This window comes from Dysidea avara, chromosome 2, assembly GCF_963678975.1.
Source record: "Dysidea avara chromosome 2, odDysAvar1.4, whole genome shotgun sequence".
Taxonomy (NCBI): domain Eukaryota; kingdom Metazoa; phylum Porifera; class Demospongiae; order Dictyoceratida; family Dysideidae; genus Dysidea; species Dysidea avara.
The window spans coordinates 37,376,646-37,443,248 of record NC_089273.1 but is presented as its reverse complement, the minus strand read 5'-3'; the positions used below and the strand labels follow the sequence as shown (position 1 = coordinate 37,443,248).

Sequence of the window (66,603 nt, the reverse complement as noted above, 5' to 3'; positions counted from 1 at the left end):
ATGCAATTGCAAGCTTCTTGCAAGAAAACCAACATTATTTATATTGTGTTCATAGAGTATTAATTGCCATCATCAGCCACTCATCAAATTTTGAGGTTAATGATGTCCATGAAACTACTGTGTTCTCTGCTAGATCTGATTATCTCAAGTCATGCGAGCAACGCCATGTTGCAAGTGTCCTTCAACAATTTGATTCTTTTCATCAACGATCTATTCAACATGCTCATGATAACACTATGTTAGTTTGGCTTTCTGTTGTACCTGTTGAGCAGAATCATTTTGGCTTAACTGCTCAAGAATTTTGTGATGCCTTAGCAGTGAGATACCGAAAACCTCTGTTGGGCCTTCCCTCCAGTTATGATGGTTGTGGTTCTCCTTCAACTTAGGACCACCTCCTTACTTGTAAAAAGGGCGGCTTAATTGATAAGTGCCACGATGAGGTTCGTGACTGTATTGGAGATTTATCTTCAGAGGTTATTAAGGAACATATTGTAAAGGAATTTTAGGAATCTACAAGTGATGAAAGTCAGAGTGCCCTTGTTGCTGATCTTGGTGTATGTGGCAAAGTCAGCCCGAGTCATTGTTTGACATATTATTATGTGTTATTGACACTGACGCTCGTTCTTATTTGTCTCATTCCCCACAATCCGTACTGGTGTCTGCAGAAAATAGGAAGTATTCTTTGGCTTGTGGTGATCATAGGGTAAGCTTTACTCCACTTTGTTTTTCTGGGATGGTCTCTGTGGCCCAGAGACAAGAAGTCATCTGAAACACCTGGCTTATTGCCTTTCTTTAAAGTGGGAGCAATCTTCAGCACTAGTTATGGGGTGGATCTGGCTTTTGCCATCTTACATGCCAGTGGAATGTGCATCCATGGATCTCGTACCAAGTGGAGGTCCATTGGACTATAGATGGTGTTGCCATCACTTTGAATTAATTAATAGATGTGTTTGTATTTTAGTATTAATTACCTAATTTGCAATCCTAATTCTGGTCAGTTTCCATTCTATGACAACTGCATTGTCTTCTTATCACAAACATGGTTAGCTACTGTAAGTATACATGTACATCGTGTCCTCTTAAATAATGGATTATTTGTGGATGCATGATGATAATGCATCTTACATACAGGTTTGCTTGTAATATGGTTAACGACCCTACCCTCTTCCCTATAGCTACTTGAGTAGTGGAAAGCCAATGACTTTGTAGCATTAGCTATAAAGTCAAAAGGAAAGGAAAGGTTAGTGGAAAGCTTATGTGGAGAACCAATGACTTTTTAGCATTAGCTATAAGACAGTGAATTGTGTACTGCTGTGTTGTCAGAAATTGAAATGTGCCTCACTGTACACACTAATTATATAAACCACAATATTGTAGCCTTTCTTGGGAGAACACAATTCCACTGTAGATCTAAATCTCCTAATGTTGAAGATGGCCATGGTGCCCAGCTTTAGAGAGCTTTGGGGGTCAAGATAAGATTGATCTAAAACTGGTTGAATTAATAAGCCTTTGGTCACTCCTTATACCTCCTCAAGTTGGTTCGGTTGCAATTGGACACCTCAAATTGGGTAGGTCACATGAGTAAGTGCCTAACAAAACTGTAGGGGAGGGGGTGTGCTACTCCACTTCATGAACAATCGCATGACATCTTGCATCATGATCGTGAACGTCCTAATTATGCACTACCGACTCAGAGGTGTTAATCCTGAGGATCTCATATACGCACAAGAACCAATGTTTATGTCCTGACTTCTGGAGGAAAAGTATTAGTTAAAATAAATTATCGTGATATCATGCATGAGCTGGTCCTCTTTCAGGTATACAGTAGCTAGTAGCTATAGACTCCTGCTCTAGATCAAGTGGCTACATGGCCATTATACTCACTCCCATCATATCTCTGCATGAATAGGCACCAGCCTATTATGCTTTTAATTTCACCTATTATGCTATGCTGCAGTGCTCAAAAATGTAACCCATTATGCTCAAAATTATGCGCTTCAACCTCCATGTTTAACTAATAATTTTATGCTTTTATGCAGTATATGGATGACCTGAAAGCAATTGTTTAAAATTAACCATAATTTATTTGGCAGATAAATGGCTCTAAGTCAAATGTTTATGTACCTGACTGCTTTGCTAGAATTGCTCATTAGGCTACATCCATAATATACTCACCTTTTTAGTATGTAGGAAAGTAGTGGTATGGCTACACAAGAGTTTACAGATAGAATAGTTATGTTGATCTATTCCATGATGTGAATTTTTGGTTCATTTTTCACTGGTAACAGTTTACTGTATGGCAAAATCTACCCATTATGCTAGCATTATGCTTGATGCTTCAAAGCACCTATTATGCTAAAAATTATGCTAGCATAATAGGCCGGTGCCTATGAAGCAGTGTATCTACTCTCAACAGGTGTCATGCTGTTTGTGTCATGATGGGTAGGACTGCGACTACCCCAGCCTCAGCTAAACTAGTATGTACGCATTGGATGCATTGTATGATCTTGAAATTTGGCTCATTTGTAGTAGCTACTGCTTGACCTGCTAAAAATATTTCAAAATCTTTTTGTTCAAATGTCTGTTTACAACCAATCAAAATTTTCACCATACATTTCCTATGTGGAGACCATAAAAGTCTGGTATTCATTACAGTCCTTTCCCTAACTTATATAATATATACTAGTTGAGCTATATGTATGTTCAGTGTTGGGAAAGTTACTTTGTAAAAGTAACTCTTTACATAATACTTGCAACTGAACTATTTAGTTACAATTACATATTACCCATAAAATAAAGCAACTATAATAATACTGCATATTATATTACTGTGTGTCCACAGCCTTAAGCTGTCACGTGTGAAACTACCACCTTATCACGTGACATGATTGCGTTGTTGGACAATGTGCAAATCTTGGTTATAAGTAAGAAGCTGGTGAGTAAGCTTCATTCAGTAGGCCTCGTTACTTTGTTGTGCTAGACGTTACTTAGAGGATAACTAACAAAATTCGTAAGTTCGTTACGAGCGTATTTCGTTATATTACTTTGTTACTTATAGCTATCAGTTACTACGCGTTACATTACGTAACGCGTTACCGGCTCCCAACACTGTGTATGTTGATTTTTCTAGCTTTGCTGTTATATACCACCAATCGACTAAATGAAATGTTAAGAAAAAATCCACTTTTAGTTTGGAGCTGTTTTTCAGGATTCAGCTCAACTTGTCGTGCTTTAGCTAACAAGCGCTTTATCTAAAACTGACTCAGTCCTCCCAGTTCAGCAGATTTACGGGCTCCCATTCATTGAGTTCTCAGCTGAATGTTACTGGCTTGATTCTTGATCAGCTAGCTTACTGTATGCAATATGTACCATAGAAATAAGTGTTTACGATGTGAGTTCCTTGTGATGCAAAGGTTAGTTGTTGTGTTTATCGCGCGGGGATCGGGTAAAGGCGCGAGTTCGATTCCCGGCTGAGACCCGATTTTTTTTCACCCTGCTTTTACCAACATTAGGGTTTAAATAGCTCTTAAATTTGCTTGGTTTCTGAGCGTGTAACTAGTGTCAAGTGTCGAGGTAAGCTGGCTGTGAAAACAGTCAGTGTGGTGCTGGCAAGGGTTCAAACCCAGGGCTAGGAACGGCCAGTCTCCTCCCTGAACTCCTCAAAAAGTACACAAGACAATGAACTAGTGAAGTTTCGTTATAATTCCTCTCATTATTGAAGGTCTTTGAAGCAGCTATGGAGAGTGACTCCTGCACGCTCTTTTTAGCTTTTTCACACTGGTGAGTATGAGTTTTTAGAACCAACAGAACGGATGAGCTGGTCTTGTTCTTGCTAAGCTTTTCTTGCTAAGCTGTTCTTGCTAAGCTACCACAATGTAAACTATTGTTTATTTTAGACTGTGACTAAATTGATTGCCCAGTGAAGCTGCAGAAGCTATTTTATTATTTATGTGATTATTATGATAGGCCATTTAGGCCACACCAAGTCAAACCTTAGTTTCTGGTCACCCGCCCGCATGGTAATCCTGGAACCCTAGTTTATGAGGACTATTATTAATATTACAGGTGCTTAAGTGCATGTGACCCAGCAAGACACTTATTTTTTACTGCAAAAATCGAGATACTCTAATAGAGCAGTCAGGGATTCCAATAGAGCAGTCACACTACTCTTAACTCTAATATTAGGTATATATGCCACACTAATAAAATGTTTCTAACTATAGCTAGTTTTGTCCTTGATTATATAGCTGTTCAGATTATAACTGTTACTAATGCTTCTGTAACCAAATAATTTCAGTAGCATTAACTACTAGTCCATGCAGATGGGCCATAGCTTTAACGTTATAATTCAAATGTAGTCCTCTAATGATTAGTCTAGTAACTTCAAATTCCTTATCACTGAACACTGCAGGGGTATGGAAAGCCGGCAACATTCGGTGAGCTTAAACTTAAACTTTTCCATAACTAAAATTAGATTGGCAAGTAGAAACACTTATATAGTTTAAACATTCCCAGATGATCACTAAAAAACACTAGTCTGGAGCACTCAATGACTCAAAACTTTGACAGTTACTTTTCTCAAGGTTACTGAATAGAAGGCTGGAAACACATAGCTAGTGGGCTAAGACTTCACATTTGAATGAAGAATTTCTGATGTGAAAATAGAAGTTAAATTTCATTTTGGATCATGATCATTTGAACAACTTAGCTATAAGTCATAGTAATATTTTCCTGACATAGCTAATGAGACATTTATTTCACTTGGAAAGCATAAGTAGCTACATGAGCAAAACATTTCCTATAGTATATTCTAAATAAATAAATAAATATACTTAAATGCTATACATCAGTGTATAGCTAGCCATGATCCATCAACAACTTTCCTAGTGCATTTTTTGCCGAAGCACAACTACTTATGTTGTTGGTTAAGTTTGACTAAAAACAAAATCAACATGAATTTGCTAAATTGAATAATACCATACAGTATATTGTCACAGTAGAGTCTATAGTCCTGAAGTCCTGATCATCCGCCCGCCCGCATCCATTTGTAGGCTTGGGAGTGACCAGAAACTAAGGTATGACTTGGAGTGGCCTTATCGTATACATAACTGTTTAATTTATCATGCATGCAATGGCAATAAAATCTTTAGCCATTTTTAATCATCTAACCTGCAGCATGCAGCATGCAGGATGTTTTGTTCTGTTTTCACAAGCACAGACAAAGTTCCACAGTTTGAACATGGTAGAATAAAATTCAGGCCGTTCATGTGTCAACTACACTGTAGCCTGGTGTTGAAAGGAAGTTATGCATCAAAAATAATGTTGTCTCAAAAATTATGTCTAGCTACCATTGTTTCCGTTTGTGGCTGAAGCAAAGAATTAACCACTATATTGTTGACCCATGGCCAAACATGATGTAAACTATAGTGCTTGTAAGCATTCCGCAAAGTGCACTCAGGTTTTTTGCTGATTGACAGTGCAGCAATCATTATAATTATGCACATAATATGGTGTATCTATAGCTGCACAAAAATGTCACAATGGTTTCTGGTATATCTAGTACCTCCTCGAGGAGTGCACATGAGAATTACAGTGTCCAGCTGCAGGCTTCCATGGCCACCTACTGTTTTGTGGTGACTTATTTGTACAGTGTTAGACCTTCTACCTCTTAATATGCTCTCTCCAACCCTTGATGAACCATAAGGCAACATGCATATGTAGTCTTGCAGGTTTTAGTTCATGAACGTACAACTCAAACAGCAATGTTTTATAATACTGACTTTATGCTGACCTTTCTGGTTTTTCCTGTTCCTCTTCTGTAATTAGTTAATCTACTAACAGTAATGAATCTTTGGTTGTAAGAGCTTTCATAAAATTAAACTGGCATGAGCTTCCAAAAATGTAAATCAAGTTTTTTTGATTATAACTTCATGATCAGATGTACAGCACATCATTATTATGCTAATTCTGTTTTTTGTACATGATTACTCTCATGTCTTCATATATATGCACAGGCTACCATGGCAACAATCACAGTTATGTTGCCATTTGTATATTAATTTTATGGTTTAGCTTGTCAATGTGAAATTCAAGGTTGGTGGGCGGTCTCCTGCCGAGATCAATTGCTGACCACGACTTAATACACACTAACTGAAGTGTATTTGTGATGTTAATAGTGGTAAATGACATAATTAGATCACCAAGAAGCTTTACGAAATGCAAAATTAAGAGTGTGGGCATGTCTTGTGGTCAAACTGCAACCCTTGATTTTCAAAAACTCCACTTCATAATCGTATACTTGTTGGCTGTCTCAAAACATGTAACTGAAATAATATTATTACTTGTGCATTTGAAAGATAAAAAGTTGAGAATCATTTTGTAAATTTAAATTACTGAATTTCACAGATTTTTAATTTGGAATTACTGAGAAAATTGATATAAATTTTGTTTTGACAGATGAAACTTACATGGGTACCTTATTTCAAAATTTGAAGTGTCATAAAGAAAAATCTTTAAACTAGCTATAGCTAGCTATAGATTGTCATGAGAAAACACTATCAGTGATGCTGGTCAAAAAACCAATGTCCCTAGCAATCATTCATATTATAATAATAAGTACTGAAGGTTATGTCAACCCATCAATGAGGTTTCGATAGTCACGAAATGATAGTCAGTAGGTCAAGTCAACCAGTCAGTGAGGGCTCGATAGTCACAGGATGATAGTCACTAGATTAGGTCAACTAGTCATTGAGGGTTAAATAGTCATGTGATGATAGTCAGTAGGCCACGTCTACCAGTCAATGAGGGTGCAATGGCCATATGATCATATAGTTAGTAGGTCAAGTCATACTGTCAATGAGGGTTTAATAGTCATGTCATAATAGTCACTAGGTGATGTCAACCAGTCAATTATGGGTTCAATTATAGAGTACGTCTAGTCAACCAATCAATGAGGGCTCAATAGCCATGTGATGATAGTCAGTAGGTCAAGTCATATTGTCAATGAGGGTTCAATAGTCATGCCATGCATAGTCAGTAGGTCAAGTCATATAGTCAATGAGGGTTTAATAGTCATGTCATAATAGTCACTAGGTGATGTCAAACAGTCAATTATGGGTTCAATTATAGAGTAAGTCTAGTCAACCAATCAATGAGGGCTCAATAGCCATGTGATGATAGTCAGTAGGTCAAGTCATATTGTCAATGAGGGTTCAATAGTCATGTCATGCATAGTCAGTAGGTCAAGCCACAGTCAATGTGGGTGTTTGTGAAAAATGGCTTGTCCTGTGCTGTGTGTCGAAGAAAACACTGCTTGAACTGCAGGCCATTCATATTGCCATCTCCTGCTAATATAAAAGTTTTATAATTCTAGCGCTTCCCCCTCCAATTAAATTGATCATGTCAAGAGTACATTGTTTTGCATTATGAACTCTTGATCACGTGCACTGTTATCAGAACTGTCACAGTTAATGTCTAATTAGTAACCACATCAAACAGGCCAGACAATAATTATGCAGATCATGACCTCATTATGGCATCTATGTCAAGTAGGCCCCTAACATATGTATGTACAGTACTACTAGGGGTGGGCATATTTTAAAAAACTGTATCACTAAAGTAATGTACCACGTACTGTATGGTTTTCAAAAAGTATTATAGCACAACTTCTTAGCAACACTGGAGCAAAGAGCCTACCATGGGAGGTACCTCTTTCTAAATTGAAGGGCCAGACACCACCTGAGAATCGTGTTCAAGATTCTGAATCTTACTTAAGCACTGAGCTGGCTTCCAAGCTAATTGGAATACTGGCAAGGCTTGCGTAAACATTCACACAGCGCACAAGTAACTAAATTTATTACAGCACCGCACATGAGATAATATACAGCATAATTTACAAGAAATAATATGGACTTGTAGAACATCTGTTGAGATCCCAGATTCCGTTCTTGCCCAAAGTCCAGATACCATTGTGGGATTCAAAGTGACTTGTGTTGTATCTCAGTCCCTGGTATTAGGTGAAGGTCCAGGTGCCTACACCTCCACCCGTGGAACACGGTACATCCTCATATGGGTTACTATAGTCCTGCCCCAGGAGGGTTTGTCTGCACTGATCACATAGCACCTCAATAGTGTACAGCTTATGTCTCAGTGTTGGTTCGCTGGGTAGGCGTGATCATGCTAATACAGTAGCCAACGAGTTTGCTCTGTCTTGTGCACATATTTTAGTCAAATATTTGTATGTTATTTTGATACTTCTTTTTATCAGTGCTATTGACTCTGCATGTGCTATATGCATGATGTCTGTATATGGTGATCATTTTTTATGTTAAATTTTCATAGCAACCCCTGAAGTATTTATTGTCTACTGTAAAGAAGATGGTGATAATGTATTGGTTTTGTCAGATTTTTTCCGTAGAAACGGCTAACACCTCCAATTTGTTTTTCCTACTTGAAGTGAAAGCACTGTATGGTCTACAATGAGGCTGTTTTGTACAGATTTAACACAATATTTATAATAATATTCTGTGGTATGACATTGATCAATATCGCCCACCCCTACATACTATTTATTAGACAACATAATAAACCAGCAGCTAAGCTTCACTGAATGAATAATTATTGTGAAGATGTGGTCAGAAATACAAATGAAATGTAAAATTAACTTTAAACGTAAACCTATATATAAAAGTTATTCTCCTGTAATTCTTGCTGGTTGCAGCAATGTAGAATCCAGGAAGACAGTCTTTCCCACTAAAAACATCACATGTATTATTCTGGATGCAGGGGAAGCATATGTACTTACATTAGTAATCAAGAGTAAGAGGCACGTGTAGCGTCATCCCATCCAACACCTTACGATAATTCCATCCTGAGGGATCACATAAACAATGAAAATATCTACCGTAGGAGCTATGTAATACTATTGCACGTACCTTCAGATTTCAGGTGCCCTAACAGACTCCTGCAGTGGCTGGACAAGTTCATGTTGTGCTGGTTCTAAAAAAATAAAATATCATAAAACATCTTTGGAAGGGTTTGGGTAGCCATGCAGCAGTGTTAGGAGTACCGCTTTACATAAGTGACGTGTTACGTAATGATATAAGCAAGTACACGAAAAATGAGGAGTTTTCAACAAGAGTAGGGACCATAACTCATCAATAAAAAAAGTACTGAAACAAGTTTGAGTAGTCTATGATATTAGATCACAGTAAAACAATAAGAAGTGTTATATCCCTACTGTGCTCGATACCATTATGGAAATGCACAGTAGGGGTATAACACTTCCTATTCTTTTACTGTGATTTAATATCATGGACTACTCCAACTTGTTTCTGTGCTTTTTAACCAGGCGTGTGCCCACTTTGGCCGGCTGTGGGCATGCGCCTGGTTACTGAAATTGTTTTCCAAAAAGTGTGTGTGTACGTATGTATGTTTGTATAATTTGTTTGTCTTTCCGCACCCACATGAGCAAAACTTTGTTGGTTAAAAACAGCTTTTATGTTATAAATAAAGGTTATTATAGAGCCTCTATTAAACTTCTGGGCAGGTAAGCTTTGGTTAATACTGCTGAAATACGAGTGAGACAAGTTTATAAGGACGAGGTGAAGACCTGTCCCAATGGACTCTATAGACATCAAACAGCCAAAAAACATCACAGATGACCACCTAGGATATCGGATAAAATGAATTCCTTTGAGTTGATAAGGGGGCGTGCCAGTACATATGTGAACAAAAATGAAGAGCAGCCTTGAGGCTTTGCCTGGAGAATTTGCGCAAGAAAATTTTATAGACGAACTATAAAACAGTTAAGAAGATACTCCTGTACATTATTAGTGGGTTAAAGTGTTTCGTTTCAGGTACACCTCCTTAGCAATGTAATTACAGAATTACAAAATATTTAATCTATTACAAAAAATACAAATTCTACAATTCAGTTATGCACACTGAAAGACCCATTAGTATACTGCTAATTAATTCCAGTTAGGTTTGTTTGCTGCACGGCAACTGGTTTTTAGAAGTATCAACTTGTTTTAAATGATGTGCTATGGTCCCTACTCTAGTTGAAAAATTCCTTTTTTTTCGTGTACTTGTTTGTTAACTTTTTTTGGTAAATAATTTTATTATAATTGGTGAACATAGAGAAAATCTAGTAATATAACTTGAGTTACTTTGCTTAAAAAGACATGTTACATAAGTAATGAAGTTACAATAACGAGTCTAATATATTACATAATACAAGTAACAAAGTTGCTAATGTTGTTGCTAACCGCTGAGTAACGCCTAGCCACAACGAAGTAATGAAGCCTACTAAATGAAGCTTATTCACCAGCTTCTTACTTATAACCAACATTACATAACACTACCATGTCACATGATAAGGTGGTAGCTGCACACACGACAGCTTAAGGTCGTGGATGCAAAATAATGTAATATGTAATACTAGACTATGGTATGCATAGTATGCTTTGATGTTTGGTCACTAATGAGGTATTTAAACTGCAATAGATACTTGGGGTAGGCATCTAAACTTTGATACCTGTGACAAAAAAAAATTCGTCATGTTTGTCATGTGTTTTGCTGGATTTTAGTCTCAGAAATCATCATTATACTATCAAGAAAGCATTGTTGGATAATACAGATGATGGTATACATCTAGGAAGCTTACCAGTGAGATATTTTAACACTAATTTGATCAGGAAGCTACCAATGTTGGTAGTGACCGGAGCCACACGAACTATGGGTCTAATTCGGTTATTGCCCAACTCCACAGTCTCTTTGCTATTATTAGAGACCCTCAGAATGGCACATAATCACCCTCAGGTGTCTGAAATAGTAAAGGTACTTTGATTTGTGCAATAATCTACACAGATCACAGTTACTTTATTTTACGAGTAATATGTAACTGTAACTAGTTACTTTTACTAAGTAACTTGCTCAACACTGTCTGCAGACATTTTTGTGCTTGAAAGCTCAACGGGGGAGGGGGGGGGGGGGTGGAGAGGAGACCATGATGTCACAACGTGTAAAGTTTTGTGTAATTTAGTTGAATTCCAAATTTACAGTAATTGAATTACAATGATTTTTGCATGATGAAAAACTTTATCATTGTAGACGCCAAACTTGATTGCATTTTCTACTGGTGATTAAGAATAGCGAAATAACACAGGTGTCTGAAATTACTATCAGAAATTATTGTAAATAAAGCACTATTGCAAAATCCACTGCAGTATCACTGGGGCTCAACAATTTCTACACCAGTGCAGAGCCAAATATAACAATCGGGCACTGAACATTTATGGCCCAAATAGTCTGCATGTCTGACCATAACACAGTTTGTTCAGACATAATGTCCTAGCTATCAAAAGAAAAGGATGGAGCCTAAGGAATACAGTTTATTTGTTTGGTTTATGGCTTGTACTGCTAATCATAACTACCACTTGGTTGCTAGGATACACTACATTCTAACAGTGCGTTTACAATTGTCTCATGTCGCGCACTGGCTCGGTTTGGCATGACTCGTCTCGGTTTTCACTACAGTATAAACGCCCATCGAACTGAGCCAAGCCAAACCAGCCCGCATAAAACTGGTGTGCCAGCACGACTTGGTTTGGTTCGGTTTTCTATATTCAATGTGTCCACTAGATATTATATCAAAATAAAGCTTAAATAGATAAAAGAAACACTATATCAAACGGAACAATTCAACACTTCATAGCAGGAAGAGCACATGATTACGGCAAAAGTTCATAACATATATTATATATATATATATATATTTAGGAAAGTATCCAACGCCTATATTACCCCTTCAAAACACACTGCACAATAATTGTGCAACATTGTGTAACATATCTGGAATATTTTAGTACAATTTCAGTAAACTCCAACACATGGCTTCAACATGAAAGACTTGTTGATAGGCATTGATATACCAAAGCAAAGACCTGCAAGCACTTCAAGGCCCTTATAGCTCGGGAAGCAAGTTAACACCTTTGGTGATGATGACTATTGCTTAACATTATTATGCAGTGCGTTTTGAAGGGGCAATACAGCGTTGGATACTCTCCTAAATATATATATATATATATATATATATATATATATTATGTACTCCTGCTTACCGGTATCGACCACATTATTATAAGGATATTAATGGCTTGTATAAGCCAACAACCATCACTAGAGCACAATCGTGCAATTCACCACTGCCTTTCTTCTCAACCACCCAATAAAAGAGCCCTACTTTACGCATCTTCCAGGCCAGCACGCTTTATTATTGTGTGTCTAAACATGTGCCAATAAACGGGATGTTGCAGTTTCATAAACCAGGTTCCAAAACTGCGCGAAGTGTAAATGCAGTATTACAACCCAATGGGAGTGGCCATGAACGCACTAGGCCTCCTCCCATTCAATTAGCAACAGTAGTTAGCTCACAACAATAACAACCACCAAAGCTGTGTACAGTTGTTAATAGCATTGATTCAACTAAAGTGGAAACTGTTAATCAGGAGACTTGCATAATCAGGACACTTGGCAATGGTCCTTTAGCACGTAAACTGACCTGGAATATCAGGACACCTTGACAGTCAGGACACTTTGGCTGGTCCCAAGGTGTCCTTAATACACAAGTTTCACTGTAGTACATTTTGACTCTTGATTGAAATGTCCTACCACGACCAACCAAGTTTGCACATGATAGGACATTATGGTGGGTCTAATGCTGAATGTTATATTTGCTTCTGCAGTGAAGTACAATTTCTGAAAATAAACATAGTGCTGAACTTCATCGTTAAGACACCTCACACACACATTACACGTGAGACACATGCATTGGATTGTTGTCTCATGCATGGTTTCCCATCTCACGCCTTGCAACTCCTGGAAAATTAAGCTCTAACATGATTAATTTCACTCCAGAACTCTTGGTAAAGCACTTTACAGTGCTTTAAAGGCTAAAAATGGACAGGTAAAAAATAGCTGGGAAAATAGCAAAAACGTGGCAAATTTTGCAAGTTTTAAAGGAATTTTTCTACTAAGAGAGAGAAAACGAGGGGATCCCATGCATAAGTAAGCAAATATCCCTCATTTTACCCTCAGGTCTCACTCCAAATGCACTTTACAGGTTGAGGTCTCTGATCGTTTACTAAAACTAAACCCTATTGGCAAAATGTACAGTACGGATACATGTATCCTGACATCATGTTCTACCTCCTCTGATTAAGCTAGGGGAGGGCAAAGTAAGCCACATAGGATTCTACTGTCATTCTAGGAGTCTGTGGGCATGTTCCCCCAAGAAATCTTTGAAAATGTAAGTGTATAAATATATTCAATTTTGGTAAAGTTTTAGTGTGATGCGATTAAATATTTAGTTATTTACCATTAAATGGGATCAGTTGAACTCTTAAGGCTTTTATCCAAAAATGAGATTGGGAGCACTGTTTATGTACCAAGTTTGAAACTTTCTTCCTTTACAAACTGCACAAAATCAATATATTCAAGCACTACTGTATGCTGCTCTACTAAATTGAATGTGTCACAAAAGTTTCTTCACGACACAGGAGAAGCAACTTTCTAAAGATATAATAGATGCCCTCCAATAGGTTCTACAGTGGAACCTGTCAAACTTTTCCCTAGAATCTCTACATGGCAGGTGGTTTACCAGTGTATAAACTTCTCAATTATAGAGTTTAAGCTTATATAGCCTATATGGAAAGGTGGCAATATATTATACAGGTGGCTTCTACACAAAACATGGTTTCACTTTATTGTCACTTACTGTAATTAACAGAAAATGGCTAGTCATGTACACTATAAGTAGGCAGCAGTGTAGGTTATACTGGGAACAGTCCGTTAGTACAGATTATACTGGGGACAGTTAGCCCAATACAAATGTAATGGTGCAAACTCATATGGAGGCGGTTGTATTGATGATTCTCTGCTGAAATATCCTAATAAGTTGGACAACGAATCTCGGGTTTGTGTCAGTTCAGCAGCCCCCCCTCCACACACACATAAAGCAAAGCCTACGACAGCCATGCGAACATAGCTATTGCGGCCCAGTGAGCCAGCACTGGGAACACATACTTGCACAAACAATGTAAGTTTTGGTTGAGATGGTCAGAAACATTATATACCCTTAAGGGCAGTTACTGACCTTGAAACCTTTCCCAGAGCGTCTTCATGTAAAGACGGTATCTGACACTGTAGAGTCAAGCTGAGATGAGGCTCGACACCTGCAGATGGGGGTATGGCTAACAACATCATCTATTTGCAACCACTTTCAAGTCAGTAGCTGCCTTATGACTGATCACCTGAGGTCAGATCACATGGTTATTTAATTGATCACATGACTACTTACCAATTGTAGGTACTTGCACCAGGCTTTAATTGGAATAGACACTGACTTCTGTGTTTGATGTTAACACCTGGCCACCTCGTCGAACCAGTCCATCCTGTAAAACCAAGAGTACAGAAAATAATAGAATTGAATGGTGTATTATGCTGTGATTAATGACTACGTAAAATAACACAGATATTTCTCTAATTGTTTGTTTGCACAGAGAACTTAAACATCCCCTTTCATGCTATTATGTTTTTGCTTGGTTTAGTGGCCAAATTGGGCTAAATAAAGCAACCCTTAATGGCAATATAAACGAACAATTACTGAAATATCCGTGTTACTTTAAGCATTCATTAATCATGGGGTAATACACCCGTTAGATACTCTTGGTTACTATTATTATACTCTTGGTAAATATTGATGTCACATACTCACACACAAGGTCGCCTCAAGGCACACACACTTTATATAAAAGCATTCTTTGAACTACATGATGGGAAAGTAAATTTTTGCCTATTTCAAATTAATCAGGAAATTTCATAATTATTGTACCTATAGCCATGAATTTTTGAAAAAGGTTCTTGCCCTCCTCAGGTTAATTGTCATGAGGCTCATTGTTCCACCACAGTTTACACAGTTCTCTTGACCCAATCAGAATTGGGTATGGGTAGGTTCAACCATACATACTTAGATCAGAATAAAAAAAAACTAAGTACCTGCACCAATTCTGAGCGTGCCTTGTACAAAGTGCCATAACCTTTGAAGCGCAATTTGTCATTCTACTTGTGATCTAACAAGGAGTAAAAATTGACACCTAGGGTTTTACCCCAGCGCTAAATGGTGAGGCCAACACTAGCCATGAAAATAACTTTTCAGTAAGGAAATAAGGAAAATTGCAAACCCTTTTCATATACCTTTATAAAATATTTGATAACTTGCTCCTCTCCAGGTGTCATCATAATCCAAGCCAATTAGTTTCTATATAAGGAAAGTAAAATATTGTTATTTGAAACTGCTTCCATTCAATCCTGCGTAAAATTTTGTAACAAACCATATATGACTCACGGGAGTAAATCCACAATCGACATTAAACATGTGGCAAGAATTTTGACACAGAGACATGACAAGTTGCTGCTCATCACTTCATAACAAGTAAGCCATTGTTCATTTAACCATAGCCCAGTGAGCAAATTTTTAGTTGATGCATACTTGTAGACTGTAATAATTAAGTTTCCCCACCTAGTGTCGCCACGCGTGTCCATATTGCATAAAAACACACATTCCCAAAAGTGCTCTGCTGGTTTAAGGGTTAAGACCTTGGTATGATACTACTGTAGGTAGACTTCTGATGAGGCTTTAACATATTAAGATATTACAGTGCAAATATACTAGGCTAAAAATATACTAGTACTCAGTGAGTACAGTTTACAATCACATGACCCAGCTCACATGATGTATTTGTCAGGGAGTGAGTTTCATAGGCATGATTTTTCGCCAGGGACACTAACACCAGTAATATTTTTTGCCATTGTTGTTACTTAAAAAGCTGTAAACTGTAACAAAACTAAATGTTGAATGGGTTTGACTACAAGTAGCTAGTATTCATGAGTACTAGATCATTATCAGATTGTGACTATTTTAGGTACGTACCATGAGTATGGTAAATACCCATGGTAATACCATGAGTATGGTAAATACCCATGGTACGTACCATGAGTATGGTACGTAATTTATGGTAAATACTCATGGTACGTACTGCACCATGAGTATTTTAGGTACGTACCGTACCTTGAATTCAAGGTACGTACTGTACACAGTATATTTTAGGGCTAAAGCAATCATGGTTTTTTGTATTCAACTACTCTCTAGAGAATAATTAATTTTAGGGCTAAAGCAATCATGGTTTTTTGTATTCAACTACTCTCTAGAGAATAATTAAATTAATTATTCTCTAGAGAGTAGTTGAATACAAAAAACCATGAAATTAATTATTCTCTAGAGAGTAGTTGAATACAAAAAACCATGATTGCTTTAGCCCTAAAATATACTGTGTACAGTACGTACCTTGAATTCAAGCACTCTTGTGGTGCCACCCTTGTGGGGAATGACTGCAATCGTCCCAGTCTAACTTCTCTAGGTATGTAGCGTGTGTTGAAGAAAGTGCCAGCTAAGGTGGTACATATTATACAGTAAGAGAATGCACACACAGCCTTAAAATAGTCACAATCTAAGGTGTACAGCACCCAGCCAACCCAAAACATAAATTCTCGGCAGGTAGTCTATGTACAGTAGGTTAACCTTGCAAAGTAACACCGTATCTGTGGACATTATAATCCACTGTTTCTCCAGAATTACTTTGCAGAACAAAGAGACGACAAGACTGAGTACTGCAGTATTAGTGTTAATGTTGAAAATTGATTGGGTTGGCTCAGTTAAGATTTTTCACTTTTACCGATACTGATTATTTGTCTATTCCTGTAACTAATATACCGATATTAACCAATTATTCATAACAGGAGAGTAGGGACAGAAAATCACCTAGAGTTCATATAGCCTGTATGTGTAAACTGAAATTGTCACGATAATGTATTTAATGTATTGCCGTTGACTTTTTTTGCTATAGTTTTGTCACTATAACCTTTTTTATGGAAAGAAGCCAAGTATAGTTATAAAGCAGCTAAGTCAACATATCAAACAGTACTTTTAGTGGGTTGTGAAGAGTGATCAACTACATATACACATCCTGCTACAGCTTTGCTGCCATCTTTTTGCAAACAAACAAGCCTAAACAGCTACAAAACAGTTACAGTAGACAAACATTGTATTACTTACTGCTGCATTCACCTCTTTCTTTACTTTGCCAGTTCTTTGCCATCACCATTAACTGAGTATTGGTTAGAGACCTAGCATGAGGTTCGCTCGGTTTTTAAAATCCACAAATATCCGAGGGTATGGTCTCTAATTGACTTGGAAAATGTATGGATTTATACATGAGCACATAGATGGAGTTATTGTGGGATTGGATAACATGTCATACTGAAATTGTTAATGAACATTTAAAAAGATTCAACATGCTTTGGTCGAAGTGCTGGAAAATGAAGCCCGCACAGCGTCCTTTAAACTCCTTTCACAAGTTAGACTTGGATCTGGGTGCTGGAAATGGTGAGGGAAATGGCAGTGATTGATAATGTTGAACTGGGTTAGTGGTAGCTAGTGCCTATGGTGTCACAACAGTATGAAGAACACCTGTGTCGAAGAAGCAAGTTGTGTGGACTTATAACAATGGGAACGCCGGAGTTGTCACATGTTGTGACACAATCACAAGCATGAAGAACAAGTACAGTTTCAAATATGGACCACACCCACATTACACATAGCACTAAATCAATTTTCTACAAGGAGGATAATGAGGTCTTTAAAAAACTTGTGGTTAACCAATCTATTCATTTTATAGGCATACCGAAAAGAATTTGATTACGGGTGCTAACGTTGTAGGTACGTTTGCTACGATAAATGGAGAAGTCCAAAAATATCATGGAAAATTCTAATTGGCGCTATTTGTTTCTAGAGTGTTAAGTCTGTTTTTGTCTTCTATTAAACCGTGGATAGACTTTACAAAGACCTAAGCGAGTAAGCTTCCACAGATCAAAGCATATTGTGCATGCCATTTTCTAATTGTGGTTTCGGTTAATCAGCAAGTTATTTTAGCCAATACCAATACTTGTAATATCAGCTGTTAGCGATAGTTATCGGTGCAACACTACACATATTTTTGGGGTTTGTGTACTTCTCAGTAGTAAGGCATTGTGAAAATTCCAAAAAAAAACAATTCATATGACTTGTTATTTTACTAGATGAATAAAAAATTTGAAATTTTAAAATGGGAATAGGAATCGCTGAAAAAAGCCACAAAACAAGAAGGGATCGCTGGGGTGGTAATGTAAACCACAAATCCCTATTTTGACTCTCTGTCATAAATCTTTAGTTACATGCTCTGTCATTTTGAAGTGGCTCAAAATAGGGATTTGTGGTTCACATTACCACCAACAGAGAGTCAAAATAGGGATTTGTGGTTTACATTACCACCGACAGAGAGTCAAAATAGGGATTTGTGGTTTACATTACCACCCCAGCGATCCCTTCTTGTTTTGTGGCTTTTTTCAGCGATTCCTATTCCCATTTTAAAATTTCCAATTTTTTATTCATCTAGTTTGTGTACTTTTTGTTAATCCAGTAATGGATTATGAAGAAGACTGTGGTGAATAGTGTAATTTTGCATTCTGCATAGTAACACCGTCAACATTTCAGTACACACATGAAACTGATAAAATTGCAATGTGCATACAGACTGAGAGTCTCCTAATATGAGCTACAATTTACATTACTGGTGCCTTTAATAGCTGTCAAATTCAGTACAAGGATTGTTGTTATATACTTGACTGCATTATTCATCAGGGTGAACTCCCTTCAGACTGGAAGAGGGCATATGTAACACCAGTATACAAGAAAGGCCCGTGTACTAATCCATCAAACTATAGACCTATATCATTGATTAGTAAAGTTATTGGAACATATCATCTCCTCAGCAATATCTTCTCACACTATTGACTACAATATCATGTGTACAAATAAACATGGATTTATTTGATCGATAATGAAGGCTGTTGTGAATACTATAATTTTGCATTCTGCATAGTAACATCGTCAATGTTTCAGTACAAACATGAAACTGATCAAATTGCAATGTGCATACAGACTGAGAATCTCCCAATATGTGCTACAATTTACATTACTGGTGCCTTTAATAGCTATCAAATTCAGTGCAAGGATTGTTGTTATACACTTGACTGCATTATTAGAGTATTTACATGGCTGCTCTATTAGAGTATTTAATCTGGATAACCCGCCCACGTACAATAATAACGGAGCAAAAAAACCACCTTGCAACAAAGTCATCAGCCCAGATTAAGCTTCCTGGCCTATACTGAGTTTAATAAAGACGGATTCTATTAGCCACAAGTAGCGCACACCAAAAAACCAAACTCTGAGCGCGATCTTGTATGGCTTCTCAAGCGTAATGGCGCTTTGGCAAGAATAAACGGCCCGGTTTGGGCTGTTTCCATCCAAAAACGACATCAAAAATAGGTCATGGACACGCACAATGATCCATTCAGCAAGCCCTGCTACTTTTTATCTCAGAAATCTCCTTGTAAACTTCGCTATGCCTGTGAAAGAATAATATTATGAATAATAAGAATAATAATATGAACAAACGGGCATATTTCAGTTTTGTCTGAAATACACATACTGTTTCCTTTTCACTTGATACTTACTAGTGGACCTATACTCATCGCAAAGAACCACCAGAGGGTTGTTTTGAGCTGAAGGATGCTTTTCAAGGTGGTTTTTAGGTGTGCGTTCTATTAGGATTTTTGCAAAAAAACAGGGCGATCCCTATTATGAACCCACTATCGTGGTTCATGATACTGTGTGGATTCGTGAACCTATGAATAACTTATTTGGTCAGGCCAACTAAGGTGAAGTTACAGTATGAATATTCAGGGTGCACTGAAAATCCTGCTTTAGCTCTGATGCTGTCTCACTACATCCTGTCTCCCTGTTAAAATAACATGTATATATATATATACTGTATAAGTACATGAAAAATTTGGGATTTTCAACTAGAGTATGCACAATACATTGAAACAAGTTGGAGTATAGTCCATGATATTAAATCACAGTAAAACAATAAGAAGTGTTATATCCCTAATGTGCTCAAGATACAAATGCACAGTAAGAATATAACACTTTTTACAGTGATTTAATGTCATGGACTATTTGTTTCAGTACTTTTTTATCGATGTGTTATGGTCCCTGCTCTAGTTGAAAATTCCAATTTTTCATGCACGTATTTGTTTGCTAACTTTTTTGTAAATACTTTTATTATGACTGGTGAACCGATGCAAACAGAACTGGCACCACGTGCCCCAGCTATATCAATTATCATCTGAAAAAGTGAAGTATTCTTTATGTTTCGTTGTCAGCTATGTTCAACCAGTTACACAGGATTTGAATTAAGAACTGTTCAAAAGGCACCTCTGTGATCCACGCATATCGAAAGAAGCAACACTACGGTGCTTGGGCCCCAGTTATATTAATAATCATCTGAAAAGTGAAGTATCCATTACACTTCGCTGTTGGCTATGTTCATCCTGTTCACAGCAGTATAAATCAAGAACTGGCTGAACTGCTTGAAAAGCACCTCTGTAGCCACTAAGAAAAATACGGACAATTTCTGCTTCAAAGGGAAGCCTGTCACGTGCTACTGCCAAATCAACACCTTTCGCTATCAGCAAAGATGAATGACACACAAAGGAGGACACTGGTAAGTCCATGAAGAATGCATGGTACGTACTGCGGTATGCTTAAAGGTACCTCTTGGGTAGAAGCAACATTGAAGAGTAACAGTGAAAACATCAGGCCCATAGCCTTACCCATTATCGAGATACGCTTGTCCAAAATCAGTCAGTCAGTAGAAAATTCCATCGAATAAAAAAGCTTAAAATTCCGTAGCAACTTGTTCAAAGCATTTCGGGTTGATCTGAAAGCTTGTTTGGGCTAAGTTCAATAGTGCCTCATTGTTGTGTGGGAAAATTAAGGCTGCTTTTTGGGTGATGTTACTTCGTGGGCCACGCCTACTGTTTTGTGGTCCCGGCCACTATAATATTATATTTATATATAGTCTTGCCATTGGATAAGCAATGAAGCCACCTACACTTCGGAATTCATTGTGCTAAAAGGCAGAAGTGGTTGAACCAAGGTTACGGGATACTGCAAACTCATAAGTACACTATCAATTGGTGATTTGGGGCTTTTGGTTTTCTTAATCCACTGTTAACAAATATTTATCCATTCTTAACTTTTTCTCATTGGAATTCAAATGTTGTTATGGAAACATGAGATGTCCACATGCCAATTAGTGAAAACTGAACCAAAAATCAGACCAATGCAGAACTTACTAACAGTTCTAAGGTTTGGAGGACATCACTTGTGAGGGACTGACAGAGGACTTGAGAATAATGTGTATAGTTACTGAAATATGGCTACAATATGGCCTAAAGCAAGACACTGTGGTCACAAAATTAATTTTTTAATTCATATCACAACCACCAGAAACATTATTTCTAACAAATAACTCCATTAAGCCCACAAGAAGCCAAACTAGTAGGTATACAAAATATTAACAGTCCTGAATTTGGTTCAGGGAAATATTTCCAGTAGTCAGCAAAACTACACATGCGCTTACAGGTGTACCAGTCGCTAAGAGTGTTGTTTCTACGCTATTTTGTACTGTTACGCGTGTTTTCTTGCACCTTGTACCTATCTAATCAGCACACTATTATTCTCCTAGCAATAAAAGCCTGTCACCAGCTGATACACAACACAACAACACGCCTGTATATGCTGTGAGTGCAGACATACGAAAAACTTACTTGCGCTGAGGTGACGTTGATATCACCCTGTTCAACATGTAGACGGTATACAGCTCGTCCATAGATAATACACACGCATAACTCGTCCGAGCATGCTTAAATGAACAACAGTTCACATTAATTAGAAGCTAAATTTATTTACTGTGGCGCTTATTATAAGCTGCTCCAAACGTAAAGATAGCTCTGCTGCACTGTGCAGTTCAGGTTAATGATGGAGGTAAAGAAAGCTCGCCGGAAGTAACAAGAATTTACACAAAGGTACGTTATTGTAGTAATTTTTATACTGAATGAGTCTCGAGGGGTCCGCAACGCAACCTGAATCTCGTACACCTTGTGCCTGAATCTTTGCGAATCTTTGAATCTTATCACGAGATTTTCCGGAATTTCCCGGATATTGATCACGTGATCTACGGAAAAATTCGCGATCAGCTGGAGGTGTTACCTCGTGTCGTTCGAGGTGTCGTTGCACTGACTTGGCTCACGCAAGAGTTCACCTTTGTCTGTTGCTAACACTGGTACGTTATGATAGCTGGCAATAGCTCCGGTGTTGACTGTGTTGTACAATAGTTGGTTATTCGTTCAGTGAGAGCTCGATGTCTGAAGCTGCAGTGGATTTGGCTCAGGACTTGGACAGATGCGAGGGAAACTCGGAGCGAGGTGTGGAAGGCAGACTAAATGATGACAGGTACATAGAAAACAAACCACTTCGCGTATGGAAGCGTATGGAGGACAAAACTTTGCTGTAAATCCAAGTTTCATCCTGAAGAGGTTTTGTCAAGCTAGGTGAAAAGCCTAATCATTGAATAAAATCAACAGGCTTAATAGTGCTGAGACTAAATTGAGGACTGAATTGCATGCCATGTGCTATTTCAATAATACCTAGCTAACAGTCAAGCTAACAGTTTCTCTCAAAAGATTATTATGCGCACAACTAGCTACATACATTGTGAATTATTGTGGTGTATTTAGTATTGCATGTATGATGTAATTACACGTTATTGTATCACTAGTGCACAGGTCAATTAGTGAGTTGTATGATTTGCGTTTATGTAGTCATATGCTTCATTGTGATTAATGACTAATGAACAGCGAATAAGAACAAAGCCAACAAAATTATTGTAAATGATTATTAATGCACTCCTTAGGTTGCATACAGTGGGACCTCTCTTAAAGGACCCTACAAATAAAGCACACTGTACATTGAACCTCTCTATAAAGGACAGTTTCTGAGGTACCCACAACCTCTACCAATGCAATTTTACCTCTGAAAGGGGATAACTTCTTATAGCTGTACATTAACTCATCCCAAGTGTGTCCATCACATACTGCAGAGGTTACGTGTAGTGTTGATAACAATGGCACATGTATACATATATATATATATATATATACAGAGGTGATTATAGAAATAACCAGACAAATGTCAGATCAACTTGATGGTTGATCTGACATGCAGGCCAGCCAATTCGCCAACTAAAATTCCTGTTTACACTATGGTGTACAGTGGACCCACCTGGCTTGTTAATCTCCTAGCAACAGTAAACTGTTATTATGTCAACTACAGTAACAATGCAAGTGAGAACCACAGCCTACATCCAGCCTTCTTTGATCCAACAAATGTCAGACCAAACAAGAAAATGGGTGACAATCTTGCTAATTGCTTGGTAAATAGTGGATGGCTGACTGTTATAATCACCCCTGATAATATATTAAATCCTGTCAAATTTTGAATTGTGCATCAGTGATGTATGTAAATACAGCATGCTAGAGAGGCCCAGCCATATAAATTAATACATTCATTAACCATGATGTAATATATTAATTGTTACGTGTGCAGCTTACCTGATTCTGAAAACGTGCTGTTGCTGATGAAGAGGAGACTCCCTGCATATATTGTAAAATGTTTAGAAGCAGCTGGATATGATGAATTGAATACTATTGCAAAAATGGACATAACAGACAATCCAGGTAACTCTATCAGCAAAACTGAACAATATATTGAAAGAAGGTTTAGTGGTAATTTCCAGTACTTTTCCAACTCATCAATGCAGTCCTCACCATTTGAGTTTCCCCCTGGGCACCGAGACAGAATCTGCCATTTTGTTCATGAAGTGAGAGCTCTAGTGAGTAAGCCAACTAATAAAAGAAAACGGGATTGCACAATTGAGGATAAGGCTAAAAGACCCAAAGTTGAAGTCAGTTTAGATTCAATATCAAAAGTTCGAGATACTATAGCAAGGTGGGTACAACAGCAAACTGAGCCAACACTAAAGCAGTCAACAGAAAATCAGCATTACAAATTGATAGTTTCAACAGAAGATTCTTTTTCAGTATCTGTGATGTGTCTTGTGTGTAAAAAGACTATTACTTTGCACCAAAGAAATTCCTCAAACAAGTGTGGACCATACATCATATCAAACTGGACCCGACATGTTAAAAAATGTTATAGTGCCACAAATACTACACATGCCACCACTACAATATCTACACAACATCAACTAAAGTTAGACCAATACTTAGCCAGCAGCAAAGTACCACAGCAGCATCGTAGTAGCAATGCAACTGATGGAACAATCATCAATAGTCCAGGAAGTCATCCTCATGCACAGTCCACAAGTACCGATCCTTCTAAATCCAGCTTAGATTGTGCAAGTGCTCATGTTTCAAACAGCGACCAGGTTTTTCGGATTGCCCCTCCTTCAATGTAGAAGGAGGGGCAGTTACTAAAAGTCCAGCTCCAGGTAACCCACAAACCAAGTGGTCACGTGCTTATCGAAACCAAAGATTACTTGAGAAAGCTGGAGCTGACCCAAATCAAACAAAAATCATAGATTTTTATGAACTTCTGACTAATATTGAAAAGCTCATTAAAACAAATGAAAGACTTTCTGCACTGCTGCAAAGTAGCAATGCTTATGAAAAGGAATCTGCAGCTAAAGGTCACTCATTTTGTTCCACCGTTTTAAAGGAAATTGTTGTCAATGCAGAAAAGAATGTGGGAAAGGCTAACACTCAACGAAGGCATCCAGAGATTTTGAAAAAAATTTGCATGGCGTTATTTATTTATGCTGGTCCCATGGCTTTTGAATATATCCATCAGAATATGCCAGAAGCCTTACCATCATTACGAACAGTTCAAAACCTTGTGCATGGTCATTACAAAACTCTTGATGAAGGACAGTTCAGGTTTGATGAGCTTGCTCAACATCTGAAACAGTACAAAAGTCCAAAGATTGTTTCCATTGGAGAAGATGCCACACGGGTTATAGCACGAATAGACTATGACAATGAAACTGATTGCTGTGTGGGCTTTGTTTTACCCGTTGATAAGAATGGTTTACCTATTACTGATTCCTTTCTAGCTACTTCATTTGATGCAATCGAGAGTATGTTTGCTCAAGCAACAATTGCAAAGTATGCCTATGTTTACATTGCTCAGCCGCTCTTTCACAATGCTCCTCCTTTCTGTCTGTCTTGTGTTGGGTCAGACAACACATTTACAGCTCACGATGTTCTTCTGAGGTGGAACTACATTATTTCAGAGTGTAAGAAAAGAGACATTGTAGTTGTAAGTTGCGGGGCTGATGGAGACCCGAAATTGTTGAAAGCAATGAGAGTGTCTGCCTCACTAGTGGTCGATGATGACGAGCCCTTAAAGCAAGTAGTCCCATCCATGACTAGTCTTAATTTTCCCAAATTATGGTATTCTTGGTTCCACTGTTTGCCTAAAACCACTTGTTTTGTTCAGGACACTGTGCATATTGCAGTCAAGCTTAAGGCTCGTTTACTTAAGCCATCAGTGACTTTGGCAATGGGAAAATACACAGCTACTGGTAGGCATTTGCACTTGTTAAAGGCATCTGTGGGCAAAGATCAGCATGGTCTTAGAGAAAAGGACATTGACCACAAAGATAGACAAAACTATGATGCTGTCCTGCATATAGTTAGTGCTGCTCATTTGCTAGATGAAATCAAAAATGCTAATGCAACCAAGTGTTATGTGGAACTCATTGGGTGTGTGATACATAGCTACCTGGATAAAAGTCTAGATGTTACATCACGTATTGAGAAAGCATGGTATCCTGTATTTTTTCTGAGATATTGGCGTCAATGGATTCTTTTACATAGCTATTTTACATTGAAGGACAACTTCGTGACAAGCAATGCATATATGTGTGTGGAGCTCAATGCACACTCCCTCATTGCTTACCTGGTTACATTGCGTGATCACTTTCCAAATGATGATGCATGCTTTGTTCCATGGCTTTTAGGATCGCAATGTTGCGAGAGGACGTTTCGTGCTGTAAGAAGTATGAGCAGTACTTTTTCTACTATAATTAATTTTGGAATGCTTGGCTTACTCCGTAGACTTCATCGACTTCAAATACAGTTTAGCTTAGAATCTGAAACGGATAGTGGAATTATCTTTCCCAGGGTGCTAAAACATCAAGCAAAAGGTGGTGAAAATTCTTTCAAAAAGTATTCTTTAGCAGATGTTAGCAATGACAAGATAGTTGCTGCGGTAGAAAAAGCCAGAGAAGCTGCCAAAGCATCAATGGAACAACTAGGGATGGCAGACCTGCTTAAAAAGAGATCAAAATGGGATAGTGTGCCAGAAGTAGCTCATGATATTGATGACGATGATGAAGACAGCGACAATGATGGTAATAACCCTGAAGATGCTGATGAAGGAAAACAGGATTCTGATGAGGTAACTTCATCAGTTATTCAGGAAGTATGTTCTGAGGAACCAGTTCAAGTCACTGCTGATATTAATGAAATTGCAGCTAAAGGGCTAGTTGAAGATGAAGTGAAAGACAGACTGGAACTAAAGCAGAAATTACTATCATTCAAAAGAATACCATCCACCACAATTCCTATGTATGCTCCAATTGAAAATACAAAGAAAAAATCAGAGAAATCCACAAAATTTTCTCTGTTTGTTGAAGTTAAGGCAGATAATGGAAACCCAATTTTCATTAAGAAGACGACTGCAGTGTGGTTAATACAGGAAAGTGAAAGGGTTTCTTGTGATCGATTTTATAGGGTACGACGTAACCAACCTTACACATCTAAATCAAAGAACTTTAAAAAACTGAAAGCTATTGCAATTGCAACCAATCAAAGCCCAAAGTTACAAAGCAGCCATTCCTTGCAAGCTTCATCAAATATGCAATCTACACCAAAGACAGTAGCAGCTGAAGTAGATGGTAAAGGACATCAAATGGCTGAGACCATACCATTTAAAGCACTAGATTACACTGAACAAGGTACACCAGAACACCAAACTACTGTTCCTGAGGACTTACCAACTGAAGACAAAGAACTTCAAGCATGTGAAGACAAAGAAGCATGTGAACATAGTACATCATCACCTTTGACTGAGACCATACTAGTAGAATCAGGTGATGAATCTGAAATTCCATCACAGGCTTGGTTGAAAATTGGAGGTATCACGCTATATGAAATTGACAAGCACAGTTTACTAAATAATTCCAGTTGGATGAATGGTTCAGTCATGACCGCAGTACAATTCTTGTTGAAGTGCCAATTTCCTCATATTCATTCTTTGCAAGATACCCTGAAACAAGATTTACAGAAAATGACACCAATGCCCACAGGATTGACATCGTTGCAGATACTTTTGGTAAACCGTAATCATTGGGTAGTAGCATCAGCTAGTGGAAATGCTGATAGTGCTGATGTTATTCTATATGATTCTAAGTACTCTTTGCTCCATGAGCACACGAAATTACTGCTGTCGCAACTTGTGTTTACCAAGAACAAGTATTTTACCGTTGGAATTGCTAATGTTAACAAACAATCTGGAGACAATGATTGTGGACTGTTTGCAGCCGCTTATATTACCAGTATTGCCCATGGACACGATCCGTCATCAATTGTGTACAATCAAGGCTTGATGAGAGAACACTTACTTACTTGCCTTGAGACTAACAGAATGGCCCTATTTCCGACTATCAGGGAGAGAAGAGTGCTTCAATCAAAGATTGTGAAAATAGAAGTGTACTGTTACTGTAGGTCACCAAATGACAAGAAAAAGGAAATGGTGCGATGTGGCCAAATGACGTGTAAAGAATGGTTTCACTTTGAGTGCATAGGCACTGATAACAATATTGTACCTGGACAAAAATGGTTTTGTAAAAACTGTAAATGAAAAGTGAAATCCTTATAGTTAATATGTTATGTTAGTGTGCACACGGCATGATTACTTGTCATGCATGATCTTGATGTCAGTATATAGATGCATATAGTGCATAGTTTTATTCCGAGTCTCAGTCCACCTTAGCCATTTCCATGGCATGTACTAAAAATGGTGAGGTATATTTATATACATGATACATCTGCTACAAGAAATATTACACTTGTACATATATGTATAATACGAGCAGCTACAACTGCAAATTGCAGCCTATATATATATATATATATATATATAAGCTGGACATTCAGTAGTATTTTAGTACAAGGAATCATCACACTGAGCCAGTATGAAGAGCTAGCTAGCTACTGAGTCCATGCTTCTTGATCAGTGTTGTCCAAGTTACGTAGCTACAGTGCCAAACTTATGATATTCACTAGCTGAAATACTTAGTCGCTAGAAAGCCGACCTCTGAGCTTTAGCCGGGCTAAATTTGATTGAATCCTCGAATCTCGGGTGAACCTCACTGAATATAAACTGAATCTAGGGTGAATCTCACTGATTATAAACTGAATCTCGGGTGAATCCCACTGAATCTTGGGTGAATCCCACCGAATCTCAGCGAATCTGCATGAATCCCGGGGAATCTTAGTGAATCTCGGCTGAATCCCTCGGAATCCCTGAATCTCCGGTGAATCCGTAAAGATTCTGAATCTCGTACGCGATTTCGCTGCGTTGCGGACCCCTCGATGAGTCTTGATGTGAACGGTTCAACGCGAGGGGTCACCAACTCACGAAAAAGCGGTACGGATTTCAAAATCTTGAACAAATTTCTCAAGACTTCACGGATTTCACAATATTGAATGAGAGCTGCAAAATCTGATTTTAAATTACAGGTTGGTGTAGAGTGATAAGTTCTGAAATCACCAAAAAATAGTGGGAGAAAGAAACAGAAGTTCAGCAGGCATGTAAGAGCAAAGCCTCACGAAATTGAGAGGAATTGCGAAGCCATATAAACCAGGAGTAAAGCCTATAGGCATAACTATTAAACGAAACCCTACAAAACCAGGAGCAACTCGCAGCTGAAGCCCTATAAACCAGGAAACAAGGCCAATCATTCAGGGGAAATCCCGTGCGAAACCCCACAAAACCAGGAGCATCTCAGTGTATGCTTTATAAGTTGCTTTTGTAGTTGGTGTGTTGCTAAGTTTATGAAGTTTTGCTAAGTTTGTAGTTTGCTAAGTAAATCCGAAGCGGAGCGGAACATCGGATTTCATTCTCACTTTTGTGTTGCATGGATTCCCTTGGTTTTGTTTGGCTTCTTTCCCACAGCTCCTGGTTTTGTTTGGCTTCCACAACTCGCAACGGAGCGGAACATCGGATTTTATTCTTACTTTTAAACAGTTTGCATGGATTCTCTCCTGGTTTGTTGGCTTCTTTCCCACAACTCCTGGTTTTGTTTGGCTTCCACAACTCGCTTAATACAAATCCGAAACGGAGCGGAACATGGGATTTCACTCTAAATTTGATTCTATCCTGGTTTTGTATGGCTTCTTTCCCACAGCTCCTGGTTTTGTTTGGCTTCCACAACTTGCTTAATACAAATCGGAGGCGGAGCGGAACATCGGATTTCATTCTTACGTTTGTGCAGGAGCAGTCTGCATGGATTCTCCTGGTTTTGTATGGCTTCTTTCCCATAGCTCCTGGTTTTGTTTGGCTTCCACAACTCGCTTAATACAAATTCGAAACGGAGCGGAACATCGGATTTTATCGATATACTTTTGAACAGTTTGCATGGATTCTCTCCTGGTTTGTGTGGCTTCTTTCCCACAACTCCTGGTTTTGTTTGGCTTCTTTAATATAAATCCGAAACGGAGCGGAACATCGGATTTCATTCTCTCCTGGTTTTGTGCGGCTTCTTTCCCACAGCTCCTGGTTTTGTGCAGCTTCCACAACTTGATTATACAAATCCGAAGCGGAGTGGAACATCGGATTTCATTCTTACATTTGTGCAGGAGCAGTTGAGTGTAAGCTACGGTACCAGAACGAGTATACTAAGAATCAGAATCACGATAACAACATAAGATTTCGTATTTCAGGCAGGATTTTACTGAAGGTGTACGAGATTTCGAAGCAGTTGGTGACCCCTCGGTTCAACGCGTTGTAAGTCTGGTTCAACGCGTTGACTGGCAGCATAATATGGCACGACGGACAAACGCGTTGCACCTACCGGAGCGTGTAAACTGCAAAGTTATCAATGCGTGTGCACTTCGCCATGATATTCACGTCGTTGTAACGCGTGCTGAACCCGTGCTTCTGTAGTTGACAACGCTTATTACACGCCAAACCTATGGTAGACACGCAACAGTTGCTGCGTTTCGGTAGCACGCGTTTGTCAAGTTGTAGCTGAGCGGTACTGTAGTTAGTTGTCACTGAGCTGTTGAGCAGTCTGGGAAAGAAATTTTTTGGAAGGGTAGTTAGCTATTGCTGCATGCCAGCTGCAGAGCAAAAACATTGTTTCAGTGTGTAACCAACGGCAGCTTTGATCAAATTAATTAACACATTTTCTTCTGATACAGATCAAGGAAAATTGGCCAGTCAAAAACAATAGCTAGCTATGGCCTTTTTAATAATACTTGCAATTGTATACGTAGCTATACCATGCTAGACTATAAAAAAAGGCTGTTGCTATTGTTCCGGCAGTCACTTGAATAAAAATAAAACTTAGACAAAAAAGGTCCTCAAAAAAAAAAAAAAAAAGAAAAAAAAAAAAAAAAAGCTTTGAGCGGGAATCGAACCCGGGACCTCCAGTGCTTGAGCCCAGAGTCCTACCCATTGTGCTACGTGGCTTCCAGCTACCCAACTCACTTAGTTTCTACCTTATATGTCTCCGAGTGGAGTAACTTCAATATAATATATATTGAAAGTGAAGAAGAAACTAAAGCTGAACCCGACCCTAACCCTAATACTAGAACTACTTTTCGCATCCCCTAAAGTCGAATGCTCGGGGTAACCTACTAGACGCGTTCCCTAAAGTTGAATGCTCAGGGCAACCTACTAGACGCGTTCCCTAAAGTCGAATACTCGGGCAACCTACTAGACGTGTGCCCTAAAGTCGAATACTCGGGGCATAGCATACAACTAGTGTGCTTGATAGTGAGAAATCTAGTGGAATGCCGGAACAATAGCACTGACAAAATATTTCCGGCTGCCGGAACAATAGCAACTTCGTAAAAAAACTGCTGTAATATTACACAGTAAGCGATATAGCGACTGTAACATTTTCATGTGATATTGGTTTGTATGATAATTGTACACAGAGGACTGGAAATCTGACCATGCGGCATTGCATACCGGTTACAAAGTGGAACAAAAGAGCTTTTTGGTAGAGCTCAAGAAGGTTCACAGTGTGTGTGTGTGTGTGTGTGTGTGTGTGTGTGTGTGTGTGTGTGTGTGTGTGTGTGTATGCATGTGTGTGTGTGTGTGACACCAGATGGAAAGGACATGTGTGCAAGTCTTTTAAATGCTTGACTTGTTAAATATTACCTAGGTGTGATTCATGCGCAATACCACAGTGTACATATAGCAGTCCTGTTTCCACATGGAACTTATAGATCAGGGTGTTATAATCACTCAAAAAATTCAAACCACACAATGGTTACAAAAAACACACAGGTACGTCCCTACTTTCAAAACAGCATGAAACTACAGCAATTCTTACAAAACTGAAACTAAGTTGTATTACATCAAGGTGCATGTGGTTTGATGTAATTACAATTGATAATGTGCGTGCATTATTACAAGTCATTAGCTACATCTCCTCCTTTAATTAATGGCGCAATTATAATTAAATAGTAAATCATTCTGATACCTTTTATAGGTTTGGTATACAACTACATCTTGGGTTACGATGTGGCAAAAGGGAGGGAACAGTCTCTGTTATTGGGTTTTCCCTAGATGATACAAATGGCTCAGTGACAGTGGTTTCTTGATGTCGTCTTAAATGGTCTTGATGTCTCCTCCATATCATGTCCCCATCTAACAAGAAACTTTAAATGACAATGCATGGGCCACTCATGATTGGATGTAATTACAATTAATAATAATGTATGTGCATTATTATACAAGTCACTATACTCTGGGTTTCTGATAAAACATGCAGTGATCACCACAGGAGCATGGACAAATTGCAGTATTATCAATGCCAGCCAGTTTACCCTGTACAATCAGCCAAGATGTTTTTAATGGACTCACAATGAACTATACATACTCAGCAGTCAGTGCTAGTTATATCCAAAAATTTAATGCTACATGATGGTGACAGACCTCACTGGCTAACTGTCAGTAACCTGACCAGGAATTACATATGTTTATGTTATATAGCATGTAGCTAGCTCTCCTGTTTGAGCTTAAATGGCATGTTTGCAACAGACAGAGAGTCCGGTCCATCTATATTCTAAATTTTGTAGATGTGCATGCATACGTGAGAATCTTGATGACTGTGACATATAAATTCGCCTTGTATAAATTACTAGCATTACTTATTCCATTGCTTTGTACCTTGGTTGACAACCTGGATCTTTATGACCAGCCGTGGGAATTTATTGAAATGTCTTCAAAATCAGCACTATAGTTTTCAATGTTTCCTAGTAAAGGAAACTTCTATGAATTTAAAGTCTGACAGCAAAATAGTGTAATTCTATATTCCAAGGCAACCAGATATCAGTGATCTGATGAAAAGTGGCACCCTCAGTGGTAGCTACTATGACAACAAAGATGCTTGGAACAGATATATGTTCCTTGGTCAGTAGCTATTGCTTACAAATTCAGGCTGTGCCTCAAATCATTATCTATACACATGCTTGATTATTTGGTTGTGTGAAAAGCTTTCAAGCTGCTATCTACAGACTGATATATTGTTGAGTAGTCACTATTTTCAATCATTTGATTTGTTCTATCACCTCAAAAGGGCTAGCATGCTCGACACTATATTAGCTAAATGGCCAGGTAGCTATAGTCCGGTAGATTTAAGGCTGGACCCAGAAAAAATTCAAAGAAAGCTGATTTTGGTATCATTAGAAAGCAATTTTTATCATATCCAAAATCCACCTCAGGGAAAAATTTTTATGGCCAATTTAGTAATGAGGCATATGTGATGGGATTCGGGAGAGTGGATCTTCCACAAATATCCAATTTACCAACTTTAACAACTCATAACTTCAGATTGGAAAATGGTATTGACTTGAAATTTGATCAGTAGTGAGCACCAGCGTCACGTATTAGTTAGAGAAAAATCCAGGTTGATATATATTCACCTTGTACACTAAGTTGTGGTTTCTTTATTAAATGCATTTGGTAGACCTATTTTTTTCCAAATCTGGTCATTTGTGACTAACAAAAATGCATATTATCCTTAAAATATTTTCTCATAAGAAATTCATTGCAATCAATATGAAATAAGAATAAGACTGGTTATAGAAATAAAAAGGTGCCTATCATGTAAGTTCTTAACAAATATATTTGTCACAATTATCGTAAACAGTTTCCTCAGCGTTTCTGCAACTCTCTCCCCTGTAACTGCCACATGCTGCAACATACTTTAATCCATGATTACAATGAGAGCATAATGCTGCTACCATTGCAGTAGAAAGCATTAGAAAGCAGTAGCAGAAAGCTTGCATCTATATTGTACAAATTGTATATCTGCAGGTATATCAACCTCTCTTATTTCACTACTTTTAAAACCTATTCCCTTCTTCCTTTTTTTGATACTTAATTCAACTCAAAAAACTACTGCTTGTATATATGTAATTGCTGCAGAGTTGGAACTTACTCCCACCAGGTGTACAGTAAGTTTAGCCCCACGTTTAATTGCAAATACAAGCATGAAGTTGTTTAAAAATAAGTAATGACAGCAATATTGCTTACGTCTATGTGTACTAAAGAGTCATAGTTCCCATCCGTCTACGTGCTTGATCACGTCAAATGATGACTTTAGTCCACCTTCTTGGCCCTAGTGAAACATTGCTACAAATGTACTTCTCATGCTATATACATTCAAAAACAAATAACTTTGTAGTCACTTAAATAATTGTCACATTATAAACTCGCTGGCTTGAACGGATTAACACATAATGTATGGTAATCTATATAGACAATAACTAAGCCAGTTATATGATGTACTTTTCTTTGGCAAAGAAGTCAAACTGATGTCACCAGACAACATCGGGGATGAGAGTATTGAGTGCATGCCCATACTCACATAGATTGGGCTGAAGCAGAGATATTTACAATCAAGACCACTACTGTATGTTAGCCACTTTATCTCTAGGAATACATTCGTAAAGCTCATGGGTGTGATCTTCTTTGCAATTGCTCTGTACACTGATTGTCCTATCTAGCTAGCAACTGTATAAACTTGAGTTTATTATTAGTGTTGACATTTTATGGCCACTTCAATTAGTGATAGAGTCAGATAGACAATAACATACACTAGATACAACTGTAATACAATTACTTAGGTAATGGTAGTGTTTCATCATATACAATCTGTAATGTACAGTTTCTAAGTGGGGACCTTTTAAAGTATATGTTGCTATAGTATAAAATGCATTACTGCTGCAATTGGTTAGGCTTCCCATCCATATTTGTAAAACCAAAACCCATATCACACAATGTGATTAAGTGTAATGTCTTCGGTGCTGATTTAGATGGTCTGGGTTCGATAAGTACATAGAAAGAAGTTGGTTTGCTTTTTGCAAATTTTTCTATCATGAGTATACCCATACTGTACTTAGGACTTGCTTTAAATGGCCATTATTCTAATTACTGAAGTAAACCACTATTTTTGTGACTTACTTAACGTGGTCACTTTAATAAGGTCGTCCTATCAAGGTCATGAAGCACACCTTAGATGTGCTTGCATCCTACTTGACGTGGTCACTATAATTATTAAAGAGGTCATGAAGTACACCTTAGCTATGTTTGAGACCTACTTGATGTGACCATTTTAATGAAGTAATTTTATAGAAGGGTTTAACTAGAAGGCATTGCACTATATAGCAATCAGCTGCAGGATTTATATATTTACATGCATGTTAGAGAAAAAGACCATTGGGGAAAACCACTACAGGCAAACTTTTTCGAAGTATTTTTGGACACTGCATTACTGCATCAGATAATCACTATATACCCGAACTAGAAACCTTGTAGTTGCACTTTATCAATGACTTTGCTGAAAGGAACAAGCAGGGTGGCTTTTTGATATGGGTGGCTTTTTGATATGGGTGGTTTATGAGCATGAAATGTAAAGGACCTGCCAATTAGCACCTGAAGATAAATGATTATTCCGTGGTGATCAAAAGGTTCCAGGCTTGATGGCAAATCAGTGTTGTTGCTTTTTACTTAAGCAAGAAATTTACTCAAATTGCTCCAGTCTACCTAGCTGTCTGCATTCCTGGTAATATTCCTACCTCATACAATATCAGACTAGTGCACACACCTATTAGTTTGTTTTACTTTTCCATTGCCTTCCACATTAAAGAGTTGGTTTTACGCACTATACTAAGCATGTATACACAAAGCAAAGCAAAGTCCAGCAATTCAACAGTGGGATTCTGTGTACCACTCGACTTGCATAGGCTTTTGTCTAGTTTTCAAGGAGGTTTTTATGAGAGGAAGGGGGGATGGTGTCAAAATTATGTGCCTTTCATGTGTATAAATAGTATCTATGGGGTCTGGGGGCATGCAACCCAAGATTGTTTTTTGCATTTTGGACTCCCAGATCACTTACATTCTTAGGTTAAAATTACTTATAATACGCACACACACGCACGCACGCGCACACACATACATCATGCATTTTTTCAATATGACAGCTGTTGTCCAGACTTCCATTTAAACTTCGCTAAAAGTGTAAGGGGGGCAATAGTTTATCAAGTTCGCTCGCCTCCCCCTCTTAAATGAAACTATGAGTAACATTATTATTATTATTATTTATTTACTGTACAGAAACCTCCATATGGAGTATATAGTTCAACAGATTAAATTAAGAATGAATTGTAGTGATTGTACTTAGCTATAATTAATACATTGTTTAAATGTGCTTAAGGTAGGTGATTCCACAGTACTGCTAGATAGGTTATTCCATAATTTAATTGTAGAGGGGTAATAAGAGTAAAGGTAAGAATCAATTCTGGAGTGTGGCTGCAAAAATCATTGATCGTGACCTCATGTTTGGCTTGCTGTTGGGATTAAATAGGTTCCATTATCGATGTGAACTTATCTATGCACCATTTTATACATCATAACTAGCTTCAAATTGTTCCGTCGCGGTTCAAGAGTTGGTAAATTCAGGTGATCTAGTATCTCAGTTACACTAGCCCAGGGTGAATAATTGTTTGTAATAAACCTTGCAGCTCTTCGTTGGACCATTTCTAACTTGTAGATGCTACTGTTAGTGTATGGAGACCAGACAGTTGATGCATACTCTAAGATAGGACGTACCATTGCTAGATAACACAGCTTCTTAGTTTGTTGAGTGCAAGAGCTAATATTACGTCGCAAAAAGGCATTGGCTGAGTTTGCTTTACAGGTAACATGTTGGATATGGTTTGTCCATTTCAGGTGTTCATCTATTGTTACTCCCAGGTAAGTGGCACTGGTAGATCTACAAATTTGATATTGTTTCAGAAAATATGTTGAGTTAGTTGTTAATATCCTGTTAGTGATCTTGAGGTGTACACATTTGCTAAGGTTGAAAAACATTTTCCAGTCTTCACTCCACCTCACTATGGCATCAAGGTCTCTCTGCAATACTAAAGTATCTTCATTTGAATAAATCGGTCTAAAAATAAGTATATCATCAGCGTAGAGTCGTATCTGAGAGTTCACTAGAGCTGGTAGGTCGTTAATAAAACAAGTAAATAGTAAAGGGCCAAGTACTGTACCTTGCGGTATGCCAGAGATAACTTCACACTGATCACTAGTTACACCATTCAGAACTACTTGCTGTTGTCTTTGTCCAAGAAAATCTTTTATCCAATTGACAAGTTGTGGACAAATTCTGTAATGCTCAAGTTTTTGAAGAAGTCTTACATGTGGAACTTTATCGAAAGCTTTGCTAAAGTCAAGAAATAAAGCATCCACTTCTCCACCGTCATTAAGTATTGTTGCAAATTCATGAATTGTGTAGATCAGTTGTGTTTCACAGGACTTATTTTTCCGAAAACCATGCTGTTCTTCTCGAATAAGTTGATGATTTTCCAAATGAGAGCTGATGGAAGAATAGATGATGTGCTCTAGAACTTTACAACAGATTGATGTTAAGGATATTGGGCAGTAGTTAGATGGTAATTTACGATCTCCCTTTTTAAAAACAGGCACAACAGTAGCATGTTTCCATTCAGATGGAAGGTGACCTTGATGCAAAGAGGCCCTAAAGATCAGCACAAGAAATGGCGTAATGTAGTTTGCAAAGGTTTTTAAAAATCGGGATGGAATTTGGTCTGGACCTGGAGCTTTGTTGACCTCCAGGTTTCTAATAAGTTTTTAACACCTTCTGGATTAATACAGATAGGTTCCATTAGTGGGACAGGTAAATTTTCAATATGTGGTACAGAACTTAAATCTTCTTTAACAAAGACAGATGAGAAATAGTCATTCAATAAGCTTGCTCTGGTTGCTGTATCAGAGATCAGAGTGTCTCCTTGTAGTAATGGTGGTATGCCACAGTAGTCCTTCTTTTGACTCTTAATGTAACTCCATAACCTCTTAGTTGTAGAATATGTTCCAGGGGTGACTAAGTGTTGAATATAGGAGTTGTGGGATTGCCGACATGCCCTTTGAACTTCTTTCTTAATCTGTCGATATTTTTGCCAGGCATCACTAGACTTGGAATGTCGGGCCAAATTATATAGTCTTTGCTTCCTGTGAGATAGACGTTTAATGGTGGGATTCATCCAAGGGGGACAATGGCCAGGTTTATAAGTTCTGGATGGAATCATATCTAGACACTTTTGACACATTTCCTTGAACACTTTCCATAAGACATCAACTTGTGTATCCATATCATGTTCCTCTAAAAACTGTTCACTAGATCTTGTAATGTATTCACTGATGATATCATTGTTTGCCCTGTTCCAGAGTTTATAAGATCGCACTGAGGGATTGCCTTGTTGTTTGACTTCTACAGTAGACTTCACATACACGATATCATGATCACTAATCCCTGACAATGGTTTACAACAAAGTACTAATGATGGTCGATTTGTTAGGAAAATATCAAGAGTATTTGCATATCTAGTTGGAAAGTTGACAGTTTGTGTTAGGCCACAATCCTCAATGAAGTTGAGAAAAGTTTCACACAGATGTACAGGATAATTGTTACCACTAACTGAGTAGGAGTCCCAATCTATATTTGGGAAATTTGCATCACCTGCAATCCACACAACGGAATTAGGATTGTGATCCATTATATCACGTAGGACAGTGCAAAGATTTTCTAAATATGGTATATCTACATTTGGTGGGCGATACACAGAGCAAATAATAAGTGGAGGGTCTGTGGCTAACTGAATTTTACATACTATCAATTCACATAGAGATGTGCTATGGTATTCAAGTGCAGTAGACAACAATGAATTGTGACAAGCAATGAATACACCCCCGTAACCATTGAATCTGTCTTTACGGTATACCTGATATTGTTGGGGGAAAATTTCACTTGAAACTATAGAGGGAGACAGCCATGATTCACAACCAATGATGATTTTTGGTGAGTGACAGTTTATAAAGTTCTGAAAATCAAGTCATTTTGCAAGGACACTTTGACAGTTGACAACGGCTACATCTAATATATCAGAATGATTCAAAATTTCAAGATTAATGGTAAAATTATCAGTGCAGGGGGCCCGGCTAGGGGCTCCTCTGCACTATTTTCCAGTTTTTTATTTTAAATTTGTTCCCATCCTTGTTTAGTTCTTTAAGTTCAGCACGTAACTTCTTATTAACTTCCTGCTCCCTAGGTGTGAGATAAGGGGTGATAAAAACCTTTTGAACTATGCTAGGAAGGTTAACATTGCAAAGTTTGGTACAATTTCGCATAATTGATGCCTTGTCTGACTCAGATGCAACCGAAACCTTCAAGAGTCTTGGCCTATCGCTTTTCTTGCCCAACCGGATTGCTTTAGTTATTGTGGCAGGGACTGTCAGATGTTTATGAAAGATGGATGACACAGAATCAATGTCATGCTTACGTCTAAGTTCAGGATCCTCAGATGTTGATTCAATAACATTATGTACTATAACATTCAAACGTCTCTTAGATTTTTCTTTTTCTTCATTAATGTAGGAAGACACCATTTCAGATATTTGCTCTTTAGACTGAAAAACCGGCTGTGTTTGAAGAGTGGGTTGTGTTTGGTCACTAGAATTTGCTTCTGTTGAATCCACATGTTGTAATTTCTTCAGATTGTCCTCTATCTCCGTTAGTCTTTTCTCCATTTCATCCTGCTGATCTTGTATGTCTGTGAAGACCTTCAGGGCTAGTGTGACCTTTGGTTTACACACAGTACAAAAAAACATGACATTTGATTCAGTGGGCTGACGATCCCATATATCTGCTAGCGCTTCTAATTCTGATGTAGATAGCCCAGCACACTCTCTGTGTTGCCATTTCCCACACCAATCACATTCAACACAATCAGTACTTGACTCCTTACTACAAGTAACACACAAACTAGCTGACTTCTTCCCTTCCTTGGACAGTACATGCAGGAAGACTGTCCAGAGAGAGGTCATGGCCACAGCAACCTACAAAGACAGGGGTGTTTGCTTCCCCAGTAAACCACAGGTACCCATTAATTCTATAGCTGCTTCCCCCAGTTGATACCAGGTCCCCATTATATGGCTGGGTACACTGGAGCAATGCGAGTAAAGTTTCTTGCTAAAGGAAACAATAACACCAACTGGGCAATGAACCTGGAACCTTTTAATTATCAGGCTGATGTTCTTTAGCCATTTTGCTATGCTGCCTCACACAAGCAAACACAGATTCCCACAATTTACCTATTCAAGTTAGGCATCTGGTTATGCTGACAGACAGACAGACAGACACATACATCATACATATATACACCTATACCATGCACAAACACACAGACACAGACATACAAATGGATACCACACCAGGTGCCTCGGTGCTTCTCAAACATTTTCACCTTTCAGATCTTCATAGCATCTAGACATCCACCTCTGCATCAACCTCACTTCTCTGAATACTTGTCTGTAATTAAGTGTTGCACTTGTAATAAAGTATAAATATACATGATTAATTGACTACATACGTTAGGATATATCCACCAACAGCAGAGAAAAGATGAAAGTGGTAAGGCTTAGTCACGTGAACGTGTAGGATATGCACTAAGCTAGTCTCACAGGGGTCATGAGCTTTTTTCATCATGGAAAGAGAATATTTTGTTTTCTAATATATTATGCTTGGGGCTAACTATCGAATAATGTCCAATGTTAGATTGAATGATTTATAATTTCAACTCTCAGCACTCAGTGAAATACAAATAACTACACAAATAGAAGGTTTGATTAGGGATGAAAAAGTAGTGAAGCAAGGGAATACCTAAAACATAGAGCTTGTCTATACCTGTAGATATACTAGCGGATATTGAATCTCTATACCGCCATACTTCAGTCAACTCAATTAGGTATTAAATGCCCAATAGTACACTATTTATAAACTATTCCAACTTTAAATATTCTTACTAAAATGAATCCTCACTAATAGGGCCACCTCTTGGAATGGCCTCAACGATGAGGTGGCCGTATTAATGAGGTTACGAAGTACATCTTAGCTGTGTTTAACCTACTAAAGGTGAACGAGGTGGCTACTAAGTAAGATTTCGCTGTGCTTGTTCATTTACTTTTTTTTAACATCATTATGGCTGGTGAACCTGCACATGCTGCCATGAAAGGTGCCCAACATACTACAACATCCAGATGCAAGCCGAAACAAATATTACAAGAAGTGAAGTGCCATTTAGCTGCATTTTCAGCTATGTATCTTCAGCACATTACACAGCTTTACAGACAAAAAAACAGTACAAGAAACATTAATCCAGTCACTACAGAAAACACTAACAATTTTTGTAATAAACCCAATAGTCAGCAGAGAAGAAACCATATGTGCTCCTGTGATCAACACCTGGCAGTCTGGCACTGTCAGTAGAATTAATGGGATACAGAGGAATGTAGTAACCAGCCTGGCTGAAGTTATGAAAAAATCAAGCTTGTAGCCTTAGTGGTTATCTTGTTTTGAAGGCATCAGATTGGAAGAGGTTTTACTACAGTATACACTTTTGGACTTGGTTATACCTCATTTTGCCAAGATGCAATGAAGTCATTGTGAAGCTAGTGAAACTTTTGGTCAGAATAGCCTAATTCTTCATGATCTCTAATATTACTATGTATCTATACAGAGCTCAAAGCAGAAAGTTCGTGGACAAATACTTTGCAAAGTATTAGGTCATTTTGAAGTGGGTGGCCATTCATGAGATATTGTTGTAATATGATACAAAAGGATGGGCCAGAGGTTGCCACAACACATGTTTGTAGCATTTATTTATTGCCAGCTGCTTGTTACATGCTCTTATGTAGCAAAACACAGACCCAACAGACCTTTGTACATTATCATGTGGTCTGAAAGTGGTCAGAAATTGGCCACTTGCCAACTATTACTTTTAACTCTGTCTACACAACATACACACAAACAATTACCAATTACAACCATATAACATAACCAACAATAACCATCAATTAAGTAAAAATGTTCTGGCAACATTCTTATACATATACAACTAAATCCCAATTACATTTAATATGCAACTTTTATACTTTTATGAGACGGATACAACAGCACTAGCCATAACGAAACTTGTACTTATAAACACTACATGTTATTTTCTAATGTGAATATAATATCGTGATATTATCATACAGTGTACGTCCATGATTATTGTGATGCACTTTTATTGACATCGCCCAGCCCTATGTAATATAGTGCCACGCCATCTTGTTACACCAGTAATAATTGGTACAGTTGAACCCAGTAACTAGCTAGTGCTCTTCATCACCTACACATGATACTGGTAAGTTAGCTGCAGTGCCAAGGCAGGTATTGGTGTCTTACTTTCCTACAAAATGGGATGCATTGCCGTGACATAACACTAACAAGCAGCATGCATTTACTGTTTCTAGCTGGCTCCATTTCATTTCTACACCAGGATGAAGTGATCCATTGAATCTCGCATGAGGTAAATTAGTTTTTGCTGTGTGTGAGGATACTTGTCTGGTAGCTACGACAAAACATACTATAGTTCACAATTTTAATTCCAACACAATTCTCTTACTCGAAGTGATGCAATACTTGTTGATGCCACAACAGTAATCAATCTGTATCACCAGTCTACCACAGTGAAATGTCTGGCTCTTCAGAAGGCAGGTAAATTTATGAGCAAGGTATTACCTGTGCAGTCTTTCATAAACTCTTCACTGACTTGGCAAAACAATGATGAGAGGCACATGCATACAATGTCTTTTTCACTGCTAGCTGACTATTTTCCTTAAAACAGTTTGACACCAATACAAGCATCTTCAAGGCAAAGATGCTGAGTAGGAGGTGTTAGAATGTCGCAACATAGAACCTCCAAAGATGCTGGTATGTGGTGTCTATAATATATCAGAACATAAGCAACATATCATATCTTAAAATTAATGGATACAAATCCAATTGGTGGTTTTAAATAAACATACTAGAACAGTAATATGTATGTACATGTTTGTAAAGCCTGGCAGCTAGCTAATCGTTTCTTACACTGACCCATTGTACAATTAAATAAGTAGTCAAAACTGCCAACAAATCCTCGCTCTTTTAAGCCTGGTAGTGTCTACATATTAGTCTGACAAAACATCCTACATAAACCCCAATGACAGGAAAGTGACTGCATGGACTGTCTGCCATGTACTGACAAAACTGGCAGTAGGGAAAGGTGGTTTTGTTACACAAACATTGCTTTTATATCGTAGATTATATATTCTATGCCAAAACTTACGAGTTTTGGTAGTCTTCAGCAGCTGTTCGTCCGAAGAATTGTCCCTTACTGAACGACGCAAGTTTCATACCATTCTACAAACTTACAAAGTATTGCACAAGTTGGCTCCAGATTATCTCCATGGCATATTTGAATATGCTGTTAATGTTACGGGACGTATCAGCAGAAATGCTCATCGCTTGTTTGTTCCACAGCTACGGACTAATTATGGGAAAAGAAGCCTATATTACAGAGGTACTATATTGTGGAACGCTCTGCCAGCTGCTTTGTATCACGTATCAACTTTATTTCAATTCAGGAGTAGCTATTTAGAACAATATAATTGTAGTTAATATTAATTTGTAAATGTATGTAGTTTTATACATGTATGCTGTATACAGGGCGTTGCTGAAAAACAGCTTTGCTGATGCTACCTTCCCTGTTTAAAAAAATTTAAAAAAAAAAAAATCTCTGGAAGAATCCATAGCAGAAAAAAAGAGTTGGAGGGCTAAAGAAAATAATTCATAGTGCCTAGTAATGATGTTCGTGCTGTTTAACGCATGCGTAGTAATACTTTCGCAAAAAATACTACTTATATTAAGTTCTTACACTTAAAAATGTTTATAAGCTATTACTACAGTAATGTACAGTATGTGATCTTAGTATCGCGTCCTTTATCCTTTTTTCATTTTATTCCTAATAGAATGCACGACTACTCTATTAGAGTAGGTACAGATGTCGCAAAAATACTCACAATTTTTTGTGACGTGCTGCAGAATTTTGTTGGATACTGCTGTTAAAATGGATTGGATGTGTGGCTTGATGGAGAAACGGATTTGAACTTGTGTGTGTGTGTGTGTGCTTTTTTTTAATGGTTGAAGAAAAAATTTTTATTGCTCAGAATAATTAATTACGCCGTGCGGCAATAATTACAAAAGCGGATATCTAGCTACGTACGGGCATCACTGTCGGATATTATGGTGGGACGACCGAGAATACACGTTATACATCAATGATACGAGGAATTGTACGTGGATGGACGAGTAAGCGCGTATAATATTTGTCTCACAACGAGCGAAATACGAAGTTGTTCTATTTAGCGAACGAAACCGGTAAGAGTGAGTGTAAGAGCGCGTTTACTTAAACAATACGAGCGTTCACGATCGATTGAACGCAACGTATTTTTGTTAGCGATTTCCTGTGAATGCTGTCAGCCAGGCAGAAGCACCCGGTTCACTGTTCAGGTCTAAAACTCTTTGGGATTGAGACGAAAGATTAGATTTGATCGTAGAAGCCCTCCCCCTCAAAGTAGAGCGACGATCCTGATGAATCTGAGCCTTGATAGAACTAACGTCGGGTAGAGGGGCTAGTAGATTCTGAGCGTTATATATAATAATAATAATAATAATAATAATAACGTATTGTCGTGTAAATCGGCGAATGTACTTACAAATTACGAGATTTTTTGCTATATCTTCAAGTAAATGTCTTTTAAAGCTATAATATGCACTCTCAACCTTTCTTACTAACTGTACTCTAAACTAAAACTATCAGTGGCTGCATTGTCTGGAGCGATTTCCAGCTGCAGCATCGCGAAAATGAAATTTCGGACTCGAAAAAAGTTTCGATGCCACTGAAGCACACAGTAGCGATGCCAAAGTAACCCTCCCAGGTCAAACTGGTTTGGCATGGGTCCAACTACTACCACACCAAATATCATGGAATTCCAAAATTGTTTGCCATCTGGTTGAGCTCGACGTCTGTCAAAAATTCCTCAAAAATGCCGATTTTGTTCACTGACGGGAACCTTTGCTAGCCAGATGCAGGGGCGGATCCAGGGGGGCTTTGGGGGCTGAAGCCCCCCTTCATATTTAGGCTTTACTTGATCAATATGCTGAGTATTATAATGAAATTTTGTCTTAGCATAATTATATGATCACTAATAATACAAATACTCATAAAACCACCTTATAAACATCTTTCCAAGGTATTGTCAGTGGATTTATGCTAAAGTTTATGCAACAAGGACCCGGATCAGCATTGGAGGTGTACAAGATCGAAATACTCTAATAGAGCAGTCAGGTAACTACTCTAATAGAACATTCACTGGAAACATGTAGTTGGTTCTGTTATGGAATTTTTCCAAATCTGCCTGCACCTATGCATACAATGAAGTGCATTGGTTTGTTTAAGGGCTTCATTCATCTACAGTGGCGGATCCAGGGGAGGCACAGGGGGCACATGCCCCCCCCTCCCTTAAAAAAATGTATATAGATCGAGATACTCTAATAGAGCAGTCAATCACCAATCACTCTAAAAAAGCAGTCACAGTGTTCATGGGGAAGTGTAGCTTACTTAGGAAGCTATAAATAGGATTTTATTTTACATAACATACGTGATATAATATATTTGGTAAAGGATAACTAGCTATTATTGTTGTGACCTTTTTTTTTTTTTTTTTTTGCTCTTCAACTTTTTTTCAGCAAGGTGCCCCCCCTCTTTCCAGACTCTGGATCCGCCCCTGATCTACTTGTGTAGTTAATATGTATGGCAATACTTAATTCAGGTAAACAATTTCCACTGAAAATGCTCTCAGACTCAATCTTGTACTGTTCAAATTTCAAAATTTTCCATTTTCAACATTATTATTCTAACATGCACCTATTCAGTGTTGTGCAATTGTGAGAGGGTGCATCATGTTCTTGGTTGTCTGTACCTACCCAAACATTTCCATTAGCAGAATGCTTCAGAGAGCCATGCCTATAATCTAAAGGCAGTATATAAAATATCTACAGGTAGAAAATATTATGAATTTTATGTAGAAATGTCTCCAAATTGCAGTATTTTAGCATCTATTTTTCAAAATTATCCTTGGGGAGGCATGCCCCCAGTTCCCCCTAGTTCTAGCATGCTTTGCATGCTGGGAAGTGTGCTTTGCACTAGGCTTAAGTCTATTATGCTCCAAAATCTTTATATTATTCTTTATGGCACTTCTTTTTTATTCACCTATTATGCTCAAAATTATTCCTGAGTCTACCTATTATTCTCAAATTATTCCCAAATATGTGAGCCAAAGTAGTATTTTTGTTAGGGTATTTAAACAAGTGACTGCTCTATTAGAATTATGGACTCGAAGTTGACTGCTCTATTAGAGTAAGTGACTGCTCTCTCGATCGTTTTCACCGTTTTTATGCTTGTACTGTTTTGGTAGTAAATCTAAAAGATTTTTACACTGCACAACAACAAAAACTTATAATTTTGTACCAATTCTTAGAATTCATCCGATTATTCCGGAATATTCCCCAATGCTTTTCAGTACCTGTTATTCCCGAAATTATTCCGGCATAATAGACGCACGACTACTTTGCACACCTCTACCCAAGAGATTAGTACCTTGAGTTAGCCCCTCCACCTTTTATAAATCCTAGATCCGTCCCTGAGATGTGCTAGTTTACTTCTCAAAAGCTTACTAGACCCATAGTTAGTAGCTTTCATTCATAAGGTTGGTCTGGCAGCTTTTCATAGACCTCAAATACCGCCAAATTCCTATATCCGCCAATTTTTCCGATATTAACCAATTTACAATGCGTTAAAGAAATCTTGCACATCAAACGTGATGCTTTGCCTCTCTAAAATCATGCTGTATCCTTGTTTAGTTATATTCGTCCATAGGATGGCACTGGCGGCTCTCTTATCAAGGCCAAAATCCATCAAAATGCCCATCTCACCATTTGTCATCAGTTTTAGGAAGTTTTACAAGTCAAACATGCTGGTTTGCCTCTCTAAATCGTTACTGAATATTTCAATCACCTTCGTCTGTGTAGGCACCTTTCTTCAGTTTCTTGAAAATGTCACAGTACGCCAATTGGACGCAACCATCAACACCACTTACTGCTTATTTTGTTTCATTGTTTCCACGAAAATCCAGCAGAAATATTACATAACCCAACTGTAGTAGTCTCAGGGGCGTAGGCAGGATTTCCAAAAGGGGGGTTCTGCCCTAAGTATAGAATCTCCACAGCGGGGGTCTGGGGCCGTGTACACGTGTATTCTTATAAATTCATTCGCAATAGCGAGTAGAGGTACTTGAATTCCTCTGCCTGAAGACCTGTAGCTACCCATTTCAGTGGATTTGTGTAAGTTAATTCAGTTCTAGTTAACCAGTATCACGATTTAAAGAACTTAACTCTGAAAAGAGGGTTCGTTCGAACCCTTTGAACCCCCCCTGGCTACGCCCCTGAGTCTAGTTTTAAATATCCATTCTTCGGAACGCTACACGAATGGAAATTTCGATTGTGGTTTTTGATAATCGGAATTTTCATTTCGGTTTTCATTTGTATAAACATGAAGAGTACAATATTTAGAGCTAGACTAACTCCATTTTCGCTCTATTACATTTCTGCTGGTTTTCCTGTCATTTCTTCCTGGAACCAATGAAACAATAATAAGCATTAACTGGTATTGGTGGTTGCGCCAAATTGGCGTGCTCTGACGTTTTCAAGCTTAAGAGACTGAAGAAAGGTGCCTACACAGACGAAGGTGATTGAATGGTCCAGCAAGGATGCAGAGAGGTAAACTAGCATGTTTGACTTGTAAAACTAAAACTGATGACAAATGGTGAGATGGACATTTTGATGGATTTTGGCCTCGATAAGAGAGCCGCCAGTGCCACCCTATGGACGAATATAACTAAACAAAGATGCAGCATGACTTTAGAGAGGCAAAGCATCACGTTTGATGTGGAAAATTTTTTAACGCATTGTAAATTGGTCGATATCGGCAAAATTCGTGGAAATTGGCATTTGGCGGTTTTTTAGGTCGCTAGAAGAGCTGCCAGACCAACCCTGTGAATGAAAGCTACTGGCTATGGGTCTAGTAAGCTTTTGAGAAGTAAACTAGCACATATGGCTAGCAAAGGTTCTCGTCAGTGAATAAAATCGGCATTTTTGACGATTTTTTTACAGATATCGAGCTCAGCCAGTTGGCAAACAATTTTGGAATTCCATGATATTTGGTGTGGCAGTAGTTGGACCCATGCCAGACCAGTTTGATCTGAGAGGGTTACTTCGGCATCGCTACTGTGTGCTTCAGTGGCATCGAAACTTTTTTTCGAGTCCGAAATTTCATTTTAGTGATGCTGCAGCTGGAAATCGCTCCAGACAATGCAGCCACTGATGGTTTTAGTTTGAAGTACAGTTAGTAAGAAAGGTTGAGAGTGCATATTATAGTTTTAAAAGACTCGCCACTACGGTTATTTGCTGATGACTGTTTACTTTACAGAATTATCACCACCAAGGAGGATGCCATTCAACTTCAGCATGATCTTGATCAACTACACGAATGGGCAACTAAGTGGCAATTAAGATTCAATGTAACCAAATGTACTATTATGTGGTTTACCAGATCATTATCACCAATCATTTTCAACTACAAGCTAAACAATCACAACTTGGGTACATCAAACCAACACTCCTACCTTGGTGTTATATTGGATAACAAACTATCATGGTCTCCACATATTAGTAATATAGCTGCTAAGGCCAATAGAACATTAAACTTCTTGAAACGCAATCTGAGTTGCTGCTCGTCTAACATCAAAGCAACAGCCTACCTTACGATAGTACGACCGTCAATGGAATACGCTGCAGTCATCTGGGACCCATACCACCATAACAATATTCAACAGCTAGAGAAAGTACAGCGTAGGGCAGCTAGATGGGTCCTAAATGATTTCAATCGATTCAGTTCAGTCACAGCTATGTTACAGCATCTTTCTTGGCCAAGCCTTCAGCTGAGACGTAAAATATCCAGATTACAAGCACTTTTTAAAATTATACATCAAGATTATTCACTGTCAATTCCTCCTCATTTTATTTCAATGACAAGATCCACCAGACTATATCACCCACATCGTTTTATTCTACCAAATTCATCTACCTATTCATACCAACAGAGCTTTTTCTCCAGATCAATTAAGGATTGGAACAACTTACCATCTTCCATCATTGAGAGCAACAATATTGACTCTTTTTCAGCGGAACTGCAAACATTGTATGGAACCCAATAACTGTAATCTTTGTAACTACGTAGCTAAATTCATTTTATGATTGCTTTTTTTTTTCCTGAGCATATCAGCTGTGCTGTCTGCTCAGTAACAATAATAATAATAAGACATTTACTTGAAGATATAGCAAAAAATCTCGTAATTTGTAAGCATATTCGCCGATTTGCACGACAAGACGTTAATGAAAAATAACACCAATCTGGCATTTTCTAAGTGGTACCTAGCCTAGCATTTGTGGATGGATTAGTAGTTGATTCTAAGAAGGTCATTATTTAACGTTGCCGACCCTAACTATGGTTAGAAAACGCAAGCTCCAGAAAAATAATTACGCAAGGTTTTATCGCCTCGCTGGTGGGCAAATGAAGCCGCCAATGAATAAATCCAGGGTATCATCGTGTTCGCCTGTCCATAAGGAGTACAAAATCTTTTTTGCATCTCCATACACCAGCGTTGAAACCGGGTCGGGTCAACCGGGCCACATTTTCTCCGGGTCATCCGGGTCTGACCCTGTTTACAAATTATCCGAGTCTGACCCGGTTTACAAATTGTCTGGGTCTGACCTGGATTGGACCACGTAAGAAACGAAATTGCGTATTTTACGATGTGCAAACTTATAAACGCTATCGAGAAGCTCTTTCGTGAGCCACGCCCACTTATTGCGTTACAAACATACGCTCAGCCATGCCTATTTATTAGTAAGTGCATTATGTAGCACGAAACTGAGAGTATCTGTGGTGAGGGGTAGCTATTGTTAATATGTGATGACCTTTTTTTTGGTCTTCAGCCTATAGCTAGGCTGAAGTTGCAATATTTACTCAACACGAATCGAACGCTCAAATCGTAGTCTCGCTCGCTCGAGACTAGCCGAAACATATCTCCCATTTAAATCTACTGTATTACGGACCGGACACTCACACAACTTTAAACTAGTACCTTACCAACCAAGAATTGATGTATATAAATATTCCTTCCTCCCAAGAACTGTACCAGAATGGAATAGATTAGATGCTGAGATTATTGAGACTGACTGGGTTGAAGAATTTAAGCAAAAATTAGCCCCTTTTATGTATATAGTTAAGTAACTTATCGTAATTGTATATATTTTTATAGTTTATTATTGTAATTGTACATATGTATATAATTAAGTAACTTGTCGTAATTGTACATACTTATATAGTTAAGTAACTAACTGAAATTGTACATATGTAAATTTCACATCAGCATTATACCCCTGGAGGGTCCTGCTGATTAACAATAAATAATAATAATAATAACATAGTTCTTATCGCACGCCTCGGCTTTAATTAATCCCGGTCACATCAGGGTCAGTGGGTCATCAGGATCAGCAGTAGTGACCCCGTTTCAACGTTGCTATACACAAGACGATTCCAAAGTTACATAGGTTTTTTTACGTTGCGGAGACGAAAGAATTTACCGACGATCATTATTCACTGAATTTTTTTCCTTCTCGAACAAAGATATTTCAGGATGACCTTGACAAGTTAACAACATGGGCTGATATTTGGCAGATGAAGTTCAACGTCAAAAAGTGCTGCATCCTACGAGTATCTACTCTACATTCTACTTGTATTAATTTTACATATACCGTACCGAGGGAAAATTTGGCGCTGGTTTAAATTTGACGAATTTGACGAATGCGAAAATTCGCCAAATTTTTTCCCAGCCAAGTTTACGTGAAGTTTTTGCACGTGATAATTTTTTTTATAATTAAGCTACCGCGTGGTAAGCGAGCGTGAAAATGTCGATTTGGAAGTATTTTAAGCGTGTGCCTTCTGAGCCAGTTAAACGCGATAATGAAGGACTACCTGAACCCAGTGGTCCATTGAGCAAATCTGTGCCAGCGAAAGCTATTGAACTAGCTAATGCTCAAGTTAAGAAAGTGCGACTTGGCTTGAAGATCAAAACTCGGGACGAAGGCAAGGAGCCTGATGGAAGAGGAGATACTGGTAGCAGGGGTGGGTCGTATCTAATGCTGACACCCGCCCAGAGATACGAAATTGGCAAGAGAGCAGCGGAACACGGCGTTACGAATTCTATCCGTTACTTCGCCGGCAAGTATCCCAAGTTAAAATTGAAAGAACCAAGTGTGTGGAGATTCAAGAACTTGTACAAAGATTTGTCAGGCGATCCAGACCAACAAGGAGCTACCATTACGACTAGTGACGAAGCGGGTGAAACTGATGGAGATGGTGATGAGGATGCTAAGCCCAAGCCGAAACCAGAGCCGATTAAGGAATTGCCACGGAAGAAACAGGGGCGACCACTTCTTCTTCCAGACGAATTGGACCATCAAGTCCAAGAGTATATAAAGGATCTCCGCAAACGAGGTTTGCCTGTTATTACAGCTGTAGTGATAGCAGCCGCTGAAGGGATTCTAATGAATAAGAATGCAAGCTTGATGTCAAAGAATGGTGATGGTGGTATTAAGGTCAAACTAACCGATGATTAGGCCAAGACATTTCTCAAAAGAATGGGTTATGTTAAGCGAAAAGCCTGCAGCTAGGCTAAAGTTAATGTTGAAAGATATGACCAGCTGAAGGACGAATTTTTACTTGAAATTAAGGTGATTGTTACTATGGATGAAATACCACCAGAATTGATAATTAACTTTGATCAAACCGCAGTGAACTATGTTCCAGTGTCTCATTGGACCATGGATAAGGAAGGGTCTAAAAGAGTTGAAGTAGTAGCCAGAGATGATAAGAGGCAGATCACTGCAGTTTTTGCTGGTTCATCTTCTGGTTACTTTTTACCACCACAATTGATTTATGAGGGTAAAACCGACCGATGCCTTCCGCACTATGAATTTCCTTCATCGTGGCATATAACAAAAACTGAAAAACATTGGTCTAATGAGCATACAATGAGAGAATACTTTGAACGAATCATTTTCCCATATGTTGAGGAAAAGAGGAGTTCATTGAAGCTAAGCAATGATCAGCCAGCTTTACTTATATTTGACAACTTCAAGGCACAGTGTACACCTTCCATATTACACCTTCTTGACCAACACAATATCAATGTGGTTTTGATACCTCCAAATTGTACGGACAGACTACAGCCGTTAGATCTAAGCGTAAATAAAGCTGCTAAAGATTTTTTACGTAGAGAGTTTAGACAATGGTATGCAAAGCAAGTGTGTGTACAACTGGATGCTGCACAAAACATACCTGTTGATCTTTGGTTAAGTATTCTCAAGCCATTATGTGCAAAGTGGATTGAATCACTTTACCAGTATGTACTGGACAATCCATCCATTGTCAAGAATGGGTTCAAAGCTGCAGGTATCCTTGAAGTCATATAGGTGGTTCATTATGCTGACACTGTTGTTTTTATTTACTGTAGGATTATATTAGTAATTCATTTATCTGTAATTATGTAATTGAAAATTATTAATCAGCAATGATACAATTGAAAATTAATTGACAAGCAAGAATGAGATAATTACACTATTTACAAGGAAATAAAGACATATTTTTATTATTAAAACAGTCGATTAAATGTGCCCTCATGACTTCTTGCTTATATCGCAACTTGCTAGGGTTTTTACCATGAGTTATGGCAGTGGCATTGGCAATAGCAAACAATCCACAATCAACAGTGCCCTTTTGCTTTTGGCTACGAGAAACAGTTATCACAAGCTTACTAGATTTATTCCACTGAAATAAACTGAAAAGTATAGACTCCGTCTCTTTATCACAATAGGTAAACAATGAATCATATACCTTGACTTGATTAAGGGTACAGCCCACAGTGCTGGCAACTATCCAGTGGTGACGGGAATTACAGTGGATTATCTGTAGTTTATTCCTTGTCTCCTTCTCTGTCAAACCCAGCTGCTTACTTTGAAACAAAGTTGAACGGAGGCCATTTAACTTACTAAATTGTTCTTTTAGTAGGTGTTGCACTAAATTTATCTCATCATCCGACAATTCATTTCCCATTATGATTCCTTCAGAATCAAAAACCTTGGACTTTTTCATTGCAGGAGCAAGCACATCTCCATCTGTAAAATGTGTTAGGTCGACAAATTCAAAATTCTTTTCTTCATCTAGTGTAGTAGTGCTGCACTGAACCAAATCTTTGTCTGCCAAGGGCTCGGCCAAGGCTGGTTCACTGTCTTTGACCTTAGTGTTCAAACAAGGTTTTGTATCTGCGTCTGTCTCCATAGTCTCCTCAGTTTCACAAGTGTCAATAGACAAAATCTTTAATGATTTTCTTGTCTTTTGGGATTCCTCAGATTTTGGTGTACTGAACGTCAACGTACATGGAAGCTGAACTCCACCTTGCTCCAAATCAGCCGAGTATTCTCGATTTCCAGTTATCCTACACACAATATTTCCTCCTCTTCTTATAAATATAGAACAAACAGAGGACATTGTTCTAGGAACGTGTCCGACCACGTGTTCATTGTCATCAATCATCTTCATCATCGCCACTGCCTGCGGATCATGTCCATTACCCGTCTCTCGTTCACAAGAAACTTCCTCTCCAATAAATGGATTAGGCCATAGAGACTGATAGACGTGGTAGCCTCTAACGTTAGAAACTACGCGAAAAACGTATGCCATTTTCGTGTACAGTAACGCGCTACTCTTGTATAGCGCCCTTCAGTCCACGCATTGTTAATCATTTTAAGAATGGCGCGCGCGATGCAAGCAATTCGTCAAATTTTATTCCGCCAAAGACAATCTGGGAGACAATTCGTCAAATTTTTCCCTCGTAAAAGTTTCCCTCTGTACGGTACAATGTACCTAGGTAGGGTCCGCAACGTGAAATTTCGACCTTCAAAAATCAACTACCAAATCACCCACAAATGCTAGGCTAGGTACCACTTAGAAAATGCCAGATTGGAGTTATTTTTCATTAACGTCTTGTCGTGCAAATCGGCGAATGTGCTTACAAATTACGAGATTTTTTTGCTATATCTTCAAGGAAATGTCTTTTATAGCTACAATGCGCACTCTCAACCTTTCTTATTAACTGTACTCTAAACTAAAACCATCAGTGGCTGCATTGTCTGGAGGAATTTCCAGCCACAGCATTGCGAAAATGAAATTTCGGACTCGAAAAAAGTTTCGATGCCACTGGAGCACACAATAGCGATGCCAAAGTAACCCTCCCAGGTCAAACTGGTCTGGCATGAGTCCAACTACTACCACACCAAATATCATCGAATTCCAAAATTGTTTGCCATCTGGCTGAGCTCGACGGCTGTCAAAAATTCGTCAAAAATGCCGATTTTATTCTCTGACGGGAACTTTTACTAGCCAGATGTGCTAGTTTACTTCTCAAAAGCTTGCTAGACCCATAGCCAGTAGCTTTCATTCATAAGGTTGCTCTGGCAGCTCTTCTAGCGGCCTCAAATTCCGCCAAATGTCAATATCCATAATTTTTGCCAATATACAACCCGTTAAAGAAATCTTGCACAGCAAACGTGATGCTTTGTCTCTCTAAAGTCATGCTGCATCCTTGTTTAGTTATACTCGTCCATAAGGTGGCACTGGCAGCTGTCTTATCGAGACCAAAATCCGCCATCGAAATGCCCATCTCACCATTTGTCATCAGCTTTAGGAAGTTTTACAAGTCAAACATGCTGGTTTACCTCTCTACATCCTTGCTGGACCATTCAATCACCTTCGTCTGTGTAGGCTGCTTTCTTCAGTCCCTTGAAAACGTCAGTGCACGCCAATTGAGCGCAACCATCAATACCAGTTAATGCTTATTTTGTTTCATTGGTTCCACGCAAGAATGACAGGAAAACAAGCAGAAATGTAATAGAGCGAAAATAGAGTTAGTCTAACTCTAAATATTGTACTCTAAAAAAATTCCACATGTTTATACAAATGATTACCGAAATGCAAATGCCGATTATCAAAAACCACATTCGAATTTCCATTCGTGTAGAGTTCCGAAGGTGGATATTTGGAACTAGACTAACTCCAGTTTGGTTATGTAATATTTCTGCTGGATTTTCGTGGAATCAATGAAACAAAATAAGCAGTAAGTGGTGTTGATGGTTGCGCCCAATTGGCGTGCTCTGACATTTTCAAGAGACTGAAGTTGTTGGCTGTCTGTATCGTAGTCCTACGGGTGATCTCAGTACTAGTGTTTCATCTCTTTGTAATTTATTTACCAAACTCGATAACTATTCTCACTTATTAGTATGTGGCGACTTCAACTTTAAAGAAGTTACTTGGTCAGACCTTTCAGGTTCAACTACTAATTCTCATATAGTACCTTTTCTCGACTCAGTAGATGATTTATTCTTGTTTCAGCATGTCAACAAGCCCACAAGAATTAGACAGGGTGATTCTCCAAGCCTACTCGATCTAGTATTCACAAACGAAGAGAATATGGTTACAAACTTGTTGCATCTTCCACCCTTGGGTAATAGCGACCTCATTTGTATACAGTTTGATCTTTTGTGCTATTTGGAGCCGAAGAAGACTGACAACTTGAAATATAATACAAGAGCGGCAAATATTGATCTAATGAAGCAAACTCCTGGTGATGTTGACTGGGTATCCTTATTGGACCCCCTTGATATGAGCGATGCTTGGTTGCAATTTAGGTCGATCTTTCAGGATGCTCTTGACAATTGCGTTCCTACTTACAAGCCCAAGGAGAAGAAAAGCCTATACAGTAACTCTGAAGTGTTTAGTTTCAAAAGGAAAAAGAATCATCTTTGGAAAAAGTACCTCTCGACTCGTTCTCTCATAGACCTTGCAAACTTTAAATCAGTAAATAATCAGCTTAGAAGCTTGACTCGTAACCTTAGAAAAGACTATGAAAAGAATCTGGCTCAAGGTGTCAGATCTAGGCCTAAAGAATTTTGGCAATATGTTAACTCAAGGACAAAAGTACGCCCAGGTGTTACCGAGTTGGTCTCCTCGGATGGTTCTGCAATACATTCCGATACTGAAATGGCTACTCACTTTAACGAATACTTTTCTAGTGTATTTACCTGTGAGGACACCGCAAGTATTCCAACAGTTGATTCAACTAGTTCCCCTCTCCTTGATGACTCCATTGAAATCACTCCTGCAACTGTTTTCAGCAAGCTAATAGCTCTACAAAGTAATAAATCCTCTGGACCAGACGGATGGCCTATAACTATTATCAAATCTGTAAGTGAATTTATTTCTGTACCATTATCTATCCTGTTTAATAAATCACTAAATAGTCGCACTTTACCTTCAGATTGGAAGTGTGCCAATGTAACACCTATTCACAAAAAAGGTGCACGGAATCTGGCCTGCAATTATAGACCAGTCAGCCTCACTTCTATTTTCAGCAAGTTAATGGAATCCATTGTCAAAGATCATATACTGAACCACCTATCCACAAACAACTTACTGTCTCCCTATCAATTTGGCTTCATATATACCAGGAAGATCGTGTTCCACTCAATTGCTTCTGATGCTGGATTATTTAACTCATCATCTTGATGAGGGCTATTCTATTGACGTAATCTACTTAGATTTCCAAAAAGCCTTCGATACTGTTCCACACCGACGTTTATTGCAAAAGTTAACATCATTAATTCATGGAAATGTGCTAAAATGGATTGAAAGCTTTTTATCTAACAGAGTGCAACAAGTTGTACTTAATGGCCATAAATCTTCCACCATTCCAGTTACTAGTGGTGTCCCCCAGAGTTCTGTGCTGGGTCCCCTACTATTCACGATGTTTGTAAATGAGATACCATCAATTGTATCAAGTCCGGTGTTATTGTTTGCTGATGATACAAAAATCTTTCGAGTCATTAGAAATAGAGAAGACTATACTGCGTTACAGAGTGACTTAGACTTACTTCAAAGATGGTCACAACAGTGGCTTTTGAATTTTAATATTTCCAAGTGCAAACACCTTCACTTCGGCCCAGCCCACCACTATGGTCCTTACTGTCTCAACGGAATATTTATTGACATCAATGCAATGCACAGCGACCTCGGTATTGTTTTTGACGATCAGCTCAAATTCCACCATCACACCACTCAAGTTACTACCAAAGCTAACCGAGTACTTGGTTTGATTAAGAAATCATTTGAATACCTTGACTCTACCATGCTAGCTTGTTTGTTCAATACATTACTTCGACCTATCTTGAAATACAATAATCCTATTTGGGGGCCTCATTACATTCTAGACAACAGAAAGGTAGAGAAGATACAACGAAGGGCTACTCGTCTCATCCCACAACTTCAAGACAAATCTTACTCAGAGAGGTTGACACAACTAGATTTGCCATCTTTTCATTATAGACGTTTGAGAGGTGATCTAATATTTCTTTTCAAAATTCTTAACAATTATTTCACCACCGATTTTACTGATATATATACGTACTCAAGATCTATTACCAGGGGGCATCAATTCAAATTGTTTAAGGAACGTTCAAGACTATTGTGTAGATCTAATTACTTTATCAATAGAATCACCAACAATTGGAATAGTTTGCCTAATTATGTTGTAAATAGTTCTTCGATTAACACTTTTAAATCATCATTAGATAGTCATTTAATTGATTCAAGATTTATTTTTGTATAAGTTATTTAATTGATTCAAGAGTTATTTTTGTATAATTACTGCATTGATCGGGTATGCAGGCTGTGCCTTTACCCGTATTTAATCATAATCATAATCATAAAGAAAGGTGTCTACACAGACGAAGGTGATTGAAACGTCCAGTAAAGATGTAGAGAGGAAAACAAGCATGTTTGACTAATGTAAAACGTCCTAAAACTGATGAAAAATGGTGAGATGGAAATTTTGATGGATTTTGACCTCGATAAGAGAGCCGCCATTGCCACTCTATGGACGAATATAACAAAACAAGGATGCAGCATGACTTTATAAAGGCAAAGCATCACGTTTGCTGTACAAGATTTCTCTAAAGGGTTGTAAATTGGTCGATATCGGAAAAATTCGTGGATATCGGCATTTGGCTAATTTTGAGGTCGCTAGAAGAGCTGCCAAACCAACCCTATGAATGAAAGCTATTGGCTATGGGTCTTGCAAGCTTTCTAGAAGCAAACTAGTACATCTGGCTAGTAAAAGTTCCCGTCAGTGAATAAAATCGGCATTTTTGACGATTTTTTGACAGCCGTCGAGCTCAGCCAGAAGGCAAACAATTTTGGAATTCGATTATATTTGGTGTGGTAGTAGTTGGACCCATGCCAGACCAGTTTGACCTGGGAGGGTTACTTTGGCATCGCTACTGTGCGCGCCAGTGGCATCGAAACTTTTTTCGAGTCCGAAATTTCATTCTCGCGATGCTGCGGCTGGAAATTGCTCCAGACAATGCAGCCACTGATGGTTTTAGTTTAGAGTACAGTTAATAAGAAAGGTTGAGAGTGCGTATTGTAGCTTGAAAATACATTTTCTTAAAGATAAAGCAAAAAATCTCGTAATTCGTAAGCATATTCGCCGATTTGCACGACAAGACGTTAATGAAAAATAACGACAATTTGGCATTTTCTAAGTGGTACCAAGCCTAGCATTTGTGGGTGGTTTGGTAGTTTATTCTCGGTGGTCTAAATTTCACGTTGCGGACCCTAACCTAGGGGTCCGACACTCTTGAAATTTCGTATGCTTCGTCAGAAATCACATTTGAAATCATGAAATCACACACTCAAAAGAAATTAGAAATCACACTTTTTGAAAACGAAAATCGTAAAACTCCGTATATTTCCGTAAATTACGGACGCATTGAATTACGCGATATTATCAATTGGAACATAACAGAAGTGATTTAAGGCCCGAATCACTTGATCTGGCACTGGTTCGGCTGCCAATCTCTAGAATTTTACAGCCCAAGCTGAGTCCACTAATGGTCAAAAGCTTCCATCACTGGAGCCATAGATTTTAGAGGCACGTAAGTGCCTCTAAAATCTATTCTGGAGCCACACGAGTGATCTGAGATTCCATCTCGGAATCTTATTCAGTTTTAACTAGCAATTTAGGCTCTACTCGCAGCCACAAGTGACGGATCATCATAGTGACTGCATGGGTTAATGATGAAACGGGTAAACCATGTAGAAGGGCTGCAAACTAAAAGCACACTTTTGCAAAGAAAGTAGTTCCCAGCATTAGCTTCAGGACAAATAATTATGCAGCTTGTCTAGAAAATATGTATGTCAGTACTGGTTAGTAACTAGCTACTAGGTGTAACTTTTCAAAGATTAGCTAGGGGTGGGTGATTCTGCTTGTTCAGCTGACCCACTAAACATCTTTACATAACTCGCAAGCAAACATTTCATATAAAACAATCCTGGCATACACAATGAAGACCATGGATGTATCCAGATCAGTTGACTGTGTACTAGAGTGTTTCTTGCCACTGTGGTTGTTAGTCAATATGAAATGAGATCAGGGTTGTTAACAGAGAGCCATTCCAGTTTTCAATACCATTATGAAGGAAGGGATGTGAACGTTACTGATGTTAGCAGAGATATTGTTTGTCAACTGTCAGGTGTGATTTAATCTATTGTGTATTATAAAACTGGTAGGTAATACATACAAGTAGCTGTCTTTCTGCATATAGCTAAGTCAGCTTCATGCAGATTAAATACATCACATATTGATCAGATAAGGTTTATAAGTTCTGCTAAATTTTGCAGGTATGTTCATTGCTAGCAATGCATCATACTGGTTTGCATTATATTATCTGAAGAACTGATAATGCAGGATGCATTGGAGCTAACAGTGTTTAGCACACAAATTTTACGGAGAACAATTACCTAATCAGTGACTTTATGGAAATACAATGCCAAAATGGTCCTCAGACACTATGCTCTTTGCTCGGATGACATTATAGATTTTGTTTAGGTTTTATAATGTAGTTAAGTAGGTGTAGCTTGTAAGTAGTTTAGTTTATTGTAATTAGTGTGGTAGTTTGTAATTTGCTAGTCTTTGCATTCTTTTGTGCTTAACTTTTCTGTGTACTTGTTTGTTATCTATTTTTGTAAATAATTTTACACATTTTTCATTACCTAATCATTACTGATTGAGTCCAAGTCTATCTCCTACCAAAGATACTGTTTTAAATTCATCATAACTCAGTGATAAAAGTGTAACTGAAATCATGTGGACCCACTGATGACACGCAACCATGTAATAGTAACCAATTCCAATATACTTAATTAATCACATGTATCACCATCAGCTACTTTTATTATTATTATTGCTGGGCATGCCAATGTGCCAAGGGGACGTGAGTAATGCTCCAAGGAAAAAATACACAAGATAACAACAGTACTGCTTTATTATATCTACCAGTAAAGACGATACTCGACAATGCCTAACATTGCCTATACCATTTTTACTTTACAGCACAAGTATGTAGTAGCTTTTTGATAATGCATGCTTTCTGACTCAATCACTGAAGTTGGCCAGTCGATGACAGCTCTTGGAAAGAAGGAATGCCGGTTCATGTAGCTAAGTACCTGGATGAAGTGGTAAGGGTAGTGGTGTCTAGTTGAACATTGTGTGGCTAAGAGGATTATGGTATTGATAGGCTGCAGATAAGTCGTGGATTGCCTCGTAAAAATGCCGGCGGCTATATAGCTATAACTAGGCCAGTGCGGCATTCCTTGATCCACGCCTATTATTTTTTTACCCTTGTTAGAATATAACTTATGCACGAAGTTCTGGGACGGCTTCTATTCATTTTTAGACAGCCTCTTTACACTGTTAGCTTGCCTGTTAATCATCAGCACTACCGTACGACCACAACCACAAACCATCACCGCTACTGGTGCCTGGAATCATCTCAGCCAGACGGCCCAGCATCTTTGCTTACGAACTAGACTCTAGTGAAGATATAACTTTTACCACTTAATTCACTTACCATTCGGGACCAAGCCAGAATTCGTTCAATTTCTGCTGACCCCTGTACCAGTTCATGGCTTCGGGCCATTCCTTGTGATTCTTTAGGCCTATCCATGTCCTCACAGGAGTTTGTATGTTCTCTTCGATACTGGCTTGGTGTCCCTCTCTTTTCTGCCACTTCTCCAGTTCGCTGCCCATGTGGTAGTGTTGTTGATCAATTTGGTGATCATCTGCTTGGCTGTGGACATGGACCCATACGTATACGTAGGCACGATGCTTTATGTGATGTAATATATCATGCTTTACTTCAGGACAACACTGGTTGCCGTAAAGAGCAACGGTGTGCTGGTTCCCAATTGGATCGCCCGGGTGATGTTTTTCACCCTGACTTTGTGCATGGGAAGCCTGCGTACTTCGATGTTACTGTACGTTGTCCATTACAAGAATCTCTGTTGGGTCGGTCTGCAGTTTCAGCAGGTGTAGCTGCTGCTAAGGGAGAAGAAGATAAGGATGCTCACCATGATGAGCTTGTACAGGCTGCTGGAGGTGTTTTTGTCCCCTTGGTGGTTGAGTCCTTGGGTTTGTGGTCTGCTGCTAGTCGTCCTGTCTTGCAGGATATTGCTTTGAGGACAACCACCAGAAGTGGCATTTCTCGTGGCCTAGCATACCGCCATCTGCTAGAGCAACTCTCTGTTTGTCTGTGGCGCCACAATTCCCGGACATTTTTACACCTATTTAGCCTGTTGCCTGGCAGTCCTTTGTGGGAGTTGAACTCTGTTTCATGCTCCAACCCCCTGCAGTTTGGCCAGTAGACTGCAGGGCTTTCTTGTTAAGGCCCCTGTCCGGGGGTTTTGCTGTGTGTATGCTGGCGGTCCATGCGGTGTTTTTGTAGGCCTGTGTAGGCTCTGTAGGTTTAGCTGCTTTTTCTTTTTTCTGCTTTTTAAATTAAATTAGGTTTAACTTCTAGCTAGAGATCGGGGAGGATGGGAGTGCCATTAGGGCCGGAATAAAAAAAATAAAATAAAATTTTTACCATCCAGTTTACTGGTGACGAAGCTTCTGGACCTGTTCTAGCTCCATGAGAGTCAACAATGGTGAAATCACGGAAATGACGAAATCAAAATTGAAATCACGAATTCACAATCGAAATCATGAAATCACTAATGAAATCATTGATTTCAGAGAAATCACTGTGATTTCGAAATCTTGTACGCCCTTCGAGAAAGTGGCGGACCCCCCGAAATGTACTGAATCCCTCTACAAGTTGTCGAAAAACATCACTATCTGGGAGTGCTTATAGATAGCAAGTTATCATGGACCCCTCACATTAACTCGATTTGCAACAAAGCAAATCGACTACTAGGATTTCTACGCAGAAACCTCCATCATTGTCCACCTCACTTAAAAGAGCGTGCTTATAAACAGATTGTTTTACCAACTATTCAGTATTGTTCTGCTATATGGGATCCATACCAGCAAACATCCATCCATAAGCTAGAAATTCTACAGCATCGTGCTGCACGGTTTGTATTAAACAAACCTTGGAGGAGGAACCACAGAGATAGTATAACCGGCATGCTAATGACGTTGATATGGCCATTGCTTGAGAATCGTAGAAGACATTCACGTTTAATTCTGCTATTTAAGTTCGTAAACAAGTTGATACATATTCCTACCCAGTATTTGCCAGTACCATCCCCCTTAACAACTACCAGGGCTAACCACGATCAAAAGTTTATGCAACAGTATGCCAGAATGGACCGATATCTTTATTTATTTCTGCCAAGGACAATCCCTGACTGGAATAACTTGAATATTGAGAATTTAGGTAATTGTAATCTAGTTTTTTAAGGATTGTTTATCTAGTTAATCACTTACATGACCTTTTTTTTGTACATTAGCGTTATACCCTTGATGGGTTTTGCCAATCAATAAATGAATAAATAAAGAAGCATGCCTGAAGAACAACTATACCTTGGTGGATGCACAAATTCATAGCGAACACAATGAGCCATGATTCAGCTCTGTACATCGTTGTATCAGTAAGTTATAGTGGTTTATGTAAGCGCCTGTAGATTCTTTTCTCGATAGCTTCTGTACAAATCAAATTATTTGCTCGTCCGGCTGTCTAGTGCTGTATTTCCAACGCTCCCTACCTTAGGAAGCTGAAACTTGGCTAGTCCATTCCTCTGTCCCTGTAGAAAACAAAGAACAAACAAACTGCATTTTGAGAATTGTGCGGATATCGACGGTGGGGACTATTCTACGGAACGGAACGGAACGGAATGATGGACTAATCCACGGAACGGAACGCTTTCTCAAATTGAAGCTTGCAACTTACCATTGCTGAAACTTCCCTTATAAGTTAGCAGTGGCATCTCCAGTGGGTGATTAAACATAAGATAAAAAGAACTAACGGATCGATTGTGGGTTTTTGTTGGTTGTCATTAGTAACGAAGTATTATTGTGGGATGAGCTGTATCAGTGATGTTCATCCATACGGAAGGGAACTTTATGTGAGATGTTTTTCTTATTTAGACTTTAGAAAACAGTCTGGGCCGGTCTTTCAAGTCATAAGTCAGTGTATAAATAAAGCAAGCAGGAAGATACTGGTAACAGGAAAGAGCCAGCTGAATTAAAACTTGAAGAATTTTGTGCAGTGTGTGAGGAGCAAATATTTTGGCAGACCGCAAGGAGGGTATATTCTGCAAACATCACTGAAGTGTATGCATGGAGTTTTTTATACATTAACAGCTGGTGCAGTGGACTAATGCCGTATTCAATAGTGAGCTGATTTTATCTGTTGCACAATTCAAGGATGTGTCTGACTGCTAGCCTTGAATCAGGCTAAATGCCAAAACTCCAAGATCAGCCAAATCTCTATTATAAGCCACATGTGAAACCATGCCCGTAGCCACCAGGCAAACATGATTTGGACCAGGATGTGTGTGTAATTTCAATGTATCTAGTCAGACCTGAAATGGAACACTCACATTAATTACATACCACCTAAGGATCCTAGGATTTCTTAAGTGTAACATTTCACATGCTTCACTTCAAACAAAACAGGTTAAATTTGTTCGTCTATTTTCAAGTGATTCCCAGTCCAGCTGGTCCATGAAATTACAATGGGATCACATGTATTTGTTACAGTGCGGGCTGTCCTGTGTTGGATCTACTCTAGAGTTGAGATTTCAAGGTAGACTCACTGCCAATGTACTGACACTAGTACTGTTGTAGCATGTTTAAGTGGAGGACAAATGAAATAGTAATGCTAGATTATTTATGTATTTTTCATAATGAAATTGATATACCATTTTGATTTGTACTTCCACTTTGCAACATATTCAAGAACAAGAAGCTACCACACTTAATCTCCAACCACTGTCATTAATTAACCAAGATCTCACTAGTCTGTAGTTCACCTTACTGTAGTGATTTTATTGATTCATCTGTATGTTTTCTTCATTTTCCTTTGAAGTTGTACCAAGAGTTCATAATAAGGTGGAGAGTGTCTAACTTGAATGCATTCACCAAACACCCTGCTTAAAGTAACACCTCGGCCTTATTTAAGAACAAAGGCTTTACCTTCTTCAGCAACACTAATCAACAGTTTTCTATCCCCCAGTGAAGGTGTTGATTTGATGAAAGGTGAACTTTACGCAGGGTGTTTGTACGGCCATACTGAGAGTTAGACACTCTCCCCCATACAAATCAGTATTACGAACTCTTGGTTGTACAGTATAGGTAAACAAAGATAAGTTTCTCTCCCATCTTATTCTAGGATTTCTATTGACAAGGAAAATTCAATTATTTGTATACAGGCTCAAAATTGAGAAAATATAAAGAAAGTGAATCAATGTTATAGTCAGTTTGCTTTTGGATATTGAATGTCTCCAACCACAACAAAAATTCAATGAATCCATGCATCTCATCACTGGTCGTCTGAACATTCTGAAAGTGATACCTCACTCAATCAACCATATAATCTGTTTATTAGACTGAATAAAGTCATGATTACCTAAACAATCACTTAATTAATGTTTTATAATTATCCTATTCCATTTTCCTGTAGGTTCCACTGATAAAATGCAATTTCAGCAATGATAGCAGCTAGCCAAGCTGCAAGTTGATTCAGAAAGCATTCCATTCTGTAAAATAGACCCCATCCAGAATTCAACTCAGTACTCAGGCTGAGATATCTGACAATAGTCCACTACTCCGTTAATGAATCATTGATGTTCACACAATATATATAGCCTCCTTGAGGTATCTAAATGTTTGCTCCTCACACACTGCACAAAATTCCTTTAGATTCTGCTTAGACTGAGTTGATTCAGCTTGTCACCATACTTGTTTCCTTTGTAGTGTAGCTATACACATATTGATTTATGCCGATTAGAAAGGCTGGGCCTCAGACTGTACATTCTAAAGTCAAGTAAGTAAAAATAATTCATATACTAGTAAAAACAAGTCCTGCATTAAGTTCCCTACTTGATATATCCGAAGATGAACACACTGAGTCAGCTATTCCCACAATTAGTACTTCGTTACTAATGACAACCAACAAGAACCCACAATCGATCCTTAAATTCGTTTATCTTTCTTGGGGTACGTTTGATTACCTGCTGGAAGTGCCACTGATAACTTGTACAGCAATGGTAAGCTGCAAGCTTAAATCTGAGAAAGCATTCCGTTCCGCAGTTTAGTCCATCATTCCGTTCCGTTCCTTTTCTTTCCGTTCCGTAGAATAGACCCCACCGATATCGACGGTTTTCTAAAATTAGGATGATTTTCAAGAAGTTTAATTAAAACACGCAATGCGTGTGCCAAAAATACTGCACAACATGAACACACTGCAAAATATTACTACATTTCATATAAAAAACCTTGCAGTGTTATTATTTTTACCAGGAGCTTATAAGCGCCAAAGGCGCGAAGGAGCGTGATATTAGTGATTCCAACATCTGGCTAATGTTTTAGACCTCAAATCCATATAGGGAAAACCAGTTAATATTCACCCACTGTCAGTGGTTTGTTACGTAACAACCACAGTTGCTAACAATACAATTGAAACAGCTGCTTTGCGTTAGCGGTCTTAGTTTTTTCTTTTTTTTTTACCCGGGCTAGATGTGATGCCCTTTCCTACCACCCCCAGCACAAGAGGCAAACGTGCTGGACAAGAACTGAAAAGCGAGACATCCTAGGGCCCTTTGTTAGGCCCATTATGTTAACAGCACTTCACACGTGTAATATGGAAGCCATTGGTAGGAAACGTTTGTTCCCTGGTGATGATGGCCAGCAAATCATCAGCCAAAGAAGCGCCATATATCCGTAAGGAATCCACCTGAAATGACACAGCAGATGAATCGTTTTAAGCTCACAGGGAGCCCAAAACGTAAGAACTGCGTATACGTACCTAGGCCTAGGTCTAGGCGGAGGCTGGCAGATCAATACACCGTGTCAGCAACAACTATGTTCAGGTGCTATCAGCTGTAAGTTATTTAAGTTAAGTGTTATAGAAATTTATGAGAAGCTGTTCAACTTGCACACAATTAAGTTTCACCACTCATTATTAGACATTACAAGGG

At 38.4% G+C, this 66,603-nt stretch overlaps 1 protein-coding gene and 3 long non-coding RNA genes across 11 annotated transcripts in view; 2 read left to right on the top strand and 2 right to left on the bottom strand.

The window, feature by feature from the left end:
• Positions 1 to 8,595: 8,595 nt before the first annotated feature.
• LOC136247246 (uncharacterized) lies at positions 8,596 to 21,968 on the bottom strand. Of its 7 annotated transcripts, none has more exons than XR_010697230.1 (9): positions 21,835 to 21,961; positions 17,174 to 17,307; positions 17,043 to 17,133; positions 16,406 to 16,508; positions 14,360 to 14,453; positions 14,156 to 14,312; positions 8,934 to 8,997; positions 8,804 to 8,869; positions 8,596 to 8,751 (listed from the first exon to the last, which is right to left on the bottom strand). It is a non-coding gene; the product is annotated as an uncharacterized lncRNA (long non-coding RNA). The 7 variants fall into 7 exon arrangements; XR_010697231.1 differs by having other exon boundaries at positions 17,043 to 17,125; XR_010697232.1 differs by having other exon boundaries at positions 17,186 to 17,307.
• A 2,784-nt stretch (positions 21,969 to 24,752) lies between these two features.
• LOC136244806 (uncharacterized) lies at positions 24,753 to 28,208 on the top strand. The gene has a single exon (XM_066036359.1). The coding sequence runs from the start codon at positions 24,884 to 24,886 to the stop codon at positions 28,007 to 28,009; it is 3,126 nt and encodes a 1,041-aa protein (XP_065892431.1). The 5' UTR covers positions 24,753 to 24,883; the 3' UTR covers positions 28,010 to 28,208.
• Positions 28,209 to 33,918: 5,710 nt separating this feature from the next.
• On the bottom strand, positions 33,919 to 43,162 carry LOC136247244 (uncharacterized). The gene is made up of 3 exons (XR_010697227.1): positions 43,117 to 43,162; positions 40,213 to 40,277; positions 33,919 to 34,007 (listed from the first exon to the last, which is right to left on the bottom strand). It is a non-coding gene; the product is annotated as an uncharacterized lncRNA (long non-coding RNA).
• A 22,925-nt stretch (positions 43,163 to 66,087) lies between these two features.
• Positions 66,088 to 66,603, top strand: part of LOC136247243 (uncharacterized) — a 4,774-nt gene continuing 4,258 nt past the window's right edge. For both annotated transcript variants that reach the window (XR_010697226.1, XR_010697225.1), the window contains exon 1: positions 66,088 to 66,507. This is a non-coding gene — a long non-coding RNA (uncharacterized lncRNA). The remainder of the gene's footprint in view (positions 66,508 to 66,603) is intronic.

Coding starts and splice junctions, on each gene's coding strand:
- LOC136244806 (XM_066036359.1), top strand. CDS start 24,884: ATGGCGTTATTTATTTATGCTGGTCCCATGGCTTTTGAATATATCCAT.